The sequence below is a fragment of the Microtus pennsylvanicus genome, chromosome 7 (genome assembly GCF_037038515.1).
Source record: "Microtus pennsylvanicus isolate mMicPen1 chromosome 7, mMicPen1.hap1, whole genome shotgun sequence".
NCBI lineage: Eukaryota > Metazoa > Chordata > Mammalia > Rodentia > Cricetidae > Microtus > Microtus pennsylvanicus.
In genome coordinates, this window is record NC_134585.1 from 95,791,484 (window position 1) to 95,863,572 (window position 72,089).

Below are 72,089 nucleotides of genomic sequence, written 5' to 3' on the forward strand. Positions count from 1 at the left end.
CCCTCCTTTGGAAGCTTATGTGATTTTCTGATCCTATGAAAGCTGTTCCTCAGGAAAGGGGCATTCAGTTCAGGTCTCTGGGTCCAGTTTCTGAAGTGCATGGTGTCGTCAGCAACAGGGACTTACCTTCCACCTCTAGGGAGTAACCGAGGGCAACAGCAATATAAACTGCCTGCTTCTGCTCCTGGCTGGTAAGTGTATCTGTTCTGTTGCTGCCACCACCGCTGCTATAATTTGCTAATGTTGGAACCCAGTTCCTTAAGCTGTCCAGTGTGGACTGATGGCCGGCAGCTCTCTGGGTGTGTGCAGGCCTTCGGTGCCAGCTAGGGACTGTTGAGCCTCTTGGACTGAGTATCTACGGGGTTCTCTAAGCCTCTCTAGTATGTACACTGCTATTGTTGGACTTCACAGTGAAGTCCCAGTGTGAGTCAGTTTAATAAATTCCAATATGTATTTTTTTATTCAGTGAGCTATGTTCTTCTAGAGAACTCGGACCAATATAGCTGTTAAAGACATTCTTCAATAACTCTTTAAATTTTCTCTCTTTTAGTTTTCTAACAAGTCTATTTTGAAATGTTTTTATGATTTACTGAAAGCTGCAAAAACTAAAACAGCACAAAACATATTCTTGGTTAAATGGTCGTTTTGCTTTGTCATATTTGTGTGTATGCTTCCTTTTTATACATGTGTGCTTCTCTCCACTGAACTATTTGGAGACATTTACTCTTCAGTTATAACCCTTTTGTCAGGCAGTGGTGGCACACGCCTTGCCTTTAATCCCAGCACTTGGGAGGCAGAGGTAGGCGGAGCTGCAGAGGCCAGCCTGGTCTACAGAGAGAGTTCCAGGACTGCAGAGGCTACACAGAGAAACCCTGTTTTGAAAAAAAAAATTGACTCCTATATAAAGGAACAGTTTCATGTATGTTTAATTAGAATATGAATCTTATAATACAATTAAAGAAATTGCCAATTTTCGTAAATTTAATATTGATGTAATAAGTCTCTGATCTATTAGTAGTATTTCAATTTTGCTTGTTATCAACTCATTAATGTCCCCATGTTCATTTCAAATCAGACTTCAATTCAGAGTCAACTATTACTTTTAGCTGTCACCTCTCTTTAGCCTTACTCTGAGACATTTCCACTCTTTGCCTTTTCTGACATTGGAAGTTTTGACAAGTATAGTATGGGCTTCCCTTTTCAACAACATGTTCCCATTTAAGTTCTGATAGTTTTGCACAAATAATTCCCATTTTGTTTTCTAGCCTGGAACCCTGTATAGAAGCCTCCATCTCCAGCTCCTCTGCACGATGCATTTAGAGGCGTGAGACAGCCATCTGCCCTACAGCCGTAACACTAACTTGAGTTGTATTTGCCTATGGATTGCCCTTTTTCCTTTATTTTTCTTTCTATCAGTACCAACAATGTCTGAGAGGCATGTTAATAAGCTTTAGAATGTTTGCCAATGTTGTGGGTGCAAGATGAACTGTACCATGGGTGACTTTATTTTTTACACATTTTACATAGCTTACAAGTCTTTTCCTTGAGTGAGGTTGAATATATTTCAACATGTATAAAGACCATTTTAATATCCTTTTTGTAAATCGTCCTTGTCATTTGACCATTTTTCTGTAGACATTTTTGTCTTTTTACTTAAATAAGTTCTTTTAAAATTAGGGATGCTAACCCTTTATCTGTGCTCTACATTGGAAATAGTTCCTTCCAGAGAGTCGTTTGCTACATGGCGTTGCTCAAGATAACTTTTCACAAAATATAACATTGAGGTATTATATTTATCAGTTTTCTATTGCATATAAGTTTACTCTATTGTTCTTGTTCTTTTTGTTTTTCAGGCAAGATCATGCTGTACAACCGTGGTTGGCTTGAACCAGCTCTGGAGACCAGGCTGGCCTTAAACTTGTGGAGCTCTTCTTGCCTCCTGAGTGCTGAGATACAGGCACAGGCCATCATGACTGGCTTGAGTTTTTAGTCATGATCTGAAAGTCATGGCTCACTGGATTTCTTTAACTTTATAAATCAGTAATATAGCACCTGAATCAAAATATAACAAGACCGTGAACTGCTACCAGCTCTGCTACCACACTCATCCTCAGGAGTTCCTTGCCTTCTGATTCTGCTGTGGAGTTCTGTCTTTTCTCCCTCAGGACAGTAACCACTAATAGGTCTTTAACACATTTTATAACCTAGGTAAAGCAGACAGTTTGGTATGAGTTAATGTATATACATATTGCAATGTAAGTCAATTTATATGTTTCTTATCTCAAACATATTGCTATAACATGTAATTGGCGAAACTATGGTTTTACCCTTTTAAAAAATTATAAAAGTGAAAATAATAAAGAGTGCACTGGGATTTTGTTGAACTTTACTTTAAAACTACCTGGCGTCATTATTTATTTTTTCTAGGCTGGGGATGTAGCTAAGTGTTTTCTTAACATTCAAAAAGCCCTGGTTGATCCTCAGCACTGCGTTGAGCTCGGTGAGCAAGCCTGTAATTCCAGTATTTAGAAGCAGGAGGGTCAGAGGTTCAAGGCCATTCCCAGCTACACAGTGAGTTAAAGGCCAGCCTAAACGATATGAGACTCTGTCTCCAATTATGCAATTCTCCATCCTGTTGAGTAGTGGTGGAGAACATGGGCATCAGGTGGTGGGCCCATGTCAAATGAAGATGGCAGAGCAGGATTTCAGCCTGAGGAGGGTACTGTGCCAGGTTCTGTTTCTAGGAAGGAGACCTGACCTGGCTCAGGGAAGAATTCAACCATAAGTGGGTTCACTCTGGCAATCTGGGCCTTCAGAAGAGGATGGTGATGTTGAACTGAAGAGTTAGTCAAGCTGAGCAATGAGTGATATCTGTCTGTAAGGAGTGTTTGGTCGGATCATACAGACAGGTGCCTGGACACTGGGTTGCTGGATTGAACACAAAGACTAACTTCAGCTTGCTCTGCATCTGACCTAGATCACAAGTGAAAGAAACTGAACATGCAAAGGCAGGCACAGTGAAGAGAAAGTAAGGCAAAGATTACAGCGAACATCTGGCAGCCTGCACTTGTCTCTTCGCAAGTCCCTAGCCCGGATTTGTTTCTTCCTCTTGCAGATTCACGTACAGTCTGATGTGAATCCGACCCAGCACAGCTTTGGTTACATTTCCTTTGTAATTGTCGTCTTGTTCACATTGCTAATCACAATAGGGCAGGGCTGTTTTATTGACTTTTAGGTGTGTTCTCAATGCATGACTCACAAGGTAACTTCTTGAGATATCAATTAAACATTTTCTTCTTCCTGTTCTCCTATTTGGAGAACAGGTTCTAGGAATCCTCACCTTCGTTGGCGGAGGGCTTCATGACTTTTTGTCAAAACTTGAAATTGAAGCTTGGGATGACTGAAAGGATCCCACCAGAAGCTGGAAAAGGGCCCTTCATCTTGTGGGATGACCTGAGTTGGAAATAGGGATATCAGGGGAGGAAGTATCTGGTATTTAAGGCAGGATCCCGGGAAAAAGCAACTGGTGTGTCCTCTTACTTCCTGCAGTGGTGGGAGGTTGGGAAAAGTAGGCAGAGCTTCTCTTGCAACTGGCTTCGTGTGGGTGTTGAGGATCCTGGAGTTTATCCTGGTGATGAGAAAACAGTAAGGGGTTTGCGCCTTTGCATCCCATTTTCCTGTATAACAAGTGTGCGCCACTTCTGTGCCTATGAGTAAATATTATCCTGTCAACCAGGAGATAGCACAGCCGATTAAAAAGCTTTCTTCCTGCTAATTAACAGCATCACCTACCCCAGACCAAAGAAAACACACAGAATGCTTCTCTTGCTGTTTGCTTGGTGCTGCCTTGACTCAGTTCCCATTCCTTACCTTTTCACCTCGATGGATATGTTCACCCAAGGGTGTAAACTGGTCTCTCGGCTTGTGTGTCCTCCTTCAGTCTACCCTTCACGCTCCAGAAACATGTTCTCTACCCTAAAGCAAAGCCAAGGCCCTACTCTTTCCCTAAACTTCCACATGAGGTACACAACACTCATCCTTGCATGCAGACTAAATCACACCTTTGAACTGGGCACTTATGCCTTCCACCAATCTATATTAACATTTCAACTTTTCCCCTCGGTCCACAACACCTCTCCTTCAACTTGGCCTTCACAGTCTTCCCCCATCTGCTTGATTCTTGTTCCTGCGACTTTGATCCCATTATCTCTTCTAAATGTCCCAGTTTTTTTTTTTCAAAAAAGGGTTGACCCAAATCAATCAGTTGCAAAAAGATCACACTCCAAATTTAGTGTCTTAAACACAGTAAGCATGAATAATTTCCCAGCTTCTGTGAGTCAGGAGTTTGGGAGCATCTTAGTTGAGTTGTAGGATGAAATCATTCACGAGATTATAGTTTTCTGAAGGTTTGACTGCAGGGAGAGGTCTGTTTCTCAAGTGACTGTCATGCTGGTGCTGGCTTCTCTGGGGCTCCCAGAGAATTCTTCATGGGAGTTGGCTTCCTCTAGAGCAGTGGTTTCAACCTTTCTAATGTTGTAACCCTTTAATACAGTTCCTCATGCTGTGGCAACCCCCAACCATAAACTTATTTCGCTGCTACTTCATAACTGTAACTTTACTACTGTTATGAATCATAATGTAAATATCTGCTAGGGGACCCCGAGGGGTCATGAGAACCACTGCTCTATGGAAAACAGGATATCAAGGCAAAAGTCATGATGCACACTGGGATCTCAGTTGAGAGTCACATACCATCAGGCTAGCCTTTGGACCAGCTCTGACGTAAAGGAGAGACAACGGTGAGGACACCACGAGGCAAAGCTCAGGACACAATCGTGAGAGTTGGCTGTGGCATGTTTTTCAGGAGGCTTTCTTGATTCTCCAACCCTGTACGTCCCCTATGGCCCATTTGCAGTAGCCTAAATTCTTGAAAGCTCAGGTCTCCAGGAGAGTGCTTAATAAACTTCTATTTTCTCTTTCTTATATTTATGGCATAGTGAAATGTGAATCCGAAAAAAGATACCAAATGATATAGTGCTGAAGAGTATTTCCCCTCTAAAGTCCTAAACATCGGGTTCTGAGATCGCATCACTAAGGAGAGAAACGCCTTCTTGCCTGGAAGATTTAAATGACCTGAGATTGACTGAGAGAAGTGGGTGCTGGATAATCTTATGTCAGTTTGACACAAGCTAAAGTCATTGAGGTGGGACACTTAATTGTCAAAATGCCTCCATAAGAACCATAAGGGCATCCCTGTAAGGCATTTTCTTAATTAATGATTGATGGCAGAGGACTCAGCCCATCATGGGTGGCGCCATCCCTGGACTGGTGTCCGGGGTTCTATAATGAAGCAGGCTGAAAAAGCCAGGAGTGAGCAAGCCAGTAAGCAGCACTCTTCCATGGCCTCTGCATCAGCTCCTGCTCCAGGTTCCTGCCTGTTTCTGGTCCTAACCTGACTTCCTTCAATGAAGGATTACCGTGCAAACATAAAAGTCAAAAAAACCCTTTCCTCAACTTGCTCTTTGGTCATGGTGTTTCATTGAAGCGATTGAAACCCACACTAAAACGGCAGCGTTTGGAGACAAGGGGTTGACGCTTGTGCTGATGGAAAATGTATGTTTCCAAAGAAACGGGTGCTGGAGTCTACTTTTCAACTCAGGTTTTATATTGGGAGTAGATCTGGTTTGCTTTGAGCCTCTTAAGCATTACTTCATTTAGATTTTGTACTAAGGGTAGAAATTACTTCATTCTTTTTGGGGGGGATCAGGACCACAGTCCTGCTGTGCAGTGTTCCTTTTTTTTTTGCATCAGCTTGGTAAAGCTAACTTTGTTGGACTAGCCCTCAGTGGTTTTTATCAGATGGGCACATCAACAACTAGAAAACATTGCAGCTTGTATAATTTTCCTGCTTTCCTCCCTCCCTCCCCCTTAAGACTCTTCTATGTTTCTTGAGCAAGGGTATTTTGTAGACCATCTTGTTTGTGAATTGTTCTTATCTTTTTTGTTCTTTTTTTGAATGTTTTGAAATCCATTTTCTCATAGATGATTTTTTCAATTAGTTTTGGAAACACTTCTTTCATTATTACAAACTCATCTTTCTCCCCAGGTTCCCAATGCTTTCACACTATACTGTGCTTCCCTAGTGAACTAGCACCACCCCCTTCCCACAGGCTAGGAGGCTCCTTTGGCCTTAGGGTGTATCTTTGGAATCATTTTTTTTTTGTCAAACCTTAATGTAAAGTTCTGGAAAAATTCTGAGTTTTCTTATTGGTATTCTCATAGCACCTAGGTCACTTTCCCAACGTGACATTTAACTCATCCATATTTTCCTTCATGTTTTTCTTCTGTACCAGCCTCTGGAGAATAAGGGATTGATTATTCATACAAGCTTTTTCTGCACCGGGCATACCTAATTACTTAAATAATTCCCAGGGTAATGGGAAATACACGATGGCATATGGAGAGTTTGGTAGAGGCTCTACTTTCGTGTAATTTAGATTTTGACTGATCGAGCACCTGTACACAGCACACGCCACTGTCTCTGGTCTTTGCCATTCTCATAACCTTTTAAACAACCACCCACTCACACAGAGAAAATACCTAGGGCACCATTGTTTCATTGGCTACTTTAACGTGTAGGCAACTTTTAAACGTGTATGTACTGTGTGAGGCTTTATAAGCTTCCTTTATGGCCGACACTTGTTTCCTTGACTGAAAACAGCCATTCATTAAGTTATTGTGCATGGGATAGACTGAAGGCTAGGGATAACAAATCCTGCATGATAGGGTTGGGGCAGAAGAATGCTGTAGTCTGTGAAGCCCTTCTGCTTCTGGGAGTAAGGCCAGCATTAAGACAACGCACGATTGTTATTTCTGAATGTCCCTTTGCAAAGAACAGCGTTTCTTAAACTTTCTTTGAACAGACCTAAGATAAATATACATTTTAATTGCCATTCCTTGACCAGATCAACAAAAAAATAATTTTTTTCCTTAAAACTCCTTTTTGACTTGAATTCTGAGATTTTTTTCTACTACATATTCTTTTTTTTTTTTTTTTTTTAAATAGAACGGTAGGCCCGTTCTCCTAAACTGATCTTACAGAACTCCAGGGATCATAACCCACGAAGGCTTGGAATAAGGTATTTGATCTGTAGTCTTTCTTCCCGGGTCTCCCCTCACTCGGTAAGTGGCAAATGATGACCACGCCTCCAGCCTTGCTAGTGCTCCGCGATGGGGCCGGTCCCCTCCTTCTCCGGCTTCTTTAAGAGGGTGGCACCGACTCGTACAAGGGGATGGCAGAGGGGCCGGGCACGCTGAGTCGGCGGCGCAGGCCTGGCCCGCTCTCCCAGGTCTTGTGAAAGCCAGGGTGTGTGCACGCGGAGCTCACAAGACCGGAGCGGTGGGAGCCCGGGACCAGCGCCGAGTACAGGCAGCCGCTGCCCGCCGCGTTTCCGGCGAGTCCGTGGGGGTCCGCGCGTGCGCAGAGCGTGCCCCGGGGGCCGACCTCCCCGCGCCCGCCCGCGCGCGCGCGTGCCCGTCGGCGAAGCCAAAGTCCGCGGGGGGCTCGGCGCGGCGGCGCGCGCCAGGAGGCGTTCCCGCGCGACCGGCCCCGCCCTCGCTCGGCGCCGAGCTAGCCTCCCAGTCTCCCCCGCGCTTCCTGCACTGAGGCAGTTGCCGGCGCGTCCCCTATCCCGCGGCTCGCTCGCCCTGCCGGTGCCATGGCGGCCTTCAGCAAGTACTTGACGGCGCGGAACTCCTCGCTGGCGGGGGCCGCCTTCCTGCTGCTCTGCCTGCTCCACAAACGGCGCCGCGCGCTCGGCCAGCACGGGTGAGGCTCGCGGCCGCGCCGCCTTCCCGGGCCCGAGCGGGGGCTCCGGGCGCGCGCCTTGCCCTTTCCTCCCGGGCCCGAGCGGCGCGGGTGTCCGCGGAGCGAGGCCAGCGGTCCCCGAGCCCCGCGGCCCTTGGCCCGGTGGCAGCCGCGCTGTCGCCGGACTGGGGGAGGGAGGAGGGCGCGCCGTGTCCCCGCGCCCCCTCGCCGCCTCCCTCCTGTATGCCAACTTTCTGGGTGCGTCCTGGTTTTGCCATCTCATCGCCACCGAGAGCGCTAAGGATTTGTTCGGTGGACGCTCTTGGCTGTGTCCCTGGGACCAGCTTTGGCTGGACTCCGGAGTAGGGGAGGTGCAGAGTCGCCAGGGCGTTCCTAGGGGGATGTTCTGGGGATACTTGGCACGATTTTCTTCCAAAGGGGTGCCCTGCTCTCCGAACTGGCCAGCGAACTCCCTGACATTTCTTTGGAAAAAGCTGAATTGGCTGCGAGGTGTGTGGAGGACAAAGTTTCCTCCCCCGGCTTTATAGGTGAAAGGTGAAAGTGTGTTTTAGGTGAAGATCACTTGTTAGTACCATACTGCTTCCTGCCTGCAGAGGACCTACAGGTTTACTTTGAACTTTTGGGAGATGAGGGAAGAAGAAGAGAATTGGGTTCTGGTGGAATTACAGGCACAATTTTATTTCTTGTCGCCCAATGGATTTCCTCAAGTGGTTGAGAAAAGGCGACTTCCTAAGCGTTCTTGCTAGTCTTTGGCTATTTAATATCCAATCTTAGAATAATGCTTCCATGCGTTTTATCTCATCAACCCTCTGGGCAGGTACTATTGTCACCTGCTTTGGATATTCTTGAACTTGGCCCAAAACACTAGAGCGGAGTTCTAGTACCCTTTCCATAAAGTAGTTTTTGTCCTTCTGTCTGTTTTGACTTGCCTGTTGCCTGCAGCATTGTGCTTCTTCCTAAATCAGCTTTACAAAATAATGACACACATCACCGTCATCATACACTAATTATTTGCCTTTTTAAATTTTTTGGGGGGGGGGAGGAGAAAATTTTTCCGCTAGATTGTGACCTTTCTGAACTCCCATTTGCAATTAGAAGTTATCGGCTATTTGGGGATATGGCGATAGAAAATTTTAAATGCTTTGAAGTACTTTTTTTATTTTTACAGAGAAGCGTTTCAGTGCATAGAACAGACAGATATTTTAGTAGGAAGGGAATTTGACTGCTAACCTCTCTGACTATTTCAACACAGTTCTCTTTACTAGATAACACACAGGGTAAGTGTCCGGCTTGTAAGACATGTGCAAGTGGAACACACCTGTGTAACCAGTGCCCAGATCAAGAAGCAGTGTATTATCAGCACCCTCGAAACCCCTTCATGTCCCTTTCCAGTCACACAGCCCCAGCCAACGCTCAGCTGATTCATAATGCTGTAGATTATTGAGTACAGGCAGTTTTAAACATAATCTAATGGGAAATAGTAGCAATAGTGACGACATAGTGTAGTACAATTTCTTTTCCTAAATAATCGAAACTATTCATCTGCCATTTCCAAAATTCTTTTTGAGAAATTTTGTGAACTTTCTGATGATGGAATTATTCAACTGGTAATTTAATGAACAAAATAGAGTTGCTAATCTTTCATATTGGGGTGAGCAGTGAAATCTTTGTTTTAGGCATTAATGTTTTGAGGGATGAGAATGCATATTATGAGCAGATAAATATGAGACATAAACTGAGATAAAATGATTGAACTTAGCAAAAACCACTAAGAATGACATATATACACCATTCACACACATATCATTCTTAGTGATATGTATATGTATCTGATCATATATATATATATTAACATATAAATTAGATATTGTGTGCTTCCATGATTTTATGTTTGTCTTTCAGTCTCTACCTTTGGTTTCACAGTTTGGAGGTTAGAATATTCTGTCCTATTATACTGGTCTTTGGATGTGTTTGGTAACAGCTAATTATCTTAATATCTGGTGCTTAACTAAGGGATAATTGGTTTCTTGTCCTTTTTATCTGTCTTGTGAATAGTAGGTTTCTCTTAGAATATATATTCTTTTGGAATTGGATAGGTAACAGAGCTAGTAAAACCACTTCAGGAGTTATGTTGCAACATTATTCTGAATATTATAGTGGATAAAATTCTGTTTTAAAATTCTGTTAATGTAATTTTATCATCTTATTAAGTCACATATGCACACTCTTTTATAATGGAATTTTTTACATAATATACAGAGTAAGTAGAATAATGATCCCCTATTAACTTTACCCATATGGTTTCATCCATATCTATTTTCTTCCTGCCCTTTTTATAGATTTTAAGGTAAAACTTACGTTCATTAAAACGTGCAATTCTTAGTTACACTTTTTTCAACCAAATAGACACATTTGTATTATATTCCTATCTTACAAATTAGAACATCATCTCCCCAGAAAGTTCCTTTGTATTTCTTTCTAATTATTTCCTACCACTATTTGCTAACTTTCCCCTACTTTACTCTTCCTTAAACAATTGACTCCTTCAATTCTCCAAACAATTGGCAAAAGTCACTTAATCATCAAAAAGGAATTGCTTGTTTAGAATGTTGTATTTCTGTGCTACATATGTGTAACATGTAAAAGAAGTGTCAGCCGTCTTAAGGAGCTTATATTCTTGTTGGGGAAAATAGACTTCGCATAAAGTGTTAAAAGTGTCAGGTGACACGCTGGCATGTACAGCCACTGTACTATCCTGGCTCACCTGTGTTAGTGATTTGGTCCTTGCTTTCGTTTTGTGCTTATTCAGCCACGTACAATTAACTTGTAGTCTGATTATGATCTATGCTGTCTCAACCACTTCCCCCACTGTCTTAGATATTTTTCTTCAAAAGTTGGCTCAGTAAAAAAACTTTCTGCTAGGTGTTTTCTGGCTTTCCTAACCCCAGGTAATAGAGCTATCCTTCGCTTTTCTGACACTGTCCTATTTCTCTTTGCTAGCACTCGCTGCTTAGGTTTTGTTCTGGTCTCTTTTCTTGGCTTCTGCATAAGCAGAAACCCAGACTCTGAATTTCTTGAGACTTTGGACTGAGTCATGCTTGTTTTTCCAATTTACTTAACTCTTGTTTTTTGCTGTACTGGGAAGCATACCTAGGCCTAGTGCATGATAGGCAAGTGAGCTAGGGAGACTTTGAGTCATATTTAAATCCCTCATTTGGGTATGTCCCGGGATAGACACTCAAAGAAGTGTTACGGAGGGAATAAGTGATGCAGAACTGTGGAAGAACTTTTCAGAACAGTTGACAGGCGTTGGAGAAGGAAATAGAGGTCTTATCATCATAGAAGTCATGAGTGTACCCAAAAGTCTATAATATGGTCTGAACAGTGGGAAATCAGTAGGCTAGTTCCAGTGCAGGGAATGGGACCAGTCTATTTTATCACAGTATTTTACTATGCTAAATAATTAAACCATTAAAGCAGAAGAAAGCAATTTCCCTTCCCACAGTGCTTGTGAAGTAAAGTTCAGATTTCTCATCTGAGGTTTCAGAGCTTTCCTCCATCCAGTCTCATCTTACCTGGCTAGTCTTGTTGTGGTCTCGCCTGCCAGTTGGTACTCTGGTCCAAATAGGCCGGTTTCTGCACTGTTCTCTGAGCAGGCTACCCTCAGTCCTGCCCTTGGACCTTATCCCTGTGACCAGTCTTATCTATAAGTTTTCTGTCTCCTTGTTCTCCAGTTCTTTAACACACTTAAAGAGCTAGAGAAGGGTCACTTTGATGTGAAGTATTTAGCTGCTCTTGACGATCTCAGTGATGATCACCCGGCTTTTAACCTGACATTTAAGTGCCTTGCCCGGTGTACTCTGCCTCACTGGCTGTTATCTAGCTGGGTGTGTCGAGTACACCTTCATCTTTTGTCCCTTTAAAGTCTTAGTCTAGAAGTGGTGGGCCACAACTTCCTCCCCAGATATTTCTGCAGAGTTCCAGGCAACCTGTATTTCTCTTACTCCCGTCTTCTTTGCTTCCGCTCTATTTTAGATCCCACTCACTCGTCTTTTGAGGCTGTCTCATATCTATGTTGCTTTCTCTACACTAAGCAGGTCCCCACAGTGCTATTTATAGAAGAGTTCTGTTAGAAAAGGTTGTATCTGAGCTTAGTTAACATCTTAAGATTCTTTTCCTTAAATTATTTCTTGTGTTTTCCCACTGCTAGAAATTTCTTTGCTGTCTTCCCAGTCCGAGTCTTAGGGCTGTTGCTAGGCCTTGGCTTTAGCATTGAATACACTCCTGTCTCTAAGTCCTGGTAACTTTCCTGCAAACTTAATTTGTCCTTTGCTTATAACTGTAGTTTGCATGACTTTATCCTTTTTATTTTACCCTTACATGTTGTGTATTTTGACTGCCTGTGAAACATTTTTTTTCTTGTAGTTCTGGAGATGGAATCTAGAGCCTTGCTTGTACTAACAGGGGTCCTATCACTGATCCATGCCTGTGGATTTTTATGGATAGTGTGTTTTTTTTAGTGAATATTTATATCTCTGCTGAATAATTTCTTTGGGACTAAATTTCAGAAATTGGATTCATAAGTGAAAGTCTATGGATGTCTTTATCATGATGGAAGGGATATGAACATTCTGAACTATGCAAATTGACATGACTTTTTAAAATGATTCATGCAAATGTAATGCTGTGAATTCATGTAATGCTATGAATGAGTGTTAGTTTAATTTATCATTATTGAGGGATATTTTTCTCTTCTAGAGGTTCAAAACAATGTTGAAAAGTTAGTTTACATGTGTTTTATAGATCGACAACAATGAGGTTTTGTTTATTTTCATTTAGCAGCAGCATCTTGATTGTGAAGTAGCTTGATATAGTTAAAGGACATGATCTTTGAGGTCAGGTAAGGGTTTGGAGGTTAGTTAGCCATGCCTTAGCTCTATGGCTTCTTGTCAATTTCCTTACCCTTTCTGCGTCTTAGAAGAATAGGATAATAGTATTTATTTAAGCCATCGGTTATGTGAATATTGAATAAGAAAACATCTTAATCCAGTGCTCAACTCAAAAGCCATCATTGTGCCTGCTAAAAGAAAATTAAAGGACAACAAACTATTCCTTTGTTAGCTTCTCAGAAACTATTGAGGCTTCCTGAAAATGCTGTAGATGTGTCAATGAAAATGTTCTTAAATAGATTTTAAGTTGGTAGATCTCTTTACTTTTAGAGTATTACATTGGTTTCAGAGTCACAGTTTCAGTCTTACATGTTTCCAGTGGCCATCTAAGTGGGATACTCTGTATTTCTCCACCTGATAAAGAGGTAGTTTAGACTCACAATATTCAAGTGTGGTCTCAGGGGTGCACAACAGAACTATGACCTACTTTGTAGACTATGAGCTTTTGTTGAACCAGCATGAAATTGCATTCATTTTTATTACAGTCACATGTTCTTTGCTGACTTCCTCTCTTCAAGTTGTTCCTTTGCTGTTACTGTTATTTGTGAATCTTGGGTATTGGTTGTTGCTGGTTCTTGTGTGTCTCTCCTCTAAAACTGTTTGTGTCTTTATTCTTAATTGGTATTCTTTCTGCATATTTTCCTAGTAAATTAAAAGAATCAGATTAGAGTAAGTATTTTGTTAATAGATACTCTTTGAGACTTGTTCTGGTTCTTACCTGTAACTTACTAGCACCTTCTGGTAACAGACCTGCCATTGTCTGTCTCATCCGCACTGAGTAGAGTTCTCTTTTAGCATATTTCTAGTGGAGCCAGGGGGAAGGGTCTTTCTGTTTTGGCCATGGAGCTGTCAGGATGCTGCCATAGAGCCAGTGGTTCTTTTACATAGAAGAGGGAGAGAACCCCTGGTCTAGTCTAACACTAAGCGCTATGTAGCATGGTGAACAGCTTAGAGTTGCCACCACCCCTTCAGTCACCAGATTGGCCTTAATCTAGCAGGTGAGCGCATGCTTAACCCTAGAATTTGCTACACCCTTCTAAATTCTCAGGCCATACTGTACCTTTAGAGAAATACATTGTAATGCTTTCTCAGGATCCACTCATCTAGGACCTGATGATTATCCTCCACCTCTAATCTTTTGGAGAAGAATACACAATGGAATCATGTGGAAAAAAAGATTACATTTTCTTTGCAGTTATATATACACGTAGCAAATTAAATTCAATTTTATTCAAAACGTTATTTCTTTTGAAGAGTTTTAAGAATCGTTAGTGTTTGGTCAAAAGCATCACCTAGCTCCCTAATACCCCTTTATACAAAGAGTCTGGAATATTATAGTTGGGAGCCTTATCCCAGTCCCCTGACATGCATCTTTGGAATACTGGGCAGGAACTCCATTTCTAGCCCCCTCCCCTAGGAGTTGCCTTAGTCCAAACTCCACCTCCAAGAAAGCCTGCCAAACAATGATCCCCTCCCCAGGGAGGGTCAAGAAGGCCCACCAAATGATAACCCCTCCCCATAGGCTTGGGGAAGGTCAAGACCACTCTCACAGGCTACTTAAACTGCCCCCAGAGAATGAACACGTGGTCTCCCCTTCTTTTTCCCTCTTCATGCTTTCCTGGTGCCACCCGGGAGCATTGCATTAAACATGGACATCTTTTATTCAGTCTGATTTGGTCTGATTTGGAATTGTGTCGGTGGAGAGGCTCGTCCTAAGAAATATTCCTAATGGTTGTTGTTTAAACTGTGTACAAGGGCATTAGGTTCTTGGCTATAAAAGTCAGGACATTCTTATTAAAGTCCCTTTTGTTGTAGATGTATGTGTCAAGAGGTAAATGTAAGGACACAATACGTAGGTTATGTTCGCTTTGTTCATCAGTGGAAACTGTAACGCACATTAGGGCATTTTTACCGGTCTTGTTAGGAATGACTATGAATGTTTTGTTTGTCTTGTTAATGCTATAATATTTTGAGACAGGGTCTTGTGTAGTCCAGGCTAGCCTTGAACTTTATGTAGCTGAGGATGACTTTGAGCTCCTGATCCTCTTGTCTTTATCTCCTAAATTTTGGGATTACTGACATGTGCTACTATGTCTTTGTATTTTTTTTTAAAAAATAACGTTTTTATCCTTTTACCAGTGTAGCAGACCTGAGTGAATGCAACCAAATAAAATATACATTGAAAATGAAGCTCATCAGAGCATCCCCAGCTAGCATGATGCCTATAAATAGGTGTAGACATCTCAGCATTGTACTGTTGCATAAGGCAGACATTAAAGTGGACAGTATGATTTACTCCATTTGTAAATAATCTCGATGCATAATGGTGGGTTTTTTTCAGACCACAATTTAATATACTTATTATTTGTTCACACATTTTTGAGACAAGATCTTATGTAACCCAAGCTGGCTTTGAACTCAGCTATGTAACCAAGGATGACCTTAATTTTTGAATTTCCTGCCTCCCTATTTCTCAGGTGCTGAGACTGCAGGCATGTGCTACCAGCTCTTTCTTAATATTTCAGGTCTGTTGGCATTAACAAATTATGCACTATGTACAGCAGATTGGCATCGTAGTATATAATAGTTTAGATAGTGTATTGTGTTTATATGCTGCTCAATATGTGTTCTCATTTTTTAAATATTTATGAAACTTAACCAGCCGTGTGAACTAAGCAACATGGTATCTCTAAAGAAAGAGTAATTCTCTATTTTAATGTAGTGAATAGCACTAGACCCAAGAAATAGTTTTAAAATTACTCTTTTAATTCTTCATTATTTCAAATATTAAACATTTTTGAACAAGAAAAAACTAGTGCACCTTAAATTTGAATACTAAAAAAGAAAAGAAAACATGTGTCATTTATCACATTTACATTGTTTCATTGATTCTTAAATCTACCTTTTTCATATTATAGCATCCATTTTCACATTTTAGCTTCTAAAATTAAGTTGCAAAAGACAACTGATGTATTTAGGTTGTTGTATTTCCTCCTTATTGTGCATGTCTTTTTCTTGTTTGTAAAAGTACTGTATGTCCGCTGATGTGGAAGACGCTAAATTCAGTGTTCTTACCGTTCTTCAGTATATCATAAACGTAGGAAAATAAGAAATTGTAATAGAATCATCTATTTTCCTCATTACAGACCAAGATTTGGAGGAAGCAGGCTGACCTGAGATTAGCAGGTAGATATAAATAAACTTCTCAAAGGATGCTGAGGTTTTAAATATTGATAGAACTGTAAAATTAGACACATGTTAGACCCAAGCAGAGTGCTCTGAAATACCGAGCCTTTATTCCAGAAACATGCAAAATCTAAACTGAGGCTTAAAATTGAACAGGACTTGGTGTGAAGGTGATTTAAAGGGGGTTGGAGGTGAGTCATAACCATGAGCACCATGAACAAAACAATTTATTTCAATAAGAAGATAGAGTACACTGAGGAAAAAAACAATTTTTCCTAATGTGATAACAAAAAAAGATACTCATTTTAGAGACACGCGTTCAGATTCTAGCTATGTGCAGGTACAACTTTGGAGGGGATTCCTGGGTCAGAATCCCAGTGACACCATGTGTTAGCTGTGTGACTTTGGGCAATTTATATAATCGCTTTGTACCTTGTTTTCCTGCCTACAAAAATGGAATTAATGTCACCGTCATGAGCTAAAATGCATATAGTGCTTATAACAGACGCAAACACATGAGAGGTGCAGAGGTGAGTGGCTATGTGAGGAAGAACTGGTAGTTGTGTTCAGGAGCGGGGGCAGTACTTAAAAAAATCTCACCCTCAGAACATACTAGAGTATACAAAGTGATTATCCTAAGTCAGACATAATAAAAGCCTAACAAAGGCAGGAGCTATGTAAATAGGAAGAAAAGCCAGGAAAATTATTAGAAATGACAGCAGAAACAGATTAGAGTTGAGAATTAACTCAATATGGAAACGAGAGGGAGAAAGGAGCACAAACTCAGAGAAATATTTAAGGAAGGGAAGTATTAGAAACCATTAGCTCCCAACTCATGTCCAGCAAAATGAAACATTTTTTTGTTCTCAGAGTCAGTGAGTCCCTGAGAAGGGTGGAGGGAGCAATTTCTTAACCATAATAAAGAATAACAGTAAGCATTATTAAGACTCTATAAAAATGCTTCTTCACAACGAGATAAAACAGCTTAATTACTCGGGCAAATGCTAGGCCGTGGGAGGAAGGGAATGTGGAGGTTACAGTGGTTTGTTGAGCTTTATTCTGAAACAGTGCTTTTTAAAAACAGTCATGCCCTGTGTGTCTCAAGAAAAACTGATGTCTTGTTGAAAGAAGCTACTCACTCACCTGTCCCCACCAACTTGCTGCCTTGACTCTGGCATGTTTCCTGAAGTTTCCCCAGGGTTTGCCACTACCACATCTGGTCACTTAGATTCTTTTTCTTTTCTTCTTAGGCAGATTCCAAAAGTCTTAGTCTGAAACTAAATTTAAAGGAGAAAACAAAATATGTTTCACAAGTATCTACCATGTGTTGGGCCTCAGTGGTTTGGAGATGAGCAAGATGGGCCCTGTTCTTGTGCTGATGAGCAGCAAATGCACCGTACCCATTGTGAATGGGGGCAGCAGATGCCTGACATTCTCTGTTGGAGGGGAGGAAAATGGACGAAGACTTCTAAGATAGAAGTGCTGGACAGTTTATTATCCTGATTGGTGCAGTTTAAGACTGAAGGGAGGTATAATTAATCACTTTGTCATAAGCACAGAAGGCGAGGAAGGACCAGTCTGACCTTCATTTCAAGAAGTCAAGTCACAGATGGTCATGAGTGGGTATGTGGGTACCAGGTCCTCCCCGAGACCAGCAAGTTCTCTTAACAGCTGAGCCTTGTTTCCAGCCTTGATTGCTTTTTTGAAATAGGTTCTCATTGCATAGCTCAGGTTGGCCTGGAGCTCCTAATCTCCTGCCTCAGCCTGGGATTATAGGTGTGTGTTGACTCTTGCCTAAGAGGACTTCTTTTCAGCAGCAGCAGTAACGTAAAGACACTGCAGTGTGAGCGCATGTGAAGTTAGCACTGTTAAGTTGGAGATGGTCAGATCCTTGTAATTTCACAGTACTGACGTTAGCTTACCTTCAGCATATAGAGTCTGTGCTTAGTGGCTGATGAGCCTGGCTGGGCGGGAGCCGAGCCCTGAGCTGCTATAGAATTTGGACTTTGTTCTGAAAACTCTGTTTAAAGTTTTAATTACAAGCTATACATTCTTATGATGTGAAATTAAAAAAAAAAACTACTGATAGGAGTGAGAACAACCTGGTTTTGTTAGGTTTTAGTAGTGACACTTTACATGCAGCAAATAGTGCTTTATAGTGAGTGCTCAGTTACTTAAAACATGAGCCTATCTGGTTTTTGGGAGTTGCCTTGAAAGTGTTTTGGGCGAAGTGCTTTTTCTTGGGATAAGTAGGAGATGGTGTCTGACAAGAGTTTCCCAGCTTTTCAATCCATTTAATTTTTCCCTTCTTCATTCCCCTCCTGATTAGGTAATGGATTTTGGAAGACTATGTTTTTCTAGGAAGTAACTCATTTCATCCAAATTTTTGAGTAACTTTGTAAGAAATCCAGAGACAGACTTCCTATTTTAAATTAAATTTTTGTGTGTGTGTGTATGTGTGCTTTTGTATTCCTCTTATTTTCTTAATTTTGAGAGAGGCACTATGTACCCCTGGCTGGCCTCCTGGTCTTGCTGCAGTCTCCATGGTCTTGGGATTAAAGACAAGCACAGCCTTATGTGGCCTGTATTCTTGCTTTATTTTCTAAAGAACTAGCTCATGGATTTTTATTGCTTAAGATTGACAGCTTTTTCTGTGCCTTGTGTGTTTGGGCCAACTGAGGGTATTTATAAGGTATGTGATCCAAGCTGAGGGTGCTGTGGGGGACTTAGAGGAGGAAAGTAATGGGGAGAGCCAATTGGTGGAGGATTGGAGAGTACAGAAAAGGGGAGAGCCGATTGGTGGAGGACTGGAGAGTACAGAAAAGGGGAGAGCCGATTGGTGGAGAACTGGAGAGTACAGAAAAGGGGAGAGCCGATTGGTGGAGGACTGGAGAGTACAGAAAAGGGGAGAGCCGATTGGTGGAGGACTGGAGAGTACAGAAAAGGGGAGAGCCGATTGGTGGAGGACTAGAGAGTACAGAAAAGGGGAGAGCCGACTGGCAGTGGACATGATAGTAGAGAGAGGCACCAGGAGATCTGTTTGGTGGTTGACTTGACAGTTCAGGCATGGGGAGAGCTGATTGACTGAACGTGATAGTACAGGCCCAGGGAGAGTCTATTGGGCAGTGAAACCAGAGTACAGGTACTATTTCAAGATCCTAATTCCATTTCCTTGGTTAAATATCAATAAGTAGAATTGCTGGATCATATGGTGATAATTCTTTTTTAATTTTTTGTGGAATCTGTGTTTTCTTTTTAATGACCTTATTTACATTCTTGCTAGCTATATAAGAGTTACCTCTTCTGTACATCTTTACCATCATTGTTATCTTTTGTTTTTCTGGTAATAACAATCCTACTAGATATTAGATGTATCTCATTGTAACCCTAAAACAGTATTTAATTTATTTATTCATTTTCATTGATGTGTGTGTGCCTATGTGAGTTCATGTGTGCCATGTCTGTGCAGGTAAATGGGGAGGGCAGAGGGCATCAGATTCCTTGGAAGTGGAGTTGTAGGTTGTGGTGAGCCGTCTGATGAGGGCTCTGAGAACCTGGGCCCTCTCAAAGCAGTAAATGCTTTCAACTGCTGAGCCATTGAAACAGTTCTATTGTTTGCAGTGTGTTTTAAACAATCCTATAATACACTTAAGAACAATAATAACCTTAGGTGCTGCTTTTTTAAAAACAAATTATGTATTTTCACTTTTTATGTGTACATGTTTTACTTGCATGTATATAAGTGCACTGCATGTGTGCTTTGTGCCCATGGGAATTGGAAGAGGGCACCAGATCCCTGGAATTGGAGTTACAGTTTTGAGCCACCATGTGGTTGTTGGGAACTAAACCTGGGTCCTTTGCAAGAGTAGCCAGTGCTCTTAACTGCTGATCTAATTCTCTAGCCCCAACTCAAGCACTTTTAAAAATGAAACATTTTTTTCACTTATTAGGTTTGTTATTCTAGCTTTGCTTGGTCTTGTATATCTTAATGCTGAAAATGAAGCCTACAGATTGTTTGACTTAATGAGGCATTGACAGTAGAATGTTAAGTATATGTGGCCCTGGCAAGAGACTTGATGTGCAACAAAGATTCCCCTGAAAGTGTGACTTACTGACTACCTCTGAGGAATGTATAAGCCAGGCAGCCTCCCCCCCCTCCCCCCGCCTATGCTTTAGACTCTACTTCAAGCACACAGACCTCAAGGTCATGACTTAACAAGAGCAGCATGCATTTGGGTAAGCCTGAGCAAAGCCGAGGTATAAAGACATTTCAATTCATCACAGAGCTTACTGCGAGTATGACAGTACTTACTGAGAGCATCTTAGTGCGTTTCTACTGCTGTGATAAAACATTATGACCAAGAGAACTTATAGAAGAATATATTTGGGCTTACTGTTCTAGAGGTGCATATGGCAGCAAGTGCTAGGTATGGTGGCACAAGCAGGGAGTGGAGAGCTTGCACTTAGAATGACAAGCATGAAACAGAATGAATTGCTGGCAGGGTGAGGCCTTAAGTTCTCAAAGCCTGCCCCCAGTGACCTACTTCCTCCAACAAGGTTACCTTTTCAAATAGTGCCACAGTTGGGGACCAAGTGTTCAAATGCCCTTAACTATAGGAGACATTTCTCATTCAAACCACCACAGAACATCTCTCAGACTGGCTGAAATTTCTCCGGGTCTGTTTGAGTTCTCCCTAAACTTGCTTTCCCCCTTCTGTTCACTGATACAGACTTCATATTCCAAATATGCTGTATCCTCAACTTGAGGAAGCCAATCTGCACTAACTTCTCCTCAGACTACTGCTTACACAGCAAACAGGATTTAAAACGTTCTCCGTGTTTCATTGAAGAAGCACAAGGATAGGTGTTACAACAGGTTGTAGCCAGGTTAATGATACTGTGTAAACACAGATTAGTGATCAGATCATGAACATGAACTACTCTTTCCAGGTCACTCTCCTCACTTGTAAAATGAGTATGACAGATTCTTTCCTTGAGATGTTTAGTTTAGATTTGGTTATTCATATGATTGAGGGTGTAGATTTGGAGCAGCGTGTGGGAGGACACAGGGGGAAAGGTTTTTCTAGTATGATGACTAATCTCAATTGTCAGCATGACTGGGAGAACAACTGCATAGAATACAGAGTCCAGAGCTATCTATGAGAGTGTGTCTAGAGGAGATTCACTAGTGGGTGGACCAGTCCTGAGTGTAAGAAGCACCATCTAATAGTCTGGGAGCTTAGATGGGGTACAGGGATAAAAGGAAGCTCAGTCACAGGCCCTCTCAGGCCAAGCTTTGATTCAAGAATGGGGAGGTAAATCGTCACCATTCTGTGGGAAGATTTATAGGAAAAAGTAGGCATGATGTATGGGAATTTACACACATAAGCACACAGACACAGCATTTGTTCATAATACTAGTAAGCTAGCATTTAGTGATTACTTTCTCTAACCGATACTTAATACAAATTAAACATGTCTGCCCTGAAATTATCAGAAATAATGAAACTTTTTGAGCAGCCTGGGTTATTGCATCTAGTAAAGTTTATATGTATCAGATATTTCAAATTCTGAAAAACTATGAAATCTGAAATACTTCTGGGCCCAAGCATTTCATGGAGCAGGCATTCAACCTTTAAAGAGGCAACAACTATTATTAATGAATTTCACCATCTGGATAATTTGATATATTTTTTGACATCTTAGAATAATTTTAATTATGGAAGCATATACCAAATAAAGTAAAGCTCTTTTATTTTTCCTTTGCAGTAAGAAAAGTGGAAAACCACCATTACGAAACAATGAGGTAAGGATTTTAAGTCTACTTTTGGGGATGGTTTGTATTATTTAGTTAATTTTGTTGCATAGTTTTGAATTAGGATGAAGTCAGAATTTTAGAATGAAGTTTTAAAAATAATCACTTCCAACCTTCAGGATATATAGAACTATAGGACTTCTCTTTAAAGAGTCCCACCTAGTGTCTTCTAGAATGGCTCCTAGTATCTGTTCATGGAAAGCACTCTTGTAAGGAGGCAGTTATGACTATTATTAGATTTATTTTGACTATTATTTTTATTATGACTATTATTAGATGATGAGATTCACTGCCCATATAGCTTTGTTTTTCTTCTTTTTATTGAGACAGGATCTCACTATCTGTATAGTCTTGGATGGCCTTAAACCCTCTATTCTCCTACGTCAGCCTCCTGAGTGTATTATTTAGCATATGTGTAACACTATGATGAGAAACTTTTTCTTCAGATATTTATAACATCATTTTTATCTTTTTAAAATTCTAGATACACGCTTCTGGACTTATCCTAGAATTCCTTAGACATGCTTAAAATAGAATACAGTTACCCAAAGGAGGTTTAACTAGCATCAAATACATCAACACTGCTAAATTACTTTGTGCAAATATCATATTGCTAATATTCAGCCTAACATTAATATTATTTATTTATAACTTTTTCACATTAAGTTATTGGCAAATTATAATCTCTAGGTATCTTTTGATTATCTCTCTGATAACAGATCCTCTATTTTTATATTTACCAACTGAATTTCTTTTACAATTTTTTTGTTTGTATGTTTTTCAAGACAGAATTTCTTTGTAACTTTGGAGCCTGTCCTACAACTCTCTCTGTAGACCAGGCTGGCCTCGAACTCACTGATCCGGCTGTCTCTGCCTCCCAAGTACTGGAATTAAAGACGTGTGCCACTACTGCCCGGCAAAAAGTTTTAATACTGAATTAAAACAATAAACTGGGGCTGGAGATACCACTCAGCAGTTAAGAGCACTTGTTCTTATAGAGGATCTGGGTTGGATTCCTAGAACGCACATGGTAGCTGACAAAGCTCTATTTTGACTTCTGTGGGCATGGAACATGGATGTGATACAAACATGTAAATGAAGGCAAAACACTCATACACATAAAATAGGTAAATAAATTAAAATTATTTTAAAAAACATAAACTACCTTCCCAGGTCTCATACTGTGCTAAATGCATTCATCTCTCTCTCTCTCTCTTCTCCCTCTCACTTCCTCTCCAGTAGTTACTTTTAAAAGAAGTCTGGAGGCAATGTGTTTAAAGGGTTAGACAGAACTAGGAATTTCGGATTCAGATTTTTGTCTTTCAGAGGGAGTTGTTGTGAACCTTAATACTGTCGCTGTGACAGGATCTAGAATCACCTAGGACACAAGTCTTAGGTCTATCTGAATCAGTCTCCAGATTAGGTTAACTGGGGTGGAGGGACCCACTCTAACTGTGGGTGGAAACATTACACGGCTAATAGCTAGGCAGGATTTTTGGGGCAGAGAGGACTTTGGGAAAAAGGGCAGAGACAAGGAGAAGCTAGTCAGATTTGGAATGAGTCAGACACACAAAATGGAGTAAGGTAAAAGCCACATGGCAAAATGTAGATTAATAAAAATATGGGTTAATTTAGGTTATAAGATCTAGTTAGAAACAAGCCTAAGCTACTGGCCAAGCTTTCATAACTAATAAGGTCTCCACGTGGTTGTGTGGGAGCTGGCTGGCAGGACAGAGAAAGACTCCTATAAATTTAACTTCCAGATATCCCTATACATACATACATTCAGCATAGTTTAAAATACTATAAAATTAAGAATTTTAATTGTTCTAAATGTTCATCACTACTACACAAGTTATGGTGACTTTACTGTAAGGAGAAGCAGCTCACACTCCTACAACAGAACACAAAGCTACAGCAGTACCCTCACAGGACAAAGACCTAGCAGACAAACAGCTAAATCAAGTAGACCTTACATGGAGCTTGATGAGGCACACCTGTGGTCCTGACACTCTGAAGGCCAAGGAGGAGGATCCTGAGTTTAGGGACAGCCTCAGCAGGACCATATGTGGAAAATGAACCTCTCCCCTCAAGCTGTCGTCCTACCTTCATCCTTCTCATAGAACATTTGTAGAAAGTCAGGCATAGTGGCACCTGCCTCCAATCCCAATACTCAGGAGGCAGAGGCAGACAGAGCTCTACAAATTCAAGGCCTGCCTGGTCTACATAGCAAGTTCAAGGCCAGCCAAGGCTACAAAGTAAGACTGTCTCAAAAGAAGGAAAAGGGTGGGCAGGGAGGGGGCGGTGGAGGCATAGGGGTGAAGAGTGACCTTAGTGGAGAATTACAAGTTTTGCTACGATTAGATACCATCACAGTGAACAGAGAGAGAGACTGAGATAGAAAGGGTAGGGATGTAAGAGTGTGATCTTGGTGCTTAGTCAATTCTAGCAATATTTTTAAGCAAGAAAAAGAAGGCATATTAAACTTGTATGTAATAGCCTGTACTAAAATACTAGGTATAAGAATTACATTCAAAACTATACTAATAGTACAGACAGTTAAAGCCAATAAACTGACATGGGGATAAATACCATTTATTTGCAAAAAAGTGTCAACTGAATTACTATATAATCCTAAATTCCACACTAAGTTACAGACCATGCAAGAGAAGTAAAAACATATATCTACCTCAAAACTGGTATATGCATGTTCATAGCTGCATTACACAGAGAAACCCTATTTCAACCCCCCCACTCTCCCAAAACAAAACAAAAAGCAAACAACAACAACAACAACAAAAACAAAAACAAACTATACATTTAACCGTCATTTAGGTATTAATTAAATTAAAACATATTTATACAAATACTGTATAGTCATAGTTACTCTGTCATGGGCATTTGTTTGTTGAGAGCATAGTAGTTAAACAAGTGAACTGTTGCCTGTGGGATTTGTAAAGGGATGGGTGGGATGTGTTCTGGAGTAGCTTGTAGTTTTCAGGGTCTCTTTCTTATTCTCCCCCTTTAAGGGCAGTAAAGTAAATGCTCCCTACCAAAAGCTGTAAAGACCCCTTTCTCCTTAGCTTCGCAAATGAGTTCTATTTCTGTTTTCTTGCACAGTTGAAAACAAATCTCTAAGGGAAAAGCCATTATCTTGTCTTAAATCTCTGTCCTGAGAACAGATTCTTATCCCTCTATGTCCTATACGCTCTGTTCTTTGTAGGCACTCCTAACTTTTGTCGTTTGGGTTCTCTATATTCCAGCATCTTGCTAAGCATGCCCACCTGTGGACTGCCCAGCACCGTGTGCGTGTGCACAAAAGCTTGCTGTTACTTGTGCTTTAATCCCGTCTTTCTCCACTTTATAGTTTAAATGTTGAGATATGTTGAGATCTGTCGGTGTCTCCCTGCCCAAATTATTTTTCTCTTGATTCTGACTAATTGATCTGTAGTTATTTACTTCTTAATTTACTTTTGTCTGCGTTCCCTCTGATAGACATGGATTACATGTGGTAAAGGGTTGCATTTTGGAAACGTTAAGTGATAAATCTAGTAACCCAGACTCTTTTTTTTCCTTTTTTTGGGGGGGTGGGGAGTTGGTTCGTTGTTGGTTGGTTGGTTGGGTTTGCTTTTGTTTTGTTTTCTAGGCTGGGTTTCTCTGTGTAGCCCTGGCTGTCCTGGAATTCTATTTGTAAATAAGGCTGGCCTTGAACTACTTCCACAGTGTTGGGACTAAAGGCCTGCAGAAGTTTCTTTAAATTAGAAAAAGTCATGTTCAGGATTTTTAAAAAGTTTCTATTTATTGAGAAGTGTAGGCTAGGGTTGTAGGACAGTGGTAGTGGGGTACATGCCTACCATAAGGCCCTGGTTTCAATACCAGTCACTGCAAATATAAGTCAGTAAATACTTGACTGCTTTATTGTGCATTTAGAGCTTCATCTACACTGCTCACTTTGTTGTCCCTGTTTATTCCCACTGGTTTTTATTCGATTATGCTCTTCTCTCGGAGCACACCTCATGTCTCTTTTCACCTTTTAGGTAATTCTGTTTTCTTGGGCTCTGTCTGAATTTGCAGAGCTGCTCAAGTGTGCACTCTAAATTCATCTGTCCATCTTAACACTTGTCTATGCAACTATTTTTAATGTGGTCCTGTAATCACTGCATTTGTTGCAGCTATCTTAAATATGCTCTGTAATCACTGTGCACTACTGCAACTAATTTAAACGCTGTTCTGTAATCACTGCATTTGTTGCAGCTATCATCTTAAAATGGTCCTTTTCCTCTAAATGTAGAAAGAAGGAAAGAAAGAGCGAGCTGTGGTGGACAGAGTGTTTTTATCAAGGCTCTCACGGATCCTGAAAATCATGGTACCTAGAACATTTTGTAAAGAGGTAAGTCTTCTGAAATTATAATACTATATGTTTAACTTACCATACTCAGAACAATAGGTCATAGCAATTCAGGTAAGATGTTTTCTGTGTAGGTAAAGAAGACTTAAATTTAGCACCTTAAAGTTAGCACCTGTATTGCTGATGTAACCATTCCCTGCTCGTCACTTTTTAACACGTGCTTACCTAGTAGACGCTTGTGATGATTTTTATGTTTTCTGGATCTGCTGGGTCAGCACACCTTCATGCTCCATGTGGTTTTAATCTTTTCCTGCCCTTAGCTTCATCCTCTCCTGTCTCCTTAGTGTGTGTAATGATTTCCCATGCCACAGTACTTTTGCTGTTCTAGTCCTTCCTGTCCTCTCACTTCCACAAAGTCACACAACTCCATTTGACTAACTGTGTTGCTTTTTATGTTTAACTCTTGCTTTAAATGCTAAAGTTGAAAGCCCTAAGGAACCTGGACAGCATTAGAGACTTTTTATTTAACAAGCTAAATCTCATTTATTAAACTTGTACAAAACTTTAACCTTCAGTATTTGTTAATTGTTTAGTTAACACAGTAACTATTACTAGTTTTCTTTATTAAAGTAGTATACTAAAAATAAATTGGAAATCATAAATTACCAAGCCAGGTAATCTTAAATTTCCACTGTTTCCACCGTTGGCATTTTTGTTTGGTATAATTTTAAGTTTCTTTTAATCTTTATTTAAAGTTTATTGTAGATAAAATATACATAAAATATAAACAAATATTGTTAGAATAAAACTCAGAAATTTGAAACCAAAAACTTCACCAAGTTGTTTCTTTTAACATTCTGAAATACATTTAGTTTGCTCTATATGGTTTATTTTAGACAGGCTACTTAATACTTATTGCTGTTATGCTGGTCTCGCGAACATACTGTGATGTTTGGATGATTCAAAATGGGACTCTCATTGAAAGGTACTTGCTCTTTCACCTTTTTCTTTTATGTGTGAAATAGTAGTTTTCCTTGTATTTAAGCATTGCCATTATAAGCAAAAATAATAGGGTAAATACATTGAAGTCTAGTTATGTGTTTGTTCATTTACATAAACAGTTTTTGGAATATTTCCTGTGTATCAGGTACAAGATGGCAGGGATGTGTACCAGTGAACAGGAGAAATTCTGTCCCAAGCCGTGTGGAGCTGACAGTGTGTAAAGGAGTGCAGACAAGCCAGAAACTAGAGTGCAGTGTGACAGGTGCTATTATTGAAGCTTAAAAGAGCAGGCAAGTAGCCAGTGTCTAAAATTAATAAAGTAATTTGGAACAACGTGCCAAATTGGTGAGGCATATAGAGTTTGCCTTTTTGTTTTTAATAGGAATAGAAGCAGACTTTTCTGATTCTAAACTTAATTTTTCATGGTTTTTATTATATTTCTGACATATCTTAATCACTGTAATTGAAAATTTTGGATTTAGTACTGAAAATGGCAGTTGGGATCTCTCAAGTTGTTGTAATACTCATTAATTGTTAAAAAAAACTACTACTATAATACAAATGACAAAGTGAAGATTTTTTTGGAATTCTTTTTTGTAGTATAGAATGTTTATTGGCTATGTATTAAAATAGATAATCTAAGGTAACTTTTTGGATAATGTATCCAAACATTAGAAATCTCTTAAAATGCTGTTTTTTATTTAGATCCTTGGTCTGTAGGAAATGTGTTTTATGTCCTTATTTTTGACTCATTTCTGAAGGAAAGTGAAGAAGTGTGATTGCCTAGGATAAAAGCCCTTTGTAACATGTATACGTAAATTATCTAGGCTTTCGGACTCAACAGGGATCTCCCTGAATGTATGTGCATTTCTTGTAGGCCACGTGGATTTAGAGTGTTCGTCCCTTCTTTGGAAGGAGAGCAGCCGCTTTTGCTGTTCTCCTCAGTGTCCTTCTCTGTTTGGTTGTCAGTATTTACTGGTTATGGGATACTGTGTATTGAGGGAGCCAAGGGGCAGGCTGTGCTTTGGTAGTTGCTCTTCTGAAAGCATTTTGTTTGTCCTGCCATTTATTAATTACAGGTTTTTGTTTGCCCACTGTTCTGACTCAGCTCAAGGTTTTTCAGAGTACTGTAAAATCTCCACAGCACACCTAATGTAATTATTGCCGAGCACACCAGGCAATCTAATTTTATATCCCTGTTTTCACCCCACCCTATGCCTCTGTAGTTTTTCTGTGTGCCTGAATTTTTTATTGTTATTTTCCCTGTTTACTTTTTCATTTTGGTAGACACAGTCTTTTTCTAAGACCAGGCCAAGGAAAGTAAAATTTTGAGACCTTGTGGTTCTGAAAATGTCTTCTATGTTCACACTCAGTCAGTGGTTGAACTGTGTTTATGCATTCCAGTTTGAAAATCATTTGTCATTAGCTTTTGTAGATCTCACTCTGTGGCTTCTAGTTCTCAACTTGACTGCAGATGTAGAAGCATCAGTACGACACATCTTAAGAATTGCCGATGCCTAGGCCTCACACTGGCTGAGATAGCCCAGGTGATTCTAATTTGCAGGAAGTTTTCATTACCTGTCATGTCTGACGCTTTAATTCTATTACTAGAAAAATTCTCCACACTTATTTTCTAGAGAGTTTTTGATACAACTTTATTCCCAAGAACCATCTTTTGCATTTTTATAGTAGTCATACTTTCAATTGTTTTTCATTTCTAAAGCTATTGCCTTTTTTTCTTAGTTATTTTGTTTGGTTTGTCATTTAGTTCCCAGTATTATTTCTGTGTCCTTACTGGTCCTTGTTTGTTAGAGGGTTTTCTCAAGCAGCTTTTGGCTCTTGACTGGGAATTCACAGTTAAGAGTGACTGCTTTAGAAAACAGTGTTGGTCATCTGATTTCCCTTGGAGGATGCCTGTAGGAGTTTAAGTGTGCGCGTGCTCCATTTATATAAGTTGTAAGCCCAAGTAATTTGAGGTCTTCGTATGATAGATACACAGAAGACATTTCTAACCTTCCATATGGTTTGTAAAATTTTGTGTTTTTCTCTGATAATTTGATCTTTAATTTTAAGTGTCTCTCTAATTGTTACAGTTTTTACAAACGATATTGCATTTGTGTGTGGTGAAAGTATACAATTTATGCCTACTATAAATATTATGTTAAGAATCTGGATAGAATTGCATAAAAACGATACAGTATTGAATATTACTTTATCTCTTAAAGAATAAAGTGAAAAATTGTGTTTTTAAAGTTTTTTCCTTTCCAATATTATAAATTCATTCTTCTATAGTCCAAAATAGTAATTTTTATGTACTAGACATTTCTATTTTTTATTGGTTTTCTTACATACTTAGTAGCATGGAAAATGAATTGCTGAGAGTAGATAGTACATAATTCAATGATAATGATGGACATGAGCCAATTTATAATTCTGATAGTCAGCCTACTGGGTGTCTAGTTTTGCATCTAATTGTGAAGCTCAAAATTCTTTTCTACAAGTTTTCTTGAAGTTTTGTTTTATTTAAAACATTTAGGAGTTGAGTGTGATGGCATACACCTGTAATCCCAGCTCTAAGGAGACTACGCAGGAGGATTGTACATTTGGGGCCAGCCTGTACTCTATTGCAAGACCCTGCCTAAAATAAAATAAAAATTTTCATCATTTTTCACTGAGCATGGGCTTTGAGGTTTCAATAGTAGCCCTGTGCGCTCTCTCTCTCTCTCGCTCTCTCTCTCTCTCTCTCTCTCTCTCTCTCTGGTCATGGATTTCTCACAGAGAAAGTAACTGAGATGGCTTCCTCTGCAGTACTCTTCTTGAGCTTCAGTAATGTATGGGACTTTGACAGTTGGTTAAATACAAATATTTATGAGTTTTTTAGTTTAAAATAGTTTAAATATTGCAGGACAATTTTATTTAAAAAATTAACACATTTTTGTCTCTATTAAAGTTACATTTTCCTTTTTGACTCTTCTGAGTAGGTTTAGAGTTTCCAGGAGCTTTGTTAGTGTCTTTAATGTGCTGCATTTTATCCTCTTTCATATGCAGGACTTATTTGTTAGTAATGGCCAAAATGTGTGTAGAATAAGCAAACTGTAATAGGTCAGACGTTGTAAGGTAGAAACTAGTGATGCCACAGTGTGGAAGAGGACCCTCTTAACTGTGGCTGCTTTATCCAGCCATAAAGATGCATTTATTTTTCATCTGTTTGTTATAGGCATTATTTCTAAAGTACCAAACAGTCTTTCATAAATGTCCTTATGTCTTGGGGAGTAATAGTGACTAGATTACTCATTGTTAATTATTTTTCTTTTGCAGTGGAATAATAAGCAGAAGTGTGGCTTTATTCAAGGAACCATTTTTTAAATTTATAGCAGCTACTCCATTGGTAAACCCTGCACAGCGATGGATGGCATGTGCTGTACCAAACGTTATGCATAGTTTCAAGCACGAAAGCACTTCGGTTTTCTGTAGTTTGACTCAGTTTTAACTGAAACTTAGAAGCTTTTTGCACTGTCCTAATTGCTTCATATTTCAAGTAGAATTATTGCTATAAACAGTATCACAGTACTATTCCATTTTCCCTTCTAGTTCAGCTTTTAAAAAGACCACTATTTCTTTATAGAAAACTGCCTATTTTATTTTTCCATTAGTATAAGGTAACCTTTCCTAAAAGTTTTGTTAAGAAATAGAGCATTCTGTAAAAGACTTTGAGAAGATCTTTGGTAAAGATGTTTGATAACTTTGTTTAATCCAGATTTCTCCAAATTTATTTACCTACTCCCTCATAAAAAATAAATTACTTCCTTATTACATACTAGTCAGGTAGTTGGGAGATCTATACAAATTGTTTGCTGCCATGGGTCTCCAAAAAAGAGAGTGTGTGGGGGCTGGAGAGATGGCTCAGTGGTTAAGAGCATTGCCTGCTCTTCCAAAGGTCCTGAGTTCAATTCCCAGCAACCACATGGTGGCTCACAACCATCTGTAATGAGGTCTGGTGCCCTCTTCTGGCCTGCAGACATACACACAGACAGAACATTATATACATAATAAATAAATAAATATATATTTTAAAAAAAGAGAATGTGTGTGTGTGTGTATACAGACATACATATGTGTATGCATACATACTTCTCTGAAAAGAAAGTTCTGTGATCACACATTTTACCTCTTTAAAAATACACATGCATAGTATACTACCATCATAATGGCTTTCAAACTCTTGTTAGGGTTTATTTTTATTTCATGTTTGTGGATTTTCTGCATGAATGTGTGTGCACCATATGCATGCCTAGTACCCGCAGAGGCTGGAAGAGAGCTACAGACAGTTGATTGCTGCCATTTGGTTGCTGGGATCCAAACCCACGTCCTCAGCAAGGAGAGCAAGTGCTCTTTACTGCCGAGGCATCTCTCCACTCCTGGCTTTCAAACTCTTAAATAAAATAGTAGAGCCCTTCTTTTAGATTCTTTTGAGGTATGTATTTTAAAAGCAGATAAATACATAAAACAGACCAAAAGCAGATAAAAGAGGAGCTGATTTTGCTGAACTGAGTTAGGGATCTAAAGCTTTTATAGTTTGATTCTGATGCTTCTCTAGTATGTCAGCCAGTCCCAGGATTGGCCAACCAGAACCTGCAAGTGAAGTCTCATTACCCTCCTTTCAAAAAACAGACAGGGTCTCAGTATGTAGCCCTGACTGACCTGAATCTCTTTATAGACCAGACTGGCCTCAAATTCACAGAGATCTGCCTGCTTCTGAGCTTCTCTGATTGCTGAGATTAAAGGTGTGCACCACCACACTCAGCCTCATTTTGGGGGGGGGGACTTTACTAGAGTCTAGCCAGGCTGTCTTAGATTACTTATACTCCATCAGTGACAGTATTGAGTAGTTGCAACAAGAACTTTAGGACCACAAAGCCTACACTACTTACCTCTCCCCTATCAAGCTGGCTGAGGTAGCCCTCCTACTCTTTCTACTGCCATTAGTTCATTCCAGTGAGAATCAAGGATGCTAAAATATTTAAAGCAAGCAAATACTACTCTGGTTTGTCTGTAATGTCCCAGAATTCTGGGGTGCTGTAACCCAGAGCCTTGTATATGCTAACTAAGCACAGGTTCTACAGTTCTCCCCTTGGTTGTTGTTTTTGCTTCATCTTACCATCTTCAGAGTCAAGGTTAAGCTAGCCGTTAAAAGGTTTCAAAACTTGTGAACCTTTTTTTTTTTTTTTTTTTTTTTTTTGGTTTTTCGAAACAGGGTTTCTCTGTGGCTTTGGAGCCTGTCCTGGAACTAGCTCTGTAGACCAGGCTGGTCTCGAACTCAAAGAGATCCGCCTGCCTCTGCCTCCTGAGTGCTGGGATTAAAGGCGTGCGCCACCATCGCCCAACTATTACTTAATGATTCAGTAGAAATTCCCAAGAATGATTTTAGGGCTCTAGGTTTTCTGATGTTACATTTAACTTCTTTTGCAACTAATGCATTGCATGTGGTGGTTTGCAGTGGCATCATTGGTCGTAACAGTAAAGATTTCAAGAGATACTTATTCAACTTCATCGCTGCCATGCCTCTTGTAAGTGCATTTCTTTAGAACCCTTATTTGTGAGAACTTTGCACCTCACTAAATCTTGAATTTGTTCTTACTAACTTTAAAGATCTGTGGTATTAAATTCTAATTTTGTGTTAAATTTTGTATAGTTTATATCCTAATTTTTCAGTGTAAACCTTTATACTTAATTGAAAATTTAAAAAAAGTTATTTAGTTTGATTTTATTTGTATTAGTGAGTGTGTAATATAGCACACACACATATATATACACACATATGTTGTTTTTCTTTCTCCTTTTTTCTAGTTGTTGTCCCCCCCCCACTTTCCTCCCCTTTCTCTCTCTCCTTTTTGTTTCTCTCTCCATCTTTTTCTTTCAACTCTCTCCTGACCAGATTTTCTCCAGTGTTAACCACATTCTGGTAAATGGCAATAGCACCTCTCTCCCACTTGGGACAACTGAAAACATTTCCAGGCTGTGAAATTGGGAGTAAGATGGGCAGACTACCCAGGATATTGCTAGAAAACATCAACAGTTGAACCACTGTTAAACTGGTCTTTTTGAGTTTACTTAGAAATTAGTTTAGGCTAAAACTCAAATGATTTTCTTACCTTGGTTTTTATTTTTATTTTCTTGGCCCTATAAGACTTTTAATGTCCATATTTGGAAGGAGAAAAGAGGAATTTGCTTGTGAAATCTAATTCATCTATAGTTTAGTATTTGAGAATGGGAATGCATAAGTTTTAGACCTTTTCAATTAAAAACTTAAGATTGGAAGCACGATGTGGAAACATTTTTAATAAAGTGAGTTTAAACAGAACTGTGGACGGATTGGTTTAATGGTGGGATAGATTAGTAAAGTGGTTCTAGAATAATCCGGGAAGTAACATAAAACTCACACTTTGAACTAAGACACATGGCATATGACTAACACTTGCCCTCTAGGTCCTAGTGTTGATAGAGGAGCAAATGTAGAAATACAAGTTTATGAACTTTTAAACTGCCTTTCAGGTAGAAATTGGAAAGGTTTGGCATATTTGATTACCCAGAAGGGATTTCATAATGTTTTAAAAATTAAGCTCCAAGTTATAGGGTAATTCAATATACACAGCTTATTACTTTTGAATTTTATAAAACATAAACAAAACAGAACTGAATTACAGTACTGCCTATGAGTGAAGATCATCAGAACTTGTAGATACAGAAACTGATAGAGAAGTAAATTACAATTCAGTAAGTAGAAGTTGAAGCAAAACCGATAATGCTTATTTGTTTGTTTTAGATCTCTCTGGTTAATAACTTCTTGAAGTATGGGTTAAATGAGCTCAAACTGTGCTTCCGAGTAAGGCTCACCAGATACCTCTATGAGGAGTATCTCCAGTAAGTGACACTCTAATACTTCAACTGGACAGTAGTGCTTATGGTAGCACACGGTTTTCTTGTTTACTGGACTGTTTTTCAAGAAAATGTCTTAGACTAGGTGCATATGGGGAGGAGTGATGGGGCTCTAGTCCTAGCTCTCCTATTAGCCACCAAATCACCCTCTTGCGGGCTTGCTTCCCTATGGCTGACGTAAGTTAGAGTGTCTAGACTGGTATGTTTGTGTGTTTATGCAGAGGGTGGTGTGATATGAATGCCTGGTTTCCATAATTGCTTGTTCTGAAATCACTTTAATTGCCCTTTCAGAGCGTTCACCTATTATAAAATGGGCAACCTGGATAACAGAATAGCAAATCCAGACCAGCTGCTTACACAAGATGTAGAAAAATTTTGTAACAGTGTAGTTGATCTGTATTCAAATCTTAGCAAGGTAAGTTTACCTACTTAAAGATTTTTGGTCAAATTTGTTGAATTTTGAATCTGAGCAAATTTATATAGAATTTATTGGGGTAAAAGGGAGTAGTGTATAGGTAATTCTTTTAAAAGAAAATTGGGATAACTATAATTGTTTTAATTATATAATTAATTTAAAAATCTTATTTCTGTGAAGTATTTGGCTTAGAATTGAAATTAGTGCCTCACAAAAGTTCTGTAAGAATTTTGTGGACTGATTTCAGCCAAAGGATCTCCTTGCCTCTTTTCTTCTAGACTTGATACAGGTTTGACTTTTCAGTTTGTATTTCTAATTACACATCCATAAAATGAGATGAGACTTCCTGTTTCTCTTCTTCAGCATCATTCTATGTGAAAAAGTAGCTGTATGTGTGCGTGCACATGCACATGCATGTGTCGAATGTATTCATGTATGCAGGGGCCACAGCATGCAAGTGGAGGGCAGAGGACAGTTCTTACCTTCCACCTGTATTGGAGATAGCACCTCTCTTGATGTTCATTATTGTGTTTAAGCTAGCTAGCCCACAAGCTTCTGGTGATTCTCCTGTCTCCAGAGAGGGGCATGCTGGGATTACAGATGCTTGTGCTGCCGTGTTCTGGAGATCATGACTTAGATGGTCAGGCTTTCATGGCAAACAATTTGTCCATTGAGCCATTTCCCTAGCACCTCTCTCTTCAGTATATTAATAGATCTATGGAGCTAATTTTGTACAGAAACTATTACATATTTTTTCCTCTTAGCACTTGAGCAAATCTGCAGTTCATAAAGTGTCATAGTCGTAATAGAGAAATGTTCTAAAATTAATTATACTGTTTCTGTGCACTATAGTGCATTCTCCGTTTTAAACATCAATTTAATTCCTGACGTAAATTATGAACATTATTTTTGGCCAGTAACCTTTACATATATTTGAATTGAATTTTAAAAATAGTTTAAGCTCTTAATAGTATGCAGGACAAAGAGAAAGGGTAAGATACATCTTTGTATGAGCCAGTTTATAAAGCAAGCCATTTGTATTAGTACTCATGTTTTAGACTTCAAATAAGTGAACATATTTTGGGTTCCTTGAAAAGGTTAAGGTACATGTTACTGTCAGAACACTGGTTGAATTTGTTCTCAGTGAGTAGCAGTACTTTAATGTGTTGAAACTTTAGAATTGTATCATCAAATAAGTTCATAGATTCATAAGACTATGTCATATGACTCACTTGATTATTTCATTTATGTCATTGTTATAATAAAGTAATAGGCTCAAACTGTATTAAAAAGAAGGACCCTCTCATTTTACAGATGAAGTTATATCAAAATCAGAAAAATACATAGCAGATTTGGAATTATAACTCAAGTAATTTTGTTTAATGTCTTTATATTACTGTGTTATTAATGGGTGATTCTCCCACTTGATGCTCAGTAGTCATTGTTTGGGATATCTCCATTTCAAGAGATTTAATTCTGTATATTCTAATGTTTATTTTACAGCCATTTTTAGACATAGTTTTATATATTTTCAAGTTAACAAGTGCAATTGGAGCTCAGGTGAGTCCACTTTGATTCTTTCATGTTTGGATGCATTTTTTGCACATGTACACACACACAACACACACACACGACATACACTCACACATGGAGGTCACAGGACTACTTGTAGGAGTTTTATATTCTCCTTCCACTATGTAGGGTTCCAGGGATTAAGCTCAGCCTTGGCAAAAAGTGTCTTTACCCACTGAGAAATATTGCTACTCCTGCAATATGCAGTACTGTGATCATTGTGAAGGTCTAAGAAAAAAAATTAACCTTGAGGACATCTTCACATTCTTCCTAATATGACCTGCTGTAAAATAATACTACAATGGAGGCTTTAAAAAGTGTCCTAATTGGGCTTTTTAATGTCTATTAAATTACTTAAATCGTTTTTTGGCAATACTAAGTAGAAATACTTAAACACACACTACATACATTGAATGCACATGTACTTATTGTTCTAAAGTAATGTCTAAAGAGAGATTTGGCAACAAATACTTTTAATAAAAAGTTAGAATAAGATCAGCAATATGCTTAGAATGAAATATTCATTTCAGGAGTGTTTCATAATGATAAATTATTGACTAGTCAGTCCATGAGCCTTTTCCTCTTGTCTCTGATATTTGTGATGACAAGAATCTTTCTTTCTGAGTTTCATTGATGTCTAACTTGAATAATTATTAATATTTATTATATATTTATAATAAACCATATAACTGTTGATTTTATGTCCCTATGTATATGTGTCTTTACATTCATTTTGTGGTTAATTTATAATTTGCTTTCCTGTTATTTGAATTTTCTGTTTTTCTCTTTACTACCCTGTGATTCTTTACATGACTGCATCATCACAAGAGTGAACAGTCCTAATGTTTCTAATCTCTATACTGCAATTTATATTTCTTGTATTTTTTCACACCAATATGTACAAATCTGCATTAGCATTTTAGAATTACAGTTAGCACCTCTGCTCTTGAAGTGCATTGAATCAGTCAGGAACAATTTTGAAAACTGTGCATATGTTCATATACAGTGTACTAGCCACAAAAGGCAAGTCAGGTCCTGCAGAAGGGAAATTAGCAATGGCTAAGGAAGTAGTTGTTCAGGCAATTATAACGCATTGAGAAATATCCACTAGTGGAAGTTTCAGGGAAGTGTTTAGTGCCTGGAAGAATTGGAGCTGACATTTAACTGTTTTGATACTTAGATGTTAAGCTTATCAAATGTAAAAATAGCCCCACTGGGTTGCATGTTCAGGAAAACAGTTTTGATTGGGGCAAATTTGATCTGAACATAAGAGATATATAGGAAGTAAGGGTGGTTTGGGAACTGGTTACAGCTTCCTGTGATGGTCAGTTGACTGTGAAGTCATTTATGGAGTTGTAAAGGGCCTCATCAACCTAGTGCATGAATCCCAATATGGACAAGTCTGCAGAACTCATATGTGGGCTGCCCATGAATGCTTCAGCATTGCCAGGGCATACATTTCAAAATTCATTCAAAGTATTGAAGGCTAAAACTTAGTGTACAAGCAGGGAGAGGCTGTTTAAGGAATTGTACTCGAGGCCCCTGTAGCTGTTGGGATTGGCACATATTTGGCAATAATATCTTCTACCCTAAAAGTGATGGGCCTAGCTATAAATCTAGGATGAGACGAGAGCTGAGGAGGGAACCTAGGGAATAATAACATTCAGGTAGACTATGAAAACGAGCTCTGAGAATTCCTGTAGACTTGAGAGCATTAAGATGGTTGCAGTGGAAGAGTGCTAGATGAAAGTCTCGAGAGAGGATTACGTGAACAGTTGTTCTGGAGGGGAGCTACAGGAGTTGTGGTGGATGATAGTATTAGGCAGATCGAGACTAGCATTCCATTTCCCAGAAAGAAAAATAAAGGCTCAGCTTCTCTCAGAGTCTGTTACTTACAGGCGTTCTACATGTGGATTTTATTACCGTGCTCTTGAGCTTTGTACATCGTTCTCTTTCATTAACCATAGGGACCAGCAAGCATGATGGCCTACTTGCTTGTTTCTGGGCTATTCCTAACTCGACTGAGAAGACCCATCGGCAAGATGACAATAACAGAGCAGAAGTATGAAGGAGAGTATAGATACGTTAATTCTCGACTTATCACAAATAGGTAAGGGAAAACCATAATGGAAATTTCTTCTTGTGGATATTGATGTCATTTATATTGACTTAAAAGTCTAACAATACAGTTACTAAAACTGTAGTTTTTACTTATTTTGAAAATAAGCATTATGAAGAACATTAGTCTTATAAAGTAGAATCCTGCATGTTTCAGGTACTCTTTCTGTTAGCTGTGTAGTTAGTTTCCTTGATTTACCTCTTCATATCTTCTGTCTATTGATTTTCTATGAATTCACTTTAAAATTTAGTCATAATATATAGTTCAAGTTTGTTTGTATTTATTCAAGGAAACTTGTGCTTTAACTTATAGACATTTTAAAGTTGTGACTGTTTTGCAGTACTTGGTAATTGTGTTTTCAGATGTGATTTGTGGGGAGAAGGGGTGCTAGGAATTGAGCTGCAGGGTCTCTTGAATGCAGGCAGGTACCCTTACATTGAGGTAATGCCCTTAGACCTCTGGACAGTTTTGAGATCTAAAGTAGGAAGAAGAAAAAAAAATGTAGGCATTGAAGCCATCTATAATAGTTTCAAGATCTACCCTTTCTACTTATCAACTCTTTCTATATTACATAATTTTAGCAAGTTATTCATAGCTTCACTTTCTTGTAGATAGATAATGAAGTTGTTAGGAGGATTAACTACATATATGTTTTTGGCTTAGGTTTTGATCAGGATCTAGGATGCTCTATAAATTTTCTTGTATCCATCTGCCAACTTGAATTTTGAAGGTCCTAGTATTTATGTAATACTATGTAGGTTACTGTACAAGAAATTACAGAATTACTTAGGAGATTTTTTTCTTAATAGTTCCTCTTCCAGCCAGATGGTGGTGTTGCACACTTTTAATCCCAGCACTCAGGAGGCAGAGGCAGGTGGTTCTCTATGAGTTGGAAGCCATCTTAGTCTACCGAGCAAGTTCCAGGACAGCCAGAGCTGTTACACAGAGAAACCCTGTCTCAAACAGAACAGAACAAAGCAAAACAAACAGAAAAATCAAACACTCAAAAAAAAATTGTGTCCTCTTCCCTTGCTTCCTTGTTAAAATCATATTAATTTTATATGGTGGAGTTTCATTCTCTAGGGAGGCAGGGGAATAATGGGTACAATTAGTAAAATTGTTTACAGGATGCTTTTACTAGAAAACAAGCATGCTCCCATAGTAGAGACATTGTCTATGTTCTTAGGACAGAGCAGTTGAGGGTACGTACAGTAGGATTGGAGTTATGACTCTTGCTGGTTATTCTCTTGCTTTTTCCTGCCTTGCATACCACCCTGACTTAGGTAGGGTTTCTATTGATGTGAAGAGATACCATGATCATGGCAGCTCTTATAAAGGAAAACATTTAATTGGGGCTGGATTACAGAAATTTAATTAGTTATTGTCATGGCAGAAAGCATGGTGGCATGCAGGCATACATGGTGCTGGAGGGGTAGCTGAGACTTCTACATCTGGATCCGCAGGCAGCAAGAAGCAACTGACTGAGTCACTCTGCCTGGTTTGAGCTTCTGAGACCTCAAAGCCCACCCCCTAGTGATGCACTTTCTCATACAAAGCCGTACCTACTCCAATAAGGTCAAACCTCCTAATTGTCCCACTCCCCATGGACCTCTAGGGGCCATTTCTATTCAATCCACCACATACCCCTTCCCAATAGCTTAACTCTTGTGGTCACAGAATGGCAAAAGCAGCCCCAGGCTTCACTGCCAGAAATGAAAAGGAGAAACGGCTTCTTATTTCTTTAGAAGATTCTTCTCTCTTCCTTCCCTTCCTCTTCCCTCTTCTGTTTTTCCATCACCTTATTTTTTCATTGATCTTATTTTCTCTCTTTTTCTTACCATGTAACCCAGGCTGGCTTTGAACTTCCAATTATCCTGCCTTAGTGTCCTGAATATTGAGGTTTTAGGTGTGCACCTTGATTAGACCGTGTGCATAGACTGTGTAAGCAGGTGCATAACAATGTGGAGGTCTCAGTTCTCTCTTGCCACCCTGAGTTCAAAGATAGCAGTCAGGTTGTCAGCCCGCATGCAAGTGCTGCCTAGCTATCTCACCAGCCTGCACATACATTCTCTGTGTGTCATTTGAGCTTCCAGGTAGATAGTTACTTTCTGGTGCTGTAAGAAGTACCTTGTGGGGCCCTGGAGAGATGGCTCTGTGATTAAGAGCACCTGTTACTTTTCCAGAGAATCTGGTTTGATTCCCAGCACCCACATGGTGTAACTCCAGAAGTTATTTGCTTGGGCAGTTTACATCATATTTATGGGATAGAAAAACTATAAACTTTAGTTTAGACACAAGTGATAATTTTAGCTGCTGAACTCTACTGATTCTGTGACTTTAAAGAATGTGCCTAATTACATTGAGCCTTTCTTCACCTCTAAGTTGCTAGCTTCTAAAGACATTATCTAATTACACTGAGCCTTTTTCCCTCTGTATGGAACTGGTTTTTCCTGCTGAAGATGTTCGTGACCCCTGTGGACCCATTCACACTCTCGGGAACAGTGTGGTGCAAGACTAGGAACAGCTTTGGTGCGCTAGCCCCGAGGGCACTGCCGCAGTCAGGACTTGGCTCTTCTGTTTTTCCCAGGCAGCATATCAAAATACCACTACTTGTATTTTTCTGTTATTTTTGACCTTTCTCTAGTTCAGGTTTTCAATTTAACTTGTGGTCTGTAATGTCTGTCCCAGTCTAATCTTTCCTTATATTAAAGTGTCTTCCTCTTCTGCCTCAGTTACAGTTAGTGAGCGTTTGCTCACTGCATCTTTAATGTCAGGTTACACACAGGTTACAGTTCAGTCTGTGATCCAGTCAGCTGTGTGCTCATATATTCCTGAAGCTTTCCTAGGAACTGATCTCAAGGACAGGCCTTGGCTTTGGCTGAAGCCAGATATTCTCTTAGTGACAAGATGTCCATTTATCTTTATTTTTACTTGGTTTATTATTATTGAGCAGGGGGCCTGCTACAGTGTTTTCTTGGAGGTCAGAAGATAGTTTTATGGAGCTTGTTCTCTCCTTCTGCCTGTATGTAGGTTTGGGGGATTAAACTCAGGTTGGCGGACTTGTAGAGCAAACATTTTACCTCCTGGGACATTACACTGGACCAAGATGTCCATACAACTATAAATGTCCACTCATTGAACACTGCATTTTAGTTTACACTTCAGGGTGAGAGAACATTTGCATTAATTGCTTATTACTTTCTTTAATAGTGAAGAAATTGCCTTTTACAATGGGAATAAACAAGAAAAGCGGACAATCCACTCAGTCTTCCAAAAACTGGTAAGAAAAACACGTTGAGGGTCACCAGATAGTGGTGGGTCATACCTTTAATCCAGCACTTTAATCCAGGCAAGTCTCTGAGTTTGAGACCAGTCTGGTCTATAGATTGAGTTCCAGGACAGTCAGGACTATACAGAGAAATCCCGCCTCGAAAAACCAGATGAAACAAAACAAAACACTTGAGGCTCACATGGTTTTTTCTGTGCATTTACATATGTATAAATACATAGTTAAAGATATATTTCAAGTAGCAAGTCTTTATGCTGTGTTTTAAAATAAAAATCAGTTTTAAAACAGTTATATTAACATTAGATTCTCCATTTATAAAATGGGTTGATTTACTAAAATAGTCTTGTGCAATTTTGCAGTAGTTGCTAAAGAAGTCTCATGGATAGTTAAGTTACTGACTCCCACAGATTAGTAGAGAATATTTGATAGAGCAGGGGTCGGCAACCTTTTTCTGTGAAGGACAAAATAGTGTGTATATATTTTGTTTCCTTCCCATATAGGCTCTGTTGGGACTGTAATACATGTGTGAGTGACTCTGGCTGTGCTAATAAAACGTGGTTTAAACACAAGTGACCTTTGATTTGGAATAGAAAGACTTTTTTAAAACAGCTTTTCTTTATTTGCTGCTTGGCAATTTTGAATTCGAATAGTTTTACTCACTCAGAAGATATTAAGTACCAAGTCAGGTCTTGGTGGGTGCCGTCACTAGGTGCTAATGATAATCATGGGGTAAGCATGGCAGATGAAATCCTGCCTTTGGGGGGGGGGGAGCTAATATTTCAATGGAAAATTGTGATATTAATTACATAATTTACAAATACTAAAAAGTTGTCTTAGGTTCTTTCAAAAATTGGATTTTTACCATTTAACATAACTTGAGTTTTTAGAGTGCTCACCAATAAGAGTGTCTACAGCTCCTTTCTATAAGACTTGTCCACACACCAACTTTTCACTCGCTTCTCTCAGTCTGGGGGTTTTCAGCCCAAACACTAAGACCGTATTACAGCTTTATTTTCTCTGACAATTTTAAATGGCTCTTCAGCCTTCCTTTTTGCTTTGGTGACTGATGAGTTTGGGTATATGTGCCTAGCAGTGTGGCAAACAGTGTTCTACTTTACGTGTGTACATTGTTGTTAAGTAGTCAGTGTTGTTCCGTTTGATGGGCTGTGTGGAACCTGCTTTCTTCTCAGTGTGCACTCATTGTGGGTGTATAACAGTGAGGATTCCTTCATATTCACTGCCTGTTTGTGAATTAATTGTGCTTCATCTTTAGGAAAAATTAGTTTTCTGTAAAAGAAAAAATACATTTTTCTTTTGTTTTCTGTCAGGTGGAACACCTACATAATTTCATTTTCTTTCGGTTTTCTATGGGTTTCATTGATAGCATCATTGCCAAATGTAAGTATGTTTTAAAAGAGATGGTGTGGCAAGATTTGTGGGAAAAGGGAAATAATGATACTTAAGATCTTAACTGTTTTGTTCCAGATATTGCCACTGTCGTCGGGTACCTGGTTGTCAGCCGTCCTTTCCTAGATCTGTCACACCCTCGACATCTCCACAGCACACACTCCGAGCTTCTGGAGGTAAGGTAGTGATCTAATGAAGTGAAATTCAGAATTAAGGCTGTGTTTTTAATTTAGAAATGTGAGAAAACCTATACATTTTCTTTTTAAGGATTACTACCAAAGTGGAAGAATGCTCTTGAGAATGTCTCAAGCTCTGGGTCGTATAGTTTTGGCCGGGCGTGAAATGACTAGATTGGCTGGGTAAGATCTGTAATAATGAGCAATTGCGTAGAATAAATTTTTAAATATATATTGTTCTTATGGTTCTGATACCCAGTTAAGATTTAAGATGAGGGAGCGACTGACCTTTCCTCCTCTAGGAAGTTAGTTTTGGTAGAAAATTAAGGAGGGCCTCTCTGTCAGTGAACTTCTCACGCTTCCTGACGACAGCTGTTTTGAGTCTTAACTAGGATATTGTTGTGTTTTCTGTGTTCACAGACACTGGTCTTGGGTGAGTTGGGAAATGATAATTCTTGCTAGCCCTTTTGTTTGGAAATTTAAGCTAGAGCAGAAGTTTTACATTTAAGCAGGTTTTTTCTCGTCTATAGATTTTTACCTCTAAGGTTTATACCAACCAATTAGCTAAATAAATGGAGGTTGCTTTAATGGAATTAAGCAATTGCCATGTAGATATATTACCCAATACAAAACTGTCTTAGATCACGGGATGGGATTAAACACCTCAGAAGCTGAAATAGAAGGCAGAAACCTCAAACAATACCAGGGTGTGAAAAGTACCACAGACTTTGGATTGCCTAAGGAAATTTACTGCCCTGAGGTCTTTCATAGGCCTGTGTCTGTTACTGTGTTCTCTCTGCTGTCAAAACTGCTACGGTCTTCATAACAAGACACAGCCAGCACTGTGAAGACTCATTCTTGAGAAGCTGCCGTGGGTTGCACTCATTAGCGACTTCCTCAGATTTTGTATAAGTTTATGCGTGCCAGCTTTTCTTGTGGGGCATTAAGAGTGATTGGCATATTAAAAACATCATATTTAATGCACACAAAATTTATGAATATAAGAATAAGTATGCTTATATGAAACTATCAACACCAAGAGAGCCTGTCTCCTCCCAAGGCTTCCTTTTGGGATTTTTTGCTTGTTATTTACACCAAATAAATAAATACTTCCCTTTGCTTCTCTGATAAGAAAACTTCTCTTTGACCTTCATTGACTTTCTTATATTTCCCAACTTCTTGCCACTGGATTGATTTCTAGTGTCCCATGATTTCAATCATATATTAAGAATTCTTCAACTTTTTCCTTCTTCAGAATATGAGAGCAGAAGTAGCCTCAGTTTCCCCATTTATAGAGAAGCAGTATGCATCTGTGTATCCTTCCTATTGGAGAAAGTATTGTCTGTGACAGCAAGTCACTCCAGCAGCTCAGGACACAGCCTCCTGTGACTGCAGAGTGAACTGACAAAAATGCTTGATAGAGGGATCCGTGAAGCCTCTCCCCTGACTTTCCTGTTCTTTCTCATTTACTGAAGCAAAATAGGGCGTGTGTGTTTATTTTTTGTATTTTATGCCAATGAGACTTCTTTTGTGTCCTTTAACCTAAGTTACAATTTTAGACATTTGTTCAGTTTATATAAAAGATGTAGTAATAGCCTGGACTTTTGATTATGGTTTCTGTTAAATTTAGTTTTACGGCTCGGATTACAGAATTAATGCAAGTACTAAAGGATTTAAACCATGGCAAATATGAACGCACAATGGTGTCACAACAGGAAAAGGGTAAATATAAACATCATAGTTTGCAGTCACAGTTTTAAGGTTTTCCTAATATATGATGTTTTAATAATTGTTTTCCATTTAAGGTACGGAAGGAGCACAAGTTAGTCCCTTGATACCTGGTGCTGGAGAAATCATCAATGCAGACAACATTATAAAGTATGTACAGAAAAGGCTGTGCTGTGCTGTATGCCTTTGTTACACTTCATGGCAACCTTTTTCTTCAGCTTGTAGTTACATGTGTCATTTAAAATGGACTCTTTAAAATTTTTAAATAACTTTGGGATATCACTGACATAAAGCTATATATGTTTAAGGTATATAATTTGATGTTTTGATACTACATACATACTATAATAATGTCCATATTCCAACAAATTATTGTATCTCTTGTCTCTTCATCTGAATGTGTGTATGTATATGCCATTTAATGTGTGTAGAGCATATTTTTAGCTGTTGTCCCTTTGCTGCTGGGTAGACCTCTAGAACTTACTCATCTTCCTTCATGGCCAAAGCTTTTATTATACTTTTTGAATGACACCACTTCCATGTCCCCTTCGCTCAGCCCCTAGCAATGACTACTACATTCTCTTCTATGAATTTAATGATTTAGATTCTACATATAAGTTATATATGAACTACACTTCTTTTTCCGTCTTACTTTGCTTACCATGATGTTCTCTACCATCAAAAATGACTGATTGAGTTCTTTAAAAATACGTCGTGGTTGTGAGGAATGTGAAATGGATTTTTCCTTGTCCATCTGTGTACCATGTTTGTGCAGGCACATGTGAAGCAGAAAAAGGCATTGAATCCCCTAGAACTGGAGTTACAAGTGGTTGTGAGCCACCTGATATGGTTTCTGGGAACCAAACTTGGGCCCTCTGCAAGAAAACCAAGTGCTCTTAACCATGGAGCCATCTCTTTAGCCCCCCAGATTTAGTTTTTTTTTTTAAAGGCTGAATAATACTCCTTTTGTGTGAGTGTATGCTTACACATATGATGTATTCTTTATCCTTTTATCACTTGAAAGACATTAAGGGAGTTTCCCCTGTTAGTTTATTGAATAAATACTGCAGGGCATATGGGAGCACAGATGCCACTCTGACAAGTATTTCATTTCCTCTGGAGTAGGGTTTTCTCTCTGAAGCAGAGAATTTATAGCAGCTGAATTTTTATTTTTATTTTTTTAAGGATCCCCATACTGTTTTCCTCCCGTTGCTGTTTAATTAGATTCTTATCAGCAGTGGCTAAGGATTCCTTTCCTCTGCACCTTGCCACGATGTCCTTGGTGATAACTGTCCTCCTTGGCAAGGTGATAGTCACTGCAACTTTGATTTACATTTCTCTGGTGGATAGAGAGCTTGAGAACCTTTTAGTTGCATTTTGTCTTCTGAGTGTATTCTTTTCTGAAGCGTCTGAGTGGTCTTTTGTTGTGTTGGGTTATTTCTATTTAGGGTATTGAGTCCCTTGCTAGTTTTTAATTTCCTTTTTTTATTAATGCCGTTTTCAGGTTTGATCATGTACCTTTAGCAACACCAAATGGAGACATCTTGATCCGAGATCTTAGTTTTGAAGTAAGTTTTTAAATGTTCATGTGAGAGTTAAAATTGTCTTCAAAATATAAACTGAAAGTTTGAATATTGAAATTAACTTTTAACGTTTGAGTTGTCTTTATAAACCCATACGATTACATTTGAAACCAACTCTTTGAACCATCTAGAAAGCCCAGTTTTCCTAAAATTCACTGAACTTTAAAACCTCAGGGAGCTGGCCAGTGGTGGCGCACGCCTTTAATCCCAGCACTCGGGAGGCAGAGGCAGGCGGATCTCTGTGAGTTCGAGGCCAGCCTGGTCTGCAAGAGCTAGTTCCGGGATAGGAACCAAAAGCTACTTAGAAACCCTGTCTCGAAAAAACAACAACAACAAAAAAAACCAAAAAAACCCAAAACCTCAGGGATTACTACCATATCAAATTTGTTTGGTTGGAGAGAGATGGCCAGCGGTTAGAACTTAAGCTCTCACAGGGGAACCAGCTTTTGTTCCCAGCACCCATGCGTCAGTGACAACTGACTCTAGCTCCAAATCTAGGAGATCTGACAACCTCTGCTGGTCTTTGCAGGCTCCTGCACACCATGGTACTCATGAACTTATGCAGGCATGCACGTAACGCAAGTGAAAAAATGATCTTTAAAATTTTTTGTAAATAAAGCCCATGACAAAAGATGCATCTAATTTTGCAGGTGCAGGTGATGACTCAGCTGTAGCTTGTATTTAATTTTAACTAGCTTGATTTAAATAGCCATATGTGACACTATTGGACAGTCCTGCTCTAGAACACGTTGCCTCTGTCTACCCATTGTGCTTATGTATTTATATGTGTTTAATGTAAAGATTGTTTTTTAGCTGCTTTCACTGAAATGTTTTCCAGTAGCTTATAAAATAGGAATATTGTTAGGTTTGTTTTAATTACTATCTTAAGTAATTCTTCAGTTTTCTGCTCTTAATAATTTATATTTACTAAATATATTTACTGTCCTAAGTAACTAAGAGAACTAGAGAATGTTAGTTATGCACAGTGAGTATTGTATCATTATCATACTTTAAAGCCAGGAGCTATAACAGGAGGTAGAAACTGGACTGTGGTTGGTAAATATTGACAGGCCTAGGGTGAAAAGCACTTCTCTCAGTCACAGGGTGCTGCCTTTTAAGGCAGCTGCTCTCCTTGCTGCCAACCAGCCCTGAGCTCCACTCAGTCTGTGCTCACTGCTGCTTGCTTTTCTTTTAGTTTCATTGGCCAAGTCTTTCTGAGTCCCTAGATTTCCCAGATTTGCCATAGGAAATCTTTTTTCCCCTCTATAGACGTGTTCCTGACTCACCTGGTATCTGCCTTTGGCCCCTGTTTCTCTTTCATGGGAAACTGACTTCCTGTCCTCTTGGTCTGCTGTTAAGAATACCCTCTCTGCCTCTTTCTGACTTACCTCTAGGTTAGATTTGGCATTTTCTTGTTTGTCTTCCTAGGGTTGTCCTTAACATGCAGTTTCTTTATGGAACAAGCATCCTTTAATTCCTTTTAATTTCCAGTTAGTAGTGCCCATGTGGCTCACTTTTGAAAATCAGGATTCCTTTCTTTTAGAAAGCCCTCATAAGGCAGACTCGGCCATCAGAAAGCACACATTTCCTACTTGCTTGCATGTTGTGTTACACTATATCTAAACAAATGGGCTTTCTGTAGGCTAAGATTTTACCCTCATCCTTTATGAGCTCTCAGTACAGGCATAGTCTATTCCCTTTTAAGATGAATGGTGTTCACTGTGTGCACAGACTGCATTCTGTTTGCCCCTTCATCTGCTTGGCCCTTTCCACCTTTTGACTACTTTGAATAATGCTGATATTGTCTATTTTATCACAGTAGGAGGCTTCAGTTGGCTTGTGCTGTGTTTTAGGATTTGCTGACTAGACCCACTCTTCCTACCTCTTTCCCCTCTGAGTGAGTTCTGCTGTTGTCTTTGCTGTCTTCCCCACAGAACCAGTCTTTGTCCTGTGAGGCGAGGCTCATTCCTGTCCTCACGCCTACTTGCTGGGAGTGGACAGGAGTGCTTTTCTCATGATAAGCTCCTAACACATCTCTGGAAGTTTTCCCGGTTGTCACTTGCAGTGAGGTGTACTTTGACCTCTGTGGCTTTTCTCCACAGTACTTAGTCTGTAGGATACAATTTAACTTATTTATTATATATATTCTTGCTGACACAGAAGTTATGCACAGTGTTATCTAAAAGAGCAAAAGAAAAGATAACCTACATATCTAATTATTGGGGAATTTCTAATAAATTATAGTACATTCTCAGTATGTACTTTAGTCATTAAAAGAATGGGCAAAAGTGTCATAAATACAGTGACCTGGAATAATATTTGTGACATACTGTTAAGTAAATTTAGACCTCTAAGTAAAAGAATCTGCTCTGCAGTGCAGTTGAAAATGTTAATTAATATGAATATACAAAATGATTATTTTCAAGAATGCTCAGATTTTTTTAAGCTTTTAAATTTTGCATTCTGAGACTACATTGGACAATCTAAATCAATAATGGTTTTTAAGTGAGAAAAAAAGGAAACTTAGTAAAAATTGAAAGTAAGCAGAAGTAAAAGGATTTTCCCTGCATTGCTCCATAGTTGTGCTGACACCACATTTACAGGTGAAATTATTTGATAATAATTAGCAAAGGCCTCTTCAACTCTAAGGAAATATACATGTTTCTTTTAGTTAATTAGTTAATTCAAAGTCTTAATTGTCTTTCAGGTTAGATCTGGAGCCAATGTTCTCATTTGTGGGCCAAATGGATGTGGAAAGAGTTCCCTCTTCCGTGTTCTTGGTGAAGTATGTACAAACTGGTCTCCAGAGCTTGCGTCTTACTTTGTAGTGCTCTTGGGTTATGAATTTCACAGGCATTTCTGTCTTCTCTTTACGTTTATAGTTATGGCCTCTTTTTGGAGGGCGTCTTACTAAACCTGAGAGAGGAAAGTTATTTTATGTTCCTCAGGTAAGACTTTAAGCTATTTTGTAGCTTTTAAGATGTTTTGGTTTAATATTTTAAAATGTACATTTAATGACTCTTGCTGTGTCATTATGACTACTAACTAGCGACCCTATATGACCCTGGGAACACTGAGAGACCAAGTGATCTATCCAGACGGAAAAGAGGATCAGAAGAAGAAGGGGATATCTGACCAGGTAAGGGGGGGATTACATCCTACACTCACCGAGCATGCCCCACTCAGATTCTTTGTCATTTTAAACATCAGATAGTGTGGCCTCTGAAGCCTTCTAAACCATTGTCACAACTTTCCAGGCAGTGGCAAGAAGATAGCTGCTTTGCTTAAGTATTATGCATGGCTGTGTGATATTGTTACGCCTTTAAGCTGTCAGACATTGTGTCAAGGGCAGTATGGCTAGAGACTGACAGCTCAGGTCAGCTTTGTGCCATTTTTTTCTGAAGAGACCTAGCATTCCAAGTGGTTGGCCATGGAGTTTCTGAGCTAGTCTGAAAAATAAGGTGAGACAGGACAGCTTCTAATAATCAACTTCTATTTTTTTTTTTTTGGTCTTTTATCTTTGTATAAAGGTGCTGAAAGAGTACTTGGATAATGTGCAGTTAGGTCATATTCTTGAACGGGAAGGAGGCTGGGACAGTGTTCAGGACTGGATGGATGTACTCAGCGGAGGAGAGAAACAAAGGATGGCGGTCAGTATCCTCTGGACTGATAACAAATACTTGCTAGAGTCACTGTTAGAACCCATAGTTTGACCAATCTTAGCACAGGGTTTTGTCTTACTCAGCAGCTATTAAAGTATTAGTTTAAATTGTAAATAAAAGCTCTAGGAAATGTTTAACTTCATATAAATTGGGGATCTGAAAACGTCTTGTTCTGTGAAAGGGGAAGCTATAGATCTGTTTACGTCCTACCAGTTCATCTCTGTAGAAGTCCAGGAGGACACTTTCTAGACATGGACCCTGGAGGACAATTAGATAGTGTTTCATCTCCTCCAGACCGTTCTCGCTCAACAGCTGGAAGGGAGCACTAGAAACATTAGTTCTTCATTCTGCCCTTTGTTCTTTTGTCCCTTCACTTTTACATACAACTTTGTTTCCCCGCTCACTAACCTACTCTAAAGTTATTTAGAATTGTAAAACTTTCCTATTACAAAGAAGAATCGGAAAGACACTATTTGATTTTATATATAACAAAGTTATCTTGGAAAAAACAGATTTTCCTCCTACTTCCCAGCACTTACTCTTCCAGTATACTATCCCCCCGTATTTTCCAAGCTCCCAAGTAATAGCCCATTAAGCTCTGAGCAACAAATGGCTTTTCTAGCTCCAAGTTCCAAATATTTCCACTGTCCTTCCAAAAGACAACATGGTCAGTTCCACTGTAGCAAAACCCTACTGTACAATTTCTGCCCCAGTTTGCTTTTGGTTGTTATAAACACATGGCCGAAAACAATCTGGAGAAGAAACTTTATTTTAGCTTACATGTTACACTTCATTGTGTAGTGAAATCAGGGTAGGGACTCATGGTAGGAGCTTGAAGCAGAAACCACAAATGCATGCTGCTTACTGCTTGCTCAAGGATGGTACAGCCCCCGTGTAGGGTCTACCTACATCGGTTAGTAATCAAGAAAATAGGCTAGAGAGGTGGCTTAGTAGTTAAGAGTAGGTTTGATGCCTAGTACTTACATGACAGCTCACAACTCTCGGTGACTCCAGAGGTCTACATCAGATGTCTTGCACATTTACTTTTTCAGACAGTCTTTCATTGAATTTGGAGTTCTTCAGTTGGCTAGGCTGACTAGCCAGTAAAGCCACAGGGTCTGTTTTTCTGCCTTCCAGCTCTGGATTACAGGTGGATGGCACCATGCCCAGGTTTTTTTTTTTTTAACGTGGGTGCTGGGGATTTGAACTCAGGTCCTCGTGCTTGCATAACTGTCACTTTACCCACTGAGCCATCTTCCCAGTCTCAATCTTTAGTTTTCTTACATACTACTTTACCTCTCCTCAAAAGAACTCATTTTATACTTGGAAAAGAGAGACTATTATTAAGCTAATTTTTTATTGCTTAGTAGATGATAGTCAATACGCCAAACAGATTACAAAGGCTAACACATTATATTTTTAAAACAGCCCTATGAGGTAATCACTGACTATCCCAATCACCTGGGAAACTGCACGTCAGTGGTTTAGGGCTTGCCAGGCAGACAGTTGGTGTTAGAACTGGTGAAAGGGGCTGATCACGCTCAGCTCAGGCAGTATGATGGTTTGAATATTTGCTTTACAATTTCCTTGTTTTGTGGCGACATATAGCCGACAGCAGCATGGATGGAGATAGACACATGCATACACGCGTGTGCATGATTAGAAAAGAGAAAGGCACTTGTGAAAGGCAATTAATGAACTATATCTCTGTGATTGTGTCTGTTTGCTGCTTCCCGTTCCTCACTTCATGCTCATGGGTATAAACCCCCCAAAATCAGCTTGCTTTAGTCAACTCCTTGATATGTATTTGAATGGAGCAGCAGTGTAAATGTTGGGTATATTGTAGTGGTTTAATCATGATTTCTACTTCAGTGTTTCTCACAGCTCAGGCAAACACACAAAGAAAGATAAAGTCAAGTGTGCCATATATAGACTGTTGCAGTTCCATAAGGCGTCCACTTGGATTGAGAGAGTGACATTGAGCAGCCACTTGAAAGATGCCTGGACGAGAGTCAGGCTTTGGTACTAAAGAAAGACTAAGCTTGATGTGACAGCACAGGCATGTCTCAGCATGCTGGAGGCAGAGGCAGGAGAATTGCCATGAAGTTAGGCCAGCCTAGACTACATAGTGAGTAATGACCCACCAGAGGCACAGAATGAGAGCCTCTGTCAAACAGAAACAACACAGCAACAAAACTGGAAGGAAAGAAAGCAAAGAGTGACATGCAGAGTCCAAGGCTTAGGACACCATACTTAGGAGGAAAGAAGAGAAAGGATAGTGACATGTGAAGCTAACTAGTGTTGAACAATTGGGAAAAGACAGCCCTGGCTGGGATATCTAGATCAGAGCAGGCAGGAGAAAGACTCTGCAGGACCTTGGAGATGAGAGAGGGGAAACCATGGAGAAGGTGTAGTCAGTGGGTTCTTTGGTTTACATGTGATAGGTTCTCCCTAGTTTCACAGAGAGTGAAGGAAAGCAGAGAGGGAGCTGGAGGTTGTATAATCCGGCAGAAGTGAGTGTTCTCTGGGATAAGGGCATGGCAGAGACAGGAACGGCAAGTGGACTTTAAACTCTGAAATAGAGGGTGCCTGAGAGGGAGGGAGGGTTAAAGCAGGGTCAGGAAGATTCAACTTCTAGCTCTGAGGGAGAAGAAAGAGGACCTGGGATTTAATTCTAGGACCCCAGATACACATGCTTAATGGCCAAGTGGGAAAGCACGGGAAGGAATGAGACCGCAGCAGAAGGGGAGGACTCCCAGTGGCTTCACTCCTACTCTCAAGAAGGGAGTGGTCTGAATAGAATGCTTCACAGGAGATAGTTGATTGGGCTTAGGAACATGCCGCTTGGTTTTGCAACATGGTGATCTCTGTTGGGGACAAGTGACAAATTAGAATAACTGTCCAAGATGGGGACAGACCATTTCCAGAAATATATTTGGAATATAATTAAGGAAAAATATTTCACATTTCTGCTAATGGAAGAACTATTAAGGATTAATGCTCCTAAGTCCATTTACAAGATCAGCAGAAGCTTTCAAAAACTGCACTCCCGGGACCAACAATGGAGCCTTGGCAGGTACTATAAGATGATTGGTGGGAACTCTAACAGGTGCCATTACTTAAATAACGTCTAAGTCATCTATAATCTGAATTTTAAGGTTTTGTTAAAACACAAAACTGGTTTGTCTAAGTGAACTTTTATTATTTTAAAACTCAATCTCATCTCACACCAGTTTTTTTCTCTTAGCAGTAAATATTTCCCACACACTGTATTTCTCCCTTTGTTTAAGATGATAGTGAAAACAATTTGTCTTATTTATATTATTTTTATCTCTAGGAGTGGTGGTGCTTTTTTAGTTAGAATAATTTTCATATTTAGTTTTTTAAGACTCCAAAAAGTATATTTAGCTGAAGTAAATTTATTTTTCCTTATTAGTTTTATTTTTAGGCCTGCTCTATTTACACAGACTATTTCCTTTTCTGCTTTAGATGGCAAGATTGTTTTATCATAAACCCCAGTTTGCCATTCTGGATGAGTGCACAAGCGCGGTTAGTGTGGATGTGGAAGACTACATTTACAGCCACTGTCGGAAGGTAAGTGTCGTGCCACGGGTGCTTCACTGCGTAAGTCTGTACCAAAGGAGATTCCAAGCAACGAGATTGTTGCCAGAAGGCAATGCCCTGTATTGCCTTTAAACTGAGTACAAGGAGCCGGGCGGTGGTGGCGCAGGCCTTTAATCCCAGAAATCGGGAGGCAGAGGCAGGCGGATCTCTGTGAGTTCAAGGCCAGCCTGGTCTACAGGAGCTAGTTCCAGGACAGGAACCAAAAGCTACGGAGAAATCCTGTCTCGAAAAAAAAAAAAAAACCTGAGTACAAGGAATTATCAATGCATTCTAAATACAACTGTAGATATGAACAGAATATAAGGAATTATCCATACATTCTAAATATCTCTCTTTAGCAATTTCTTAGACATGGAGAGTGTTTAAGTATATCTATATCCACCTGTGACTTCATTACTTACTCTCAGACTTAAAAGAATTCCTGTCTTTCCTTTGTCCCATCACTTTACCTATATATCACTTTTAAATCAAGAAAAATCAGTAGTAACCTTTTGGCAGTCTAAAAGTTTTTCATTTTTGTGTGTTTATGTGTTGGTGGCATACGTACCTATGTTTGGGTGTGTTTGCATGTGTGGTGGTGTGCATGCATAGGGTGCATGTGGGGGAGACAGACTGATTTTTGCTATCCTTAATTGCACTTCGCTTCCTTCACTGGCAGGGTTTCCTGCTGTACCTGGAGTGTGTGGATTAGTTTAGCCAGCTGGCTTGCCCTGTCCCTGCATCCACGGGTGCTGTGGAGTCAAAATCTAGTCCTCGCGCTTGCATAGCGACCCTGTGTCCACTGAGTCCTCGCCCAGCCCTTTTTAGAGTAGCTTAATCCATCTAGTTTATTTTAACTGGACAGTATTTTACCAGATTTCTTTTGCTTGGCAAATATGAGGCTGGCTCTACTGCCATTATTTAAGCTTGTTCACTAGTCCTGGTGAGTTTTTGTTTTTAGGAACTGCTGCAACCGTCTGTACTCTTGTTAGATTGGAAAAATAATAATATGTTCTGTTTTAGAGATCCTGTGTAAGTAAATGAGTTACAAGAGTATTTTAACATTTTTTAATCTGTATTTGAGGCATTTACAAAAAATAAAAATAATCATGTTACACAGACACACACACACACACACACACGCACGCACACTTTCCGGCCATTTGGAAGATAGCCGTGGACCAGCAGCATCAGCACCCCTGGCTGGGAGTTAGTGAGAAGTCAGAATCTCTAGCTTTGCCACATTAACAAAATTCCCATGCGAATGCATATGAAAGGCTGAACCTGTGGTGTGATAACAAAAGGATCCTCAGTAGTCTTCTCCATAGGAAGGCTGAAACAGCTCTTTAGTGGCTTGTTTCTGATTTTTGAATCCCCTTTAGTAATTCTTATGTGGTTTTCTGTTTTCTAGGTATTAGAGATCTTTGTAGTGTTTTCATGCTTAAGACCAGACAAACTGTTTTTAAAAGGGCATTTTCCTGTCAATTTTATGTTGTTGCCTCCTATGTTTTAAGGTTGTCTAAATTTATAAAACACATTGCATTTGAGGGAAGAAAAGTCACTTGGGTTCAATGATAATTTAACATTGCCACAATAGCACTGAATACAAAGAAGCAGAAAACAAGGAAATGACTCCTTAAGTTTAGAGCCTTTAAAGCCATTTGTTCATGGATCTAGTATACGTGTGCGTGCCATGCTGCTCATGGTATAGCTCAGAGGACGGCTGTGGGAGTCCGTTCTCCTCCACCATGTCCACCTAGGAATTAGACTCAGCATTAGTGGCAAGTAAGTGTCTTTACCCACTCAGGCGTCTTGCCCGCCTGAGAATTTTTTTGCTAACTACAAAACCAGTGTTAATTTACAAAGGGAATAAAGCATCACTTAAACTCAATTTAGAATGTTTAACATTAAAGAGAACAGTGATGCTGCTTAGCCAGAACTAAGCCATGAGCATGAATTTAATTATGGAAAAGTAGCATCTGGTGTTCAGAGCTCAGCAACCAACATTGCTTTTGTGTGTTGGCTTAAGTAATTCTAATATACAGTATGTCTACTCTAATTAATGTCTAATCCAATTGCAAAATGAGGAACATAAAAATATGTCTAAATGGGCTTTTGATGCAGTTGAAATGTATGTTTAACAAAGATGATAATGTTCTTATCTTCTTATGCAGGTCCTCATGAATTTGCACATGGCAGCCAAACTTAGGACACAGTTTAAGTGATACCACTTGGTGCCAGCAGAATAATTTAGTCCTAAAGTTTCGTGGTAGAAATTATCAGGAATTTACTTAGGTTAATCTTAAAATTATTACAAAATAAAAGTAAAATTGGGGTGTGGAGAAATGACTTAGTGGTTAAGAGCACTTGCTGCTCTATATGAGGACCTGGATTCAGTTCCCAGCATCCACATGTGGCTTACAACCACCTATTCTCCAGTTCCAGATCTCCCAACCATGAGAGGTTGTGTGTTGAGGCTCTGACCTAAGGTAGTGCTTCTCACCCTGAGATATATTGGCTGGATAACTCCTAGGCTGTCCGTGCAGGGCCTGTCCTAGGCATTATACTGTTTAGCAACAATTCTGTTGTCTGTCCATCAGATGGCAGTATTGTTCTCAGTATACCAAGAAGAAAGCCTTCAGTCATAACCAAAATGTTCACCAAAGAGAGAAGGCGCCTCTCAGCTAAGAGCTATTGATCTCACTGCTCTAGGACAACTGTATCTATTGATGCTTCTCTGAAAACCTGAGTGCAGTTGGAATCCTGAAAGCTGGATCAAGACTGAACATTTTTTATAATTTTATAGCAAGCTTATTGGATAGCAATACCTGATTCAAATTTACAAAAGATATTTAAACGTTTTGTTTCAATTTTTTCAGTATTTGTACATGTTACTGTAGACACATGCAGAATTCTGTCTTAGAACCTTGTAGAAGAAATGGAATAATCAAACTTCAGAATGTGTCTGAACTCTAAGACTCATTCCAAAACAAGACTCTACAATAGGGAATTATGATCCTGCATTTGAAAGCAATGTGGCTGTAGACCATTTGTGCTATTTTTGTCCCAATTTTAACCTTTTGCATTTTCTGGGGGTGGAGGGGTTTCTTTGTGTAGCCCTGGCTGTGCTGGAACTCTCTCTGTAGATCAGACTGGCCTTAAACTTACAGAGATCCGCTTACCTCTGCCTCCCAAGTGCTGGGATTAAAGTTGTGTACCACTGCCACCTGGCTACATTTCACTATTTTTATCTTACTGTTTTTTCGTAATAAATCAAATGTAGGGGGATGTATTTTGACATTAATTCTTTTTTAATATTATTTATTTATTATGTATACAATATATCCCTGCAGGTCAGAAGAGGGCACCATATCTCATTACAGATGGTTGTGAGCCACCATGTGGTTGCTGGGAATTGAACTCAGGACCTTTGGAATAGCAGGCAATGCTCTTAACCACTGAGCCATCTCTCCAGCCCTTGACATTAATTCCTAACTGTAGCTGCTGTACATGGTATTATAGCAACTTAAATGTATGTGTAATTTGTGGCTTACTGTTACTGATATAAATGTAAACCTTTTCTTTGAATTAGGTTGGCATCACCCTCTTTACTGTTTCACACAGAAAATCCCTTTGGAAACACCATGAGGTTTGTATTTTTTTTTTCCTTTTGTGAGATGATGAGTGTTTATCTTACATAAAATGTGAGTTTTGGTAACTGATTTTGGATTTCATGGTGAATGTTACCATATAGGCGTTATACCTGAAGGCAAAGGGTGATTTTGAGTTTTATAGTATACGATAGGACTTTGTTCAATATTATTGCCATCACTTTTGAAAGCTATAATGTAAATAAACTCTAGCTCTACTAAGATTAGAGAGCAGTTCTCGAGTGTTGTAAGTGACTGGTGTGTAATAGCTACGGGTAACTGAGCTGTGTCATTATAACGCAGGTTTGACATAAGAAGAGAAAGTCTTAAAAGTTACATGGCTGGGGCTAGAGAGATTGGTCAAGGGTTAAATGCACTGACTGCTCTTCCAGAGAACCCAAGTTTAATTCCCAGCACCTACATGGCAGCTCACACCTATCTGTGGCTACAGTTTCAGGGAACCCGAAGCCCATGGCAAAAACACCAGTGCACATAAAAGTAAATAAATAAATTAATTAGTTAATTTAAAAAGTTAGATGGCAAAATTTTAGGAGCATTTTCAGTAAAGATCAGGACTATGTGGAGAGATGGCATAATGCCAACTGTGTTTGAAATGTAATAAAACAGGATCTATATACAGTCACGGAATTTACAAAGGTACTGTACTGAGGTTTGCATTGGTCCAAAAGTGCTGCATATTCTGAGGAGTGTCCATAAGGTTGGTGGGGTGGTGTTGAGAACAGACAGAGTTCTCTCCCTGGCCTCCACTTCTCTAATCTTTCCTCCTCTTTCCTTCCCTATGCTGGGATCTAGCCCTAGGCCTTGTCTTTGTTAGGCAAGAGCAGTGGTCATGTGAAGGAGGGGAACACAGAGAGCTGCTAAGAAATAGCAATACAGAAAAATAAACAGAAAAAACTAATCTTTATGAATAAAAGTTCACTAGCTGAAAACAGGAGGCTTTGTTCTGTGTCTCAGAAGGCACATGAATAGTTCTTTAGTTACTGATGCTCCCGTCTCTCCATAGTACTACCTGCATATGGACGGTAGAGGCAATTATGAATTCAAGAAGATCACAGAAGACACAGTTGAGTTCGGATCCTAGAGACCATCTCGAGAACTTCCCCTGCTTCCATGAAACAAGAATGCATTTGTTAATGCACAGTGCATTGTAAAATAAGGTTAAGCTTGTTGTTTTTTTTTTCAAAAAACAAAGCAACAAATTGACTAGATACAGGATAATTGAAATGTTAAAACACTTAATATTGTATAGGATATTGCTAATTGTGTATATGTTGGTTTAATTATTAATAATGTACTAAGAATGTCCTTATTCTTGTGGTTATAAAACCTGCCTGAATTAAATTGGGCTTAAATCAGTGTAACCTGATTCATCCTGGGATGCAAATCATTTAAAGTCAACTAATTTGACTTTTATGGCTCTATCTTTTCTTTTAATGAAGAACCCTATTTAAAACTGGGGTCATTAGCTGTTCTATTCTAACAAAGTAGTCTTGAGTTTCGTTTCTATATGCCCCATGGTAATGGGAACCAGCCAATTACAATGCATTGTTAAAATGTATCCCATCGGTACAGGATAGCATTTATTACACGGCGGCAGATTTCTTTAGCTGCTGCTTTTATACTCATTCCTCATACACGCCCTGAGGTGCATTTGACTCCAAGAGAGCCCTTTGCGTTTTCTTTAGCTAAATAATAAGTGTACCCCTCTCAGTGTCTTGGACTGAGCTTTTCTGAAGGTTCTCTGTGGTGGTGTGCAACAGTGTGTTCAGTTGTGCATACAGCTTGTGGTTACTGCACACTACACCCAGTCTTTTCAATGTGTGGGACATCCCAGCATGATCGTCCTCTGTCGAGCTCAAGGTCTTACAAGGATCTTAGATATTTGTGCAGAAGATTGGACAGGTTCATCAAAAATGTGGTTGTGTAATGGTGAATGCCGTGTGGCTGTAGAGGCACTACAGGAAGTAAGCACACTGAGCACGCAGTGCTATTGCTGTCCTCGTCTGTGGTTTTATGTTCCTAAAAATGCTAAACATTATCATGCACATGGGTGAATGACATTTCCTAGGAACTGTCTGAACAACAGCGTTTGCATCGGGATTACTGTGTTGAGAAATCATCTCTGGCTCCGAGCACCATGAATGACTGACTACATGTGTTGTTTGCATGAAGGAGAGCCAAGACTGAACGGGATCAATAAGTGGTTGTGAAATTAGTTTTATCAAATGGGTTCAGAGAGGGGCAGTTGATAGTCTTGTTTCTGCATAACTCAGAATCACTGGCTACCAAAATAACCTTGATGTGTTGATTCCATCAGTACATCACATTCAGTTTCACCATGTCTCCTCAGCAAACTTGTATACTTATTTTCTGTTCAGATTAAAAAAAAATTGGATAACTTACACAACTTTTGCTTGTTTGTTTTATTCTAGTGCTTGAATACTGACATTCAGAAAGTGTTTTTAGTACCCAGATGGCCTTTTTACAAAACCTTATTAAATGAGCTTTAAAATTTTTTGTTTTATAGTTTTAGACAGCAAAAAGAAAAAAGAAAAAAAAATGGGCAACTGAACTGTTTGCAAGGAAAACTAATAAGAAATGAAGACAATCCTCCCAGACCCACATCCAAACCCCATTTGAGCATGACTAATCAGTCTTAATAGACATATACATCTAGAAAATACAGAATTTTTGCAATCCTGAAACACATGTAAAATCCTTTTATTTAGGACTTTCCTTTCTGCCCAGTAGTGTTTCGTGGTTTTCTGTGTTGGTGTTTTCCACCTCCTTAATTAGTCTTATTCCTAAGCATTTGATACTTATTGATTATAAAATCACTTGTATATAACATTTTATTTTTATTGATTTTTTTTAGTGTGCAAAATAATGGTTTCCATTACCACATTTTCACACAGTCATGTCATTGTACTTCGGTCATCTTCGCCCCATTACACTCTCCACCCAGCTCCTCTCAGTGGTGTTCCTTTTCCCAAATATCCTCCCTTCCTACTTCCCTTCCTCTCTCCCTCCTTCCCTTGTTTCCTATCTGTTTCATATATGTATGAAAATATAATTGTCTTTCTGAGTCTGACATTCACTGATCATGGCGATTTCTAATTCCATTTGTTTTCCTGAAAATGACATAATTTCATTCCTTATTGCTGAATAGGACTCCGTTGCATATATAAACCACATTTTCTACATTCGTCTGTTGATTAGCATCTTGACTTAGGTATCTTGGCTATTAACACTTCATTTTTTCATTTTTGCCATGATAAAAAGCGCAGCCAATTTTTATACATTGACCTTACTGGTGAGTTGCATTTTCCCATCCCGTCTGCTGTTTATAACAGTGTGGTGTCAGCATCATCCATGAAAAGGGGAGTCCATGGTACCTCTTGAACTTGTAGAGCTCATTGTGATAAATTTGGAGATTTGGGTGTCGATACAGAAAGAGACTAGGTCAGAAGGGGCTTGACATACAGGTTTTACCTTGATAGTGTGTAGCTAGGTTTGCACAAGAGGATGGTACTATCTGTTGGAGATATGAGAATTGGATTTGCTAGCCCACTGTGGAGGAGTAGACCAATGTAGGGCCATCCCTGGCCCGCTCATTCACTTGACTACAGTAGAAGTTCTCTTGGAGTGGGTAAACCCTTTACTGGTCTTTAAACAATCCTGCACAGTCCCGGCGGGGCATGCAGAGTCAAATAGAGCACGTTGTTTCTTGCTGACCTCCCTCTGGAATCCGATTCTACCATTACTGTTAGCCTTGTCAGCCATCATTACAACAGGTAATAAATCTTTAATACTATGCCAGCTGTATTTACATCAAGTTGGCACAAGCTAGAGTCACCTCAGCTGAGAAAATACCTCCTTAAGATCAGGCAGCAGGCAAACCTATAGGGCATTTTCTTGATTAGTAGATTGATGTTGGAGGGCCCACTCCGTTGTGGGAGGGGGCTGGTGGTTCTGGGTTCTATATGAAAGCTGGCCAAAAAGCTGTACCCCTTTATGACCCCTCATCAACTCCTGCCTCCAGGTTCCTGCCCTGTTTGAGTTCCTACCCTGACTGCCTTCAAGGACTACGATGTGGAAGTATAAACTACTTTCCTCCCCAACTTGCTTTTGGTCATGGTGTTTCATCACAACAATAGTAACCATAACTAAGAATTAACCAGTTGTCAGCCGCCCCAGGGGTGGCGCATGCCTTTAATCATAGTAAAGCAGAAGCAGGCGGATCTCTGTCAGTTTGAGGACAGCCTGGTCTACAAGAGCTAGCTCCACTACAGAGAAATCCTGTCCTGAAAAAACAACAAAAAGAAAAAAGAAAAGAAAAGGGAACTAACCAGTTGTCTGACATGTCTGTGGCCTGTGTCCCTCTGGGAAAAATTCTCATTCAGGCTGCCCAGACTCCTGCACTCCAGGCTGCTGGTGCTGTGAGCCAAGCTCATAAAGTTCCATATCCTCTGTGTTCCTCTCTTTTTGGTTTATTCTCTCACTTAGCAGAACATGTCCCTATCCACAGTGGCTTCTGGGAAGGGTGCGGGGAGGGAGAGGTTTCATATGTCTGAAAATATCTATTCCATTATACTTGTGGAAAGTCCAGCTTGGATAAATTCAGTAAGGATTTATTTTAATGCTTCTTCTTTTTTTTTTTTTCGAGACAGGGTTTCTCTGTGGTTTTGGAGCCTGTCCTGGAACTAGCTCTTGTAGACCAGGCTGGTCTCTAACCCACAGAGATCCACCTGCCTCTGCCTCCCAAGTGCTGGGATTAAAGGCGTGCGCCACCACTGCCCGGCCAGGATTTATTTTAAACTGGGTGGTGGTGGCACACACCTTTAATCCCAGCTCTCAGGAGGCAGAGGCTGGTGGATCTCTGGGAAATCAAGGCCAGCCTGGTCTACAGAGTGAGTTCCAGGACAGCCAAGGCTACACAGAGAAGAGAAACCCTGTCTCAAAAATTAAAAAAAGCCGGGCGGTGGTGGCGCACGCCTTTAATCCCAGCACTCGGGAGGCAGAGGTAGGCGGATCTCTGTGAGTTCGAGACCAGCCTGATCTACAAGAGCTAGTTCCAGGACAGGCTCCAAAACCACAGAGAAACCCTGTCTCAAAAAAAAAAAATAAATAAAAAAAAAATTAAAAAAAAAAATTTTTAAAAATTAGTGTGTATGTGTGTGCACACAAGTGTGTGTGTGTATGCATGTGCGCACGCGCATGCTAGATCAACCTTGGATATCATTCCTCAAGAGCTGTTCACATTACTTTTTTAATTTGTAACGCATTTATGTGTGTGTCCTTTTGTGTACATGTGTGTTGTGAGCCAGAAGACAGCCTTGGGTCATCCTCAGTCAAGCCATTCACTTTCTTTGAGACAGGATCTCTCATTGGCTTGAAGACCACCAATTAAGCTAGATGTAACTGGCAAACTACAGGAATCCTCCTGTCTCTGCCTCCCCAGTGTGGGACTCCATGTGCGCACCATCCTGCCAGAGGGGTTCAACTCAATTCGCTGTTCTTGCACTTTACTGACTGAGCCATACACCCATCCCCTCACCTGGTTATGTATTCCTGTGGGGCTTTTAGTTTTTGTTATTTTTCAGACCAGGTCTCTCACTGGAACCTGAAGCTCATCAATTGGGCTAGACTGGCTGGCCAGTGATTCCCCAGGTATCCTCCTCCATCAGCCCTCCTGGTGCTGGGATCGATAGGTATATGCCACTCTACCCAGAGGGTTACTTTTAATTTGGATATCAAACTCTGGTCCTCATGCTTGTATAGGAAGCACTTTACTCATGGAGTCTTTCCCCCTCTTCACTTAAACATGCGTGTGCATGTTCCACCTTTGTGCGGGTGCCTGTGGAGGTCAGTCAAGGGCATCGGATGCCTTAGAACTGAGGTCGGCAGGTGGTTGTGAGCCACCTGATGTAGAGCAAATACTCTTAACTGCTGAACCATGTCTTAGAGTGTGATACTTTACTCTTGGCTTTTTAGGGGGCTACCACCCAAGCTCCCAAATAAATCACACAGAGGCTTATTATTACTTATAAATGCCCAGCCTTAGCCTGATTTGTCTCTTGCCAGCTTTTCTTAATGTATCCTGACTGCCTTTTGCTTCTGGGCAGTTTCCTTTCCTTCTATATTTCTTACTTTGACTTACTCCGTGGCTGGCTGGGTGCCTGGCTGGCTGGCTCCTCTTACTCCTTTTCTCCTCTGTATCCTCTCTGACTGCCAGCCCCACCTCTCCTTGCTCCTGCCTTGCTGTTGGTGGTTCAGCTTTTTATTAGACCATCAGGTGTTTCAGACAAAGTAACACAGCTTCACAGAATTAAGCAAATGCAGCATAAACAAAAGCAACACACCTTAAAATAATATTCCCCAATAATCTCTCCAGCCTGTCCTTTAAATTCTGTGGCCATTGTTGTCCTGAGTTTGCTGTTGAGAAGAGCCAATGTTCTGATTTCTCTGAATGTGGCATTACTACTGCTTTTTCTCATCCTTTCTCTGTCCCCACTTATGTGCTTCCCCTCCTCACTCCGAGAATGTTCTCTTCTCCGTCTGGCAAGTCTTAGTGTCTTAACCTCTTGTTAGCGCTGTGGTGGAAAATTGTTCTTTCTTACACGAATGCTATGGATAAATATTCCCTCTCCCTCCCTGTTTGCCCTGTAGATTCAATCCTTTTTAATATTGCTTTGAATCCTTTTTGTAGGGCCTTGGAGGGGAAGAAAAGCACTTTTAGCTGGAAGTATTTGTCAGTTCCTATATTCATAATGTTTATAAACTGGTGCTTATAGCTTTAGGACTTAGCATATTTAAGAAAAGTCAAAATATAGGGCCATGATTCTGGACTGTCCTTTAGGGCAACATAGACTTAGAACTGCCTGCTCTGGGGTCTCGTGGTCATTATGGTCCTCTAACTAAAAATTCAACGGTCATCCTAAATTTTAAAAATTATTATTAATACTTAAATTTTCCCCAATTTTGTTACTTGTTTGCCATTTTTTGACTTACTAGTTGGCCCCAGTCAGTTTTTTAGCTGGAGCCACTTAGGTAGTGTCTGACTAGGAATGTGTGAAGTAACAGAGACACCCAGATTTGATGAGACCTGTTTACATGTGTGTTATCTGTGCCCGCAGGGCTGTTTGGATGCTTCAGGTCAGGCGATACTGCTTCCCTTTCTCCTGGTGGACTCTGTCTTCAAAACAAGATAGTATCGCACTCACAAGTTCAAGCTAAATAGTTCTCGTGAACTCCTTCACTCTCTCCATCATAACAGTCACACACTGTTATGAGGGCTTGACATTTACCCTACACTTTTGCAAGTTCTAGAGATCAGAGATGATACCTGCCCTAGTTTCATAAAACCCGTGACGTCTGGCAGCACAGAGGTGAGTCTGAGAGGAATGAACGAGTGAATCCAAATGCATTAGCAAGGTCTATAAAAGGGCTGTAACAGCTAAACGGCTGTCTTCACAGCATGCAAGTACAGTGAGGATGCAGGAGGTGGGGATAGCATGCAGCAGGGGAAAGCACCCAGATGTAACAGGCAGACAGAAGCAGGGCACCCACCACGGAGACTGGAGCAGGGAAGCCTGCTGTTCACACAGCTTTGGGTTAGGGGTCTTGGGTGTGTCTCTGGGAAAGGAGTTGGTGATAGGGCCACAGCTCTCCTGTGAGCATGCATGAACAGTGTGCTTGGAGTTTAATAAATGGCTCCTCCCATCAAGTCTGTAGCTCTGTTCCTTTCCATCCCATGTCCCTCACCCAACCTTTGTGAACAACCTCGGGACGGTGGGTGGGCTGAATGGTTAGGGAAGTCACCGGAGAGCAGTTCTGATTTCAGTGTATGTACACAGCACCTGGGGAATTCTGATTCTGGCTCTGTAGGTTCAGTGGCGGTCCAAGAATTCCAACTTCTAATGAGTTTTCCAACGTTTGCTAGAGAGTCTGTGCCTGGACAGTGTGACGCTTCAGTCACAGGAAACTGGAGAAGAGTATCCTGTTCTCATTTTGGCCACCTCTTCTCTCATGGTTCTTCATTTGTGATCATTGATAGGTGCAACATTCTGGCTTTCGTTATGAACTTTTTAGTAATTTTACGATCTAACCTGATTGTCTGCAGGAACCGTAGATGGTTCCCCCATCACTGTGATGAAGACGTGTTATAAACCTGTGCGAGGGGAAAGCGCCTGTCCTGGGGGCCGTCTCTCCTTTTTCTGACCTGAGATATTTGTCAGGGAAGATGACTCACTGTACTAAAGCAACTTCCTGTTGGTGGTACCTGGAAATCAGGGCGAATAAAGACTGTATGCCAGGAGCCTCTCTGTGTTCTTAGGTCTCTGTATTAGTTTCCTACACGTCTCTGCAGTTCCCAGACTGGGAAGGCTGGAGCAACAGGTCATAAGTTTGAGACCTGCCTGGGCTACATGCAAGATCCTGTCTGAAATACAAATTGTCTGTTATTTAAAGTGAATCATAGTTTTTCAGTCTCACAATTCCTGGATTTTCTTTTCAGTGGTTTCATTTTCCCCAGAAAAGACTGACTAAATTATATTTATACGCTCCTAATATATAGTCACAGAATTGAGGTTAGAAAGAGATGGACTTTTTTGTTTTATTCTTTTAAATTTTCTTTTATTTATTCTCTTTATTGTTTACATCATGCCTCCTGACACCATTCATTTCCCCATTCCTTCATCTCTGCCCTTGCAACACTCCCACCCCGCCACCACCAAATAATGAAATAAAATTTAAAAGACGAAAAAGGAAAAATCACATCTGGTCATGAAAGCTGCAGTGTGACACAGTGAGTCACGCAGTAAACCCTTTTGTCCATGGATCTTTACTTGCCGTGTTCATTGCAAGAAGTCACTGGACTGGTTCAAGGCCTCTGGTTGCTGCTACACTCTCAAGCCTGGGCCCTCACTGGAACTCCTCTTGGTTATCGCATTGCTCTGTGTTGTGGAGATTCCACAGCTTTGGATCTGCAGGACACGCCCCTTCAGATCATAGATAGGGTGGATGTTGAGGTGGGCCAACTCACAACCAGGTTCTGGGCCTGGGTCACCCCTCCAGTTCTCCCCTATCCTCACCACTAGGGTGAACTCTCCAGCGTTGCCCTGGTGAATCCTTTCAGTGAGGAGCAAGGGGCAGGCCCAGTTCTCCCTCAGGGTGGGCTCCTATACCTACACCACCAGGGCCAGCTCTACCACGCTGCTCAGGTGAGGTGCAGGGCTCACTTTCCCCAGTGCTGCAGCTAGAAAGAGGGAGGGTCAACTCCCTTGCCCACCACAGGTGGTAGTGGCAAGGTTCCCCTTGCCCTCACCAACACGTGAGAGGAGTGTTGGCCAGCTATCCCACTCCCGCACCCTCAGGACCAGCTCACTCCCCTTTCCACACTCCCCCCTCCCAACATGGTCCTGCCCAGAGTCACAAGGTGCTGACAGGCCTGCGTTTTCTCCTTGGAATCCAGGGCAGAGTGTCCCAGCCTATGTGTCTCTTTGTCCTGCTCAGTGGGCAGGACCCTGCTTCCTCCTCAGAGCCCAGGGTGGTACACCCTGAGGAAATTATCTTTTTTTTGAAAAATTAACATTTTTAAATTACTTATCGTTTACCTGGGTATGTATGTGGCAGTTAGGACCACTGTGTGGAGCCAGTTCTCTCCTTCCGTCTTTTTACTTGGGTTTCAGGGATGGAACTCAGTCACCAGGCTTGTGTTGCTTTTACCCACTGAGCCAAGAGATGAAGAACTTTAAAAAGCTACTGTCTTCACACACACTCAGACCTTGACAAACATACCTCCCGCCCGGGTAGAGGTGTGGGGATTTAGAAATATAGTAAAGAATATGAAGACGCGAATGAACATAATAAAATAGAGAAACAGAATAGTGTCAGGAGGGGATTCCAGTGAGTACTGAAAATTTGCCCACGATTAATTTCCAACTGCTTAAAATACCCCTGACCCCAAAAGGTAGGAGTCAGACAAAAGACTGCATTAACATAATACAAGGTAATAAATGTACCAATTGAAAGTGTGGGCTATGTCCATAGTTGAAACATTCTGTTGCTAAAACAAAACAAGTCACACTCACACCCCTAGACCAAAACATTCTGTAAGCAAACCACTCCCTGGGTGAAATTCTAAGTTATCTCCATAAAGGAACTGGACCCTTGGATCCTTAGACTTTTGTTTGAGGTAGGAACATATCTACTTCTCTAAAATACAAGGTTTCGCTATTAGCTACACCTGTTGACAATAACCTTGAGAGAGCAGAACTCTCCGAACTAAATCTAGGTGGGGCCTTTGAGGTAGAAGTGCTTTAACTGTGAAGGAATAGAGGTAAATTCCAACTCTCTGACCTTTGGTCAAGGTGGAAATAGGCTCACCTTTTTGGGCCTCCACCAGACCTCCAATTTTCAGTTAAACTTTCAGGATGGTTTCATTCAATATGGCCAGTCCCCTGCAGCTTCACATGCAACTGACCTTCACATGATTGCCATGAGCAGAGGGAGAATTTTGTCTTGCTTTTCCTGCTTTTAATTTGTGTTGAGTTCAGAAGTGGCTGCATTCTGACTTCTCCAACAATCAGGAATGCCTGTTCTGGTCTGTGCCTACGCCAGATTCGTCCAGAGGCAAATGATAAACGGGGCTAATTGCAGTTGCTAACAGAGGCCTCAAACTTCAGGTATCAGAGTCGGTTTCAGAGCTTCTTGTCAAACGGGCCACTAATTATGTCTTGGGTGACACCAGAGCTGATCACCCGGAGGCTTTACCTGGAGCACAATCTGGTTAGCTGGCACAATGGCTTGGAAACATGCTGGAAACGGAACGGGCTTAGCCCTGGCAGACAAATATGTCCACAAGATTTCATCGTGGTCAGTACAGTGTCCTTTAAAAAGAAATGGCCTGGCTTACCTGATATGGGGGAAATGAGGTAAAATTGTAGACAGGTGGATACCTGGGCTCAGAGCAAAGGACAGCAGGACGAACAGGACAATCAGAAAGACAGTCTGCAGTGTGCAATCAGGTGTAGGAAAAAGAAGTCTCCTGCCTTCCCCTCTAAAACTTTGACTAAGGAATGAAGTACCACCATCGCTCTTTAAAACTTGGGTTATTTTAAGAACACGGAGTTGGTAAAATATTATGAGACATCGGTACTTTGATGTGAATGGGTTTTAAATCCTTTCCTTCATTAAATGGTAGAATGATAGATGTCCTTTGAGATAAGCAACTGCTTTCCCACTCATCTTACGCTTCACCCTTGACCCTTCTTCTGCCGTCCAGTCAGTGCTCTGGAAAATGCTCTTGTACACTGAGAAGATTTGCCACTTGTATTTGTTTAATAAAATGTTCATTGGCTAGTAGCCAGGTAGGAAGTATAGATGAGGCAATCAGACTAGGAGAATTCTAGGAAGAGGGATGGCAGAGAGGCAATCACCAGCCAGACACAGAAAAAGCAAGTTGAGAATGCTGCACTGAGAAAAGGTACCAAGCCACGTGCCTAAACATAGACAAGAATTATGGGTTAAGTTGTAAGAGCTAGTCAATAATAAGCCTGAGCTAATAGACCAAACAGTTTATAATTAATATAAACTTTTGTTTGGGACTGAATGGCTGCCGGACCAGGCAGGACAGAAACTTGTGTCTACAATTCAGCTCAGCAATTCTGTGCTCCTTGTCTCAGAGAGGAGTCTTCTATGGCAGGGTAATCGGGACTAGGGCAGAGACAAGAGCTGGAAAGAGTGTGGTATCAAATAAGAAACATTGCCCCACCTCCACCCACCCTCAGATTAGGAAAGGATTGCCCAAGTCAAGCAAGGAGGAATTGAGGCGAGGGAGTTAGAGAGGTGTGAGAGAGGTCATTGTGACGTACTCTGCCCTCTGAGCGTGATGTCACTGTTGCCTTTAAACCAGCGCAGCTGTGATCACCTGCAGGGCATCTTCACAAGACTGAGCCCACTAGCACTCTCTCGTGGAAGGGCAGGAGGGTGCACTGTTGGAAGGGGTCTCTTCATCGGTGGCGAAGCTGCCACCAAATTGTCCATGCTTCTGTGAGTAACCCCTCACCCATGCTGTATGTCATCCCACTTGAATTCTTCGGTTTAGCAAATTACATGTAGGTGTGTCTTAGGGTTAATATTGCTGTGAGGAAACACCATGACCAAATGTAATTTGGGGAGCAAAGAGTTTATTGGTTCACATATCGTGATTCACAGTCTACTGAAAGAAGGCGAGGCAGGAGTTCAAACCAGGTGGACCTGAGGCAAGAATGAATGCAGAAGCCATGGAGGGAAGCTACTTTACTGGCTTGCTCAGCCTGCTTTCTTATAGAACCCAGGACCACCATCCCAGGGATATCCCCACCCACAATAGGCTGGGCCCTCCTCCATCAATCACTTATTAAGAAGATGCCATACAAGCCTGCTTGTCTACGGCCTGCTCTTATGGAGGTGTTTTCTCAACTGGGGGTCCTTCTCATGTCTCCAGCTTCTGTCAAGTTAAAACTAGCCAGTACAGGGTGGAATTGTTCCTTTGGTCTGTTGCTGGTGTGCCATCTGCAGTTTGTACACAACCCCCAGGAAACCCACACAGCAGTGGGGAATTACTGGGGTGCCTGTGATGATTGCTTCCATCTCATAGATTTAAAAAAGGGGGGTGGGGGGAGGATCCTAAATTTAAAATGAAGTTTTAGAAAAAAAAATCAGCATGTTATGATACTTGTGTCCTTGGGCTTTGAGATCCTGCTGTGCTATTGTGACTGTGTGTGGTAGTTGTACAGACCATGTCTGGAACAGGAGATGAGATGAGTAATGAGGTGTTGGGGGAGTGGCTTGAAGGGGGCTTTCAGAGCCAATGTGGCTTGAAGTGGGGTCAGGGAGGTAATGGCTGCAACTGGGATCTGGTTTAACCAACATGCTGGCCAAGTTCACTTAGGTTGAAGGGTCCATGGGAGCAGGAAAGAGAAGTTAATGATTATACCAGGGTTTGTGGCTGAGCCAATGGTGCTATCATTTCTTGAAATGGGAAAGATGGGGGAGAAATAGGTTTGCATGGTAGGGTATTAGTTTCTCTTTGGATGGTTTGAATAAGCTCCCTATTAGGTAGCAGGTCTGTTGTGCAAGCAGCTGGATCAACTCTGAACTTCGGAAGAAGCTGGGGCTGCAGTACATTTTTGGAAGGCATCACAGTTAGATGCTATGGGCATACCGCCTGTGTGTTCCACACTAGACCACAGGCATGGATAGAATGCCTGAGTAACTAACTGTTCATAGAGGTAGGTTGAAGCACTAGAATAACTCAGCATTTACAAGCTGGAGGGTAGAGGATGGTGTCTCAGAAATAGGGCTTTTATAATGTTGACTTTTTTTTTGAAGCAGACAATAGTATGTTTGACCAAATAGATATGAATGACCAAATAGATATGAATGACCAAACAAAGGAGAAATGTCATGCTAGAAAAGGATGATTTCAGGGCCACATGGGAATGGAATTTATTTACACTAGGAGTTCTCTACATCCTAAGTTTTCATTATATGTGTTGCCTTACTTACTTTTCATTTGCTATGACAAAGCACTATTTAATCTATGGCTCGGTTTCTGAGAACAGTAGAGTCCATGAATTTCATGGTGAGGAGCAGGGGAGTAGGCTGGCAGACATGGAGCTGGAACAGTCACTGAGAGCTTGTGTCTTGATTCACAAGCATGGGATAGAGAGAGCTAATCTGGAAAGGCATGGGCCTTTTAAACCTCGGACGCCACCCCAAGTGAAAATTCTACTCCAGCAAGGCCACACCTCCTAATCCTTCCCAAACAGTTCCACCACCTGGGAACCATGCGTTTGAACACATGAGCCGATGGGGACCATTCTCATTTAAACCACTATGGGTGGCTTCTTCCTTTATGCTTAACCTCCACATTAATGGTTATACAGTGTTAGTTTGAATGGCTTTTGTTAAGTCTGGAGTGTAGGCCTAGCCCCTGGCATCCATCCCAGCCCCTCTGGCCTGGGAGTATATTGCTCTGGACTCCAAATCCCAGCATGCCAGGTCCTGACCCCTCTCTAGGGGTCACTCCCACAGGGTATTTAAGTGGGCTCCCAGAGGAGAAACACGTGGTTCCGGGTTTGCATGTGCTCCCCGCCATGTGCTTGACCACCTGAGAGCACAGTACCTAATAAAACGATAGGCATTTTAATTCGGTTTGATCTGACTTAATTGGATTTCTTTGTGACAGTGGAGCTTCCCATTTTAGGGTTTTTTTTTCCCTAAAAGTTTTGACTACAGGGAACAGAAAAGCCAGCTCCACCTTGCTTAAATAATTAGTTTCAGGAGTTCCAGTGAAAAGTTCACGGTGGGGACTTATTCTATTTAGATTCTTATTTAGATAAGGCATATTCTAAATGTCTGGGTCACAGCCCCAAACTGTCTTCTCACTTTGCTACCCAGATCGTCTGCGTGCACAACCCAGTGAGATCATCCTTTTGTGTAAAATGAAGCAAGGGTTCCTGTTGTGTTAAACAAATTTGCATGATAGTCATTTGAAAGTTTTTCTCTGTAAATGGAATTGATCCCACGGTATTAAATCTAAGATTAAATGGGGGGGGGGAGGAACCAACGATTAGAGGAATATAATGCACATGTCCTAGAACATATAGAAAGGACATTGGAAATGAGTTTTTCCTGATGGAGCCAGACCATTGTTTATTCAAGAGGTAGGTGCTCAGACTAAGAGGCATCATCTGTCACTGTCCTCAGAGTTCACAAGTTCTAGTTTCTTCCTTCCTTCCTTCCTTCCTTCCTT

The 72,089-nt window shown here is 40.3% G+C and overlaps 1 protein-coding gene across 2 annotated transcripts; it reads left to right on the plus strand.

Moving 5' to 3' along the window:
* The first annotated feature begins 7,607 nt into the window (after positions 1 to 7,607).
* Positions 7,608 to 58,696, plus strand: Abcd3 (ATP binding cassette subfamily D member 3). Of its 2 annotated transcripts, none has more exons than XM_075981484.1 (23): positions 7,608 to 7,828; positions 21,733 to 21,769; positions 26,070 to 26,168; positions 27,023 to 27,111; positions 30,447 to 30,516; positions 33,952 to 34,049; positions 34,356 to 34,479; positions 35,983 to 36,039; positions 38,019 to 38,161; positions 41,381 to 41,450; positions 42,788 to 42,857; positions 42,945 to 43,042; positions 43,134 to 43,225; positions 44,673 to 44,764; positions 44,848 to 44,920; positions 46,275 to 46,338; positions 49,061 to 49,138; positions 49,236 to 49,301; positions 49,403 to 49,492; positions 49,884 to 50,003; positions 53,505 to 53,609; positions 57,211 to 57,267; positions 58,293 to 58,696. In XM_075981484.1, the coding sequence occupies exons 1-23, from the start codon at positions 7,719 to 7,721 to the stop codon at positions 58,368 to 58,370; spliced, it is 1,980 nt and encodes a 659-aa protein (XP_075837599.1). In that variant the 5' UTR covers positions 7,608 to 7,718; the 3' UTR covers positions 58,371 to 58,696. The 2 variants fall into 2 exon arrangements, with proteins under 2 accessions (XP_075837599.1, XP_075837598.1); XM_075981483.1 differs by lacking the exon at positions 30,447 to 30,516 and adding an exon at positions 32,626 to 32,695 and having other exon boundaries at positions 7,609 to 7,828.
* The last annotated feature ends 13,393 nt before the right edge of the window (positions 58,697 to 72,089 follow it).

What these genes read in the sequence shown, in the direction of transcription:
- Abcd3 (XM_075981484.1), top strand. Translation starts at nt 7,719, where the DNA reads ATGGCGGCCTTCAGCAAGTACTTGACGGCGCGGAACTCCTCGCTGGCG. An exon ending in TTATAGCAGCTACTCCATTG is followed by an intron (nt 30,517 to 33,951) that starts GTAAACCCTGCA and finishes TGTTTGTTTTAG; the next exon opens with ATCTCTCTGGTTAATAACTT. An exon ending in TCTTCCGTGTTCTTGGTGAA is followed by an intron (nt 49,139 to 49,235) that starts GTATGTACAAAC and finishes TTACGTTTATAG; the next exon opens with TTATGGCCTCTTTTTGGAGG.